The 58,355-nt window shown below is 37.9% G+C and overlaps 6 protein-coding genes across 8 annotated transcripts in view; 4 read left to right on the forward strand and 2 right to left on the reverse strand.

Annotated features, from left to right (window-relative positions):
• The first annotated feature begins 8,056 nt into the window (after nt 1-8,056).
• Nucleotides 8,057-11,631, forward strand: LOC107746369 (NF-kappa-B inhibitor alpha-like). Its single transcript, XM_016560541.1, has 6 exons — nt 8,057-9,004; nt 9,101-9,218; nt 9,697-9,901; nt 10,006-10,094; nt 10,581-10,826; nt 10,907-11,631. Exons 1-6 carry the CDS (start codon nt 8,532-8,534, stop codon nt 10,949-10,951), a joined length of 1,176 nt encoding a protein of 391 aa, XP_016416027.1. The 5' UTR covers nt 8,057-8,531; the 3' UTR covers nt 10,952-11,631.
• Nucleotides 11,632-13,829: 2,198 nt separating this feature from the next.
• On the reverse strand, nt 13,830-18,558 carry ftr84 (finTRIM family, member 84). The gene is made up of 8 exons (XM_016560649.1): nt 17,992-18,558; nt 17,092-17,187; nt 16,503-16,628; nt 16,049-16,156; nt 15,763-15,919; nt 14,794-14,847; nt 14,647-14,700; nt 13,830-14,522 (listed from the first exon to the last, which is right to left on the reverse strand). Exons 1-8 carry the CDS (start codon nt 18,556-18,558, stop codon nt 13,978-13,980), a joined length of 1,707 nt encoding a protein of 568 aa, XP_016416135.1. The 3' UTR covers nt 13,830-13,977.
• A 3,085-nt stretch (nt 18,559-21,643) lies between these two features.
• LOC107746373 (tubulin polymerization-promoting protein family member 3-like) lies at nt 21,644-29,900 on the forward strand. Its single transcript, XM_016560544.1, has 4 exons — nt 21,644-21,794; nt 28,748-28,945; nt 29,059-29,212; nt 29,293-29,900. The coding sequence occupies exons 2-4, from the start codon at nt 28,749-28,751 to the stop codon at nt 29,485-29,487; spliced, it is 546 nt and encodes a 181-aa protein (XP_016416030.1). The 5' UTR covers nt 21,644-21,794; nt 28,748; the 3' UTR covers nt 29,488-29,900.
• Nucleotides 29,901-30,723: 823 nt separating this feature from the next.
• LOC107746371 (complement C1q-like protein 4) lies at nt 30,724-34,046 on the forward strand. Its single transcript, XM_016560542.1, has 4 exons — nt 30,724-30,892; nt 31,831-31,935; nt 32,058-32,198; nt 33,245-34,046. The coding sequence occupies exons 1-4, from the start codon at nt 30,886-30,888 to the stop codon at nt 33,670-33,672; spliced, it is 681 nt and encodes a 226-aa protein (XP_016416028.1). The 5' UTR covers nt 30,724-30,885; the 3' UTR covers nt 33,673-34,046.
• Nucleotides 34,047-38,331: 4,285 nt separating this feature from the next.
• On the forward strand, nt 38,332-43,627 carry tagln2 (transgelin 2). Its single transcript, XM_016560543.1, has 5 exons — nt 38,332-38,498; nt 41,325-41,509; nt 41,593-41,764; nt 41,975-42,077; nt 42,915-43,627. Exons 2-5 carry the CDS (start codon nt 41,330-41,332, stop codon nt 43,060-43,062), a joined length of 603 nt encoding a protein of 200 aa, XP_016416029.1. The 5' UTR covers nt 38,332-38,498; nt 41,325-41,329; the 3' UTR covers nt 43,063-43,627.
• A 5,566-nt stretch (nt 43,628-49,193) lies between these two features.
• il13ra2 (interleukin 13 receptor, alpha 2) overlaps nt 49,194-58,355 on the reverse strand; it is an 11,422-nt gene continuing 2,260 nt past the window's right edge. For 2 of the 3 annotated variants that reach the window (XM_016560546.1, XM_016560547.1), the window contains exons 3-10: nt 55,666-55,817; nt 54,820-54,973; nt 52,443-52,563; nt 51,617-51,801; nt 51,319-51,470; nt 50,672-50,825; nt 49,955-50,072; nt 49,194-49,839 (exon numbers count right to left, since the gene is read on the reverse strand). In XM_016560546.1, the coding sequence (XP_016416032.1) occupies nt 49,740-49,839; nt 49,955-50,072; nt 50,672-50,825; nt 51,319-51,470; nt 51,617-51,801; nt 52,443-52,563; nt 54,820-54,973; nt 55,666-55,817 (1,136 nt within the window). In that variant the 3' untranslated portion in view covers nt 49,194-49,739. The remainder of the gene's footprint in view (nt 49,840-49,954; nt 50,073-50,671; nt 50,826-51,318; nt 51,471-51,616; nt 51,802-52,442; nt 52,564-54,819; nt 54,974-55,665; nt 55,818-58,355) is intronic. The other variant, XM_016560548.1, reaches the window with a different exon arrangement.

Raw genomic sequence — 58,355 nt, forward strand, 5'->3', positions numbered from 1 at the left:
CACACACACACACACACAGACACAGACACAGACACACACACTCAGGTTTGTTTTTGTGAAAAGTGGGGACATCCCATAGGCGTAATGGTTTTTCTACTGTACAGACCGTATATTCTATTGTCCTACACCAACCCTACCCCTAAACCTACCCCTTACAGGAAACTTTGTGCTATTTCAGATTTTCAATACACTCCATTCTGTGTGATTTATATGCGTTTTGAAAAGTGGGGACATGGGGTAATGTCCTGAAAAGTCACCGTCTCCTTGTAATACCTATGTCATACCCTTGTCATTATACAAATGTATGTCCTCATTTGTCACAAAAACACGCGTGCACACAAACACACACACACACACACACACACAGAGAATGCAGTCTTTCTCACATTTAGATACAAAATGGCTTTGAAAGAACAAATGTTAAAGATCAAAAAGAATTTCTTTCTAAGTGATCTAAGGAGAGGAGATTCACCATAGAGAGAGAGAGAGAGATGAAGGAAGAAAAAAGAAGAAAAAAGAAGAAAAGGGAATCAGAAAGAATCACATCAGAGGAGGAAAGCAGACCTAAGTGCTCACAGCTAATCTGCTGCACTCTAACTCCCAGACAAAACCGTACAGTCATGCATACACACACGAGCGCTTAACACACTGTCTCTTCAGCTTCACATGTTCAGTGCTTTAAGTATTCTAGACCTCTCATGAATTTCCCTGTGTCTGCCAGCGCGCTCTTTAGATGGTTTTCCTGAATCTGAGTGTGAAGTATTACACCATACCTTTCCACAAAACAGTGTTTTCCTCAGAATGCAAACACCAGAAAGATTTATTCTCTGGAACAAGAACCACAGTGTGATGAAAGTGTGTTCAGACAGGCATATAACAGCAAACAGCATCAAATATTTACCAGTAGAGGGAAAGTTACAGTCTAATCCCAGCTGTACTTGAGCAGCAGAACCAGACATTACGGTCCTTGCATGACTCATGTGAATGATAAAGAGAGAGCGGAGAGAGATCAAGTTAGAGAGAGATGATAGATAGAGACAGTAAAGATGTTCTGACATTCAGAAATGGATCTTGAGGCGAAGACTACCACATACACCCATCAACAACACACACACATAAAAGGCCACATGTATAAACACCCCATAAAATCAAAATGATCTATATAATCAAAAAGTTAAGAGTATGTGTACCATGAGCCTAACTGCTATTAAAAATGAGCCTTTTGATAAGGCCCACCCAAACTTCATGTCAACACAGGACAGAAAGCTGCATTTTTGGCATTTTGTGTGTGTGTGTGTGTGTGTTTTGTGATTCGATTTGACATACAGTACAGGGATTATTATTTTACTGTTTTTTTTCTTTTATTCCACAAATTCTCCCTAAATTCTTCCGATTCTCATTGATATTTAAAACTTGAATATACAGCTTACTATTCAAGCTCTATTGCTACAAATGTGAGGCAGTGGCCTACCCACTTTATTTTTTCATTATGAAAGTAAGCTATTTCTGTGCAAGACTGTTTTTATACAGCTAAAATAACTGGAAATGGCGAATAAGGGAAGCTTTGCACATTCAAGTTACAAATGACCAAGTCTGCTCTTAGGTTAAAAATAAGGTGGATAGAGTGTTCAGTGCTAGATTGATTTAATAAATGGTGCAGAATAACCTGCACTTGGACAGGCCATCAAGATGCCCTTTTGGCAGGTGTGACTGCAAACAAACATAAACAGAGATCGACTGCCAAGGTCACTGCAAGGTAACAATGGGGAGAGTTGTTAACATGAGTTCTGTGAGCAGTGATGTGATTGGTGAGTTTTTGAAAAGTGGACCAGTGAACACTAGAGGTGTGTTACTCATTATCATTCTTAATTAGGCCACCTCTGCACTCAGAGAACCTTCTTTATAATCAACGGGTCACAGAGAGTTATTGGTTTATTTTCGATTACTCTTCATTTAGCTTCTGAACAGGATTGAAGGGTACATGAAGGTTAGCATAAAAATTAGGATTTTTACCTATGGGGATGGGAAAGTACTGCAGTTGGTTTGCAGAGATGTTTATTAAGCATATATAAATTAGTTTCATAACATTTCTAACAATTTAATCAACTGTTCAAAGTCACATTAAAGTTCCATTGGGAGGGGACAAAATTACATATTGTCTCCTAACAAATGCAAATACAGGGAAAAAATACAAATTAATGGGGTTTTTGAGAGGTTAACACGTAGGGAATAGGGGTCTATGTTAATAAAGTCATTTTGGTTTTGATGACATGCAAGTCAACATATTTAATAAGGTTAGAAAAAAAATTACATTTATGAATTTATGAAAGGTAAAAAATGGAAATTAGTTTAAGGGGGCAAATATCATTCCTTAACAGAAAAATGAATTTCTGTCACTGCTGTCATGACCACTGAATAGAAAACAAAAAATATGAAAAGCTTCAGAGTCAGGTGTGCACGACGGGCCCAGATCAGCCAAAATACAACACACACACACACACAAATTAAAGCTGCAAGCAGTGTTGAAAGGGCACTCGCGAGTTCACCGCCACCCGGTGGCTTTAGGAAAACAGTGAACGGTGAGCAATATGCATTTAAAGCAGTAAATATAGGAGGAATAATATCAAAGTCATTTAAATGTGCCAAACTTCCTGCTGCCAGCTGGTGGCGCTATGACTATAACTGAATATTGTCATGGTGATGTCTTCAAGCCAGGACTTTGATCAAACATATGAAGTTTGGTGCAGATTGAACATGATATGTTTGAGTTAGTGTAAAACATGACATATCCTGTTGCCAACAGGTGGCGCTATGATTATAACTGTATATTGGCCTTTAGATGTCTTCAGGCCAGGACTGTTACCAAACATGTGAAGTCTAGTGCAGATTGGACATTGTATGGCTGAGTTACAAAAACTTCCTTCTCTATGGCGAAACATCGAACTTTGTCAGGCTGCCAAGGACACACCCTTTAACGAAAACTCAAGATCTTCTCAATGTCACAAAGATCTTAATGTCACAAAGAGCTTTAGATTACACTGACCAAATTTGGTGTTGATCTAGAAAGACTCCAGGAAGAGTTCATTTAAATACAACGCCTGAAATGGCAAAAACGGCACAAAACTTGCAGAGAAAATTCGAAATATCAGACTTGATATATGACAGTGTTTCCTATATGCAGACTTTTTTGTAGGTATTGGTATGTTACATGTGTCTACCGAACTTCGTACATGTATGTGAAACATAGCTAGAGGGGCACTTCATTGAAATTTTATAGGTGGAGCTGTTGAGCCATTTTGCCACACCCACTTCTGAAACCCATATCAGATGTAAATTTTTGCCACTTCTGTGGCATGTGCAAAGATTCATGAGTTTTCGAGCTAGTTTTAGGCCCTCAAAAATGTGGTTCATTTTGGAGAAAAAGAAGAAGAAACTGAACAATTCCAATAGGGTCCTCGCACCATCTGTGCTTGGGCCCTAACAAGAAAAAAATACTGTCTTATTGTTATAGACAAAATTACAGATTTTTTTTTAAATATATTTTTTTAACAATATCACACACCCTTAGGCACAGAAAATATCATTATCTTGGTATCAAAACAATATAAGTCAATGGAAAGTCCCTGCCAAAAAAAAAAAACGTGAGTGTGCCAGCTGTACAAAAAAGCGAAGCAAAGGTGAAACGGAGGGAGAGAGCACAAGATGGCAGCGTCTCTGTGAATTAGAGGATAGGAGCAGTCAGGTATAGCAGCTGGAACAGTGTTACATAACACAAATACAGCTCACCTTATCTCAAATAAGTATGAGCTTCATCATCAATATCAGCTTTAAAAAAAAAACACTACGTTTAAATGTGCAACTACTAACTGAAGATACACAGACTGTATAGAGCCTGGTTAATGCTGCTTTTATACAAACTAATATTCTACTGGGCGGCAAGGTATATGATGAGTATTTGATTATACACACACCTAGATGACAAAACGACGATTGCTGTTATTCTGAACAAAGGGTGTTAATTATACTGGACTCCTTGAGTCTGGTTCAGTGTCCTCTGCAGTGCTGAGATGGACTCTGACTGTGTGGGCTGAGCTAGTTTTCCTCTACTAAACATTCACAAGCTAGCACACCGTTTCAAGTCCAGAGGCTTTTTATGCTGTAAACAAACCAAGCAGTTTAAAATATTCTTTATAAACACCATAAAACTGCACTCCAGGCAAGGGGTCCTTTTGTGCAGTCTAGATACAATTCCCCAGTTACAGGGCTGGGATGTATTTTACAAATATTGTTCTTTTGTGTGGGACTGTTGATTGTATATAACGCAGTGCAGCACTCTGCAGTGCAGATTCAGAGTTAATACATTACCGAGAGTGTTACTGAGATTAGGAGCCTCTTATAGTCTGTGTGTAAAGCGATGTGTGTGTGTGTGTGTGTGCGTCTTGAGGAATGACCAGAGGAAAGTGCAGAGGCAGCAGATCTGGTCTGCAGCTCAGCACTCACCATCACCCCCCCATCAAAGCTCAACCCCACCCCTAGAGAGGGATTCTCCTACAGCTCCTCTCCTCCATTTAAATAATCGGCATGCTCATCCTAGGCAAATTTGAACAGTACAGGATAATGCTGAATGGTATGGGGCTGTTTCTCAGTTGGGCTAGGCCACCTAGTTCCAGTGAAGAAAATTGTCTTCATGCTTCAGCATACCAAGAAATTTCGGACAATGCTATGCTTCCAACTTTGTAGGAACAGTTTGGAGAAGGTGCTTTTCTGTTCCAGCATGACTTGCCCTAGTGCACAAAGCAAGGTCCATAAAAACATGGTTGGATGAGTTCGGCGTGAAAGAACCTGACTGGCCCACACAGAAGCCTGACCTCAACCCCATCAAACACCTTTGGGATGGGCTGGAACAGAGATTGCGAGCCAGTGCCCGGTTGCATAAAGCACCTTAAGTGTCATTTTCCCTTAAGATCGCCCTTAAGTTTCCCTTACACTTAAGGGCGTTGCATAAAATATCCCTTAAATGTTACTTAAGGGTTTCTTTAGGTGAAATGTCATAAACCCTTAGAATTTCTCTTAAGTATCCCTTAAAACTCATTAAGTGTTGCATAAAGCCCCTTAACTGTCATTTTCCTAAGGATAACATAAGGGTTGGAAAATGTCACCTTAAGTGTTACACAAAAGTCTTCTACAAGTCATGATCGGCCTCTTTATATGATAAACAGATTTTAATTTACGCATTTATTCACGTATAAACATTGATCAAATTACATACAGCACATAATTAGCTCAAGCCTTCTTATCCAACATCAGTGTCTGACCTCACAAATGCTTGATGAATGGGCAAAAATTCCCACAGAAACACTCCAAAATCTTGTGGAAATCCTTCCCACTAGAGTGGAAGCTGTTATAGCTGCAAAGGGGGGACTAACATAATGCCATGTATTTAGAAGAGAAGAATAATTTGTAGAAATATAATATCAGTTAAATATTTTCTTCGATAATAATTACATCCTATTATTATATAATTAAAAAGACATCTTCTCTTAAAGAGTATATTGCACATAGCCCCATGCTGAGATCAATAGGTGGTCTATGTAAGGCTGCATAAATTAAGTGCAGGGCTAATCTTATTTCCTAATTGCTCTTGACAGAGGCTGTGAAAATCCATCACAGTACAGACCACAGCACAAAAGACGTCACAGTAAACAGAGCAAAGCACAGCTCACGGTACAGTACAAAGAGAGGAAACAGTCCAGGCAATGAGCAATTGACAGAGCAGTGGAGCACAGAGAGGCGCAGGGGCGTCTGAATATGGGCAGGAGATCAAGTTATAAGTCAAAGAGAAAACATGCCTATCGTGCCTCTCTGTCTCACACTCCCTTTCTTCTAGAAGGAGATTGATGTGTATGGGAGTGGGTTTCTTATCAGAGGCATAAGGAGTCTGTCCTGCTGAAAAAACTGCAATGCAGATACACAGAGACTGAGAGAGAGAGACAAAGAGAGGGAGAGGCAAACTTAAACTCTGTCAGTAATCCCCTCAAATTCCAGTAATGCTCCATTCAGCTCAGCACCTTTTAGGATTCTTACATGCCCATGCACATACACATGTCTGGTTTGCTATCATGTTGGGGAGTTTTCATTGTTTTTATACTGGGCTAATGATATCATCTAACCCTAATCCTGGCTTTAAACCTTTCTACTTAAAAAAAAAACAACAAAAAAAACCATTTTCATTAAACACTATTTAGTGTGTTTATTACACTATTTTCATGGCAGAGACCACTGGCTTTTAGGTTTTATATTCCTATTCCTGTGGGGACTTTTTTTCCTAACAGTGCAAACAAAACCTAACCACACACACAGTCACCTTCAAAACACCGTTTCTTTCCACCATATCCAGTGACTCTTTCTTTCATCACTCTCTTTCTCCATTTAGTTTTATAGTCACTCTGAATCATCCTTCCCTCGATCTACAGTGGCACTTATGATTAAGACATGTTAATGCAGGGCAAAAAAAAGTGTCCTTGCCTCTAACCATTTTTAGTGCAGTTTCTGGACCTACACACTTTCTGAGAGTCACAATTTTACATATTAAACATTATCCCTGCTTCTTGCAAAATAAAAAATATAAATGTAAATCCAAAATGTACTATGATTTAGTATGTGACAGAGTTTTTATTTTATTGCAGATTGTTCCTTAATTAATACAAAATAGATTACAAAAAGACATGAACAATGACATCATCCTGCCACTGGTGAGGATTAATTCTTTTGTTTACCGGATATAGCGACACAAATATGAAATTAGCATATACACTGCCACCTGGTGTCGGATATGATTAAAATACCACACACTATCCTTTCTAAATTTCCTGCCCTGTAAGATTGCATTTTATTTCATAACTTTGATGAAAAGGGCCAGTAGAGAGAAATGACAATAGTAAATATAGATAGAGGAGGCCTGAGGAGTGTTGTAATACGGGGTGAATCGTAACACTATTAGTTAGCAACGAGCTGCAATCGTGAAATCACCATGACCACCATATCCTCCTAAAATGACACCATATTTACAGCACAAAAATAAATAAGTAAATAAATCTACAGGAGAAAGAGAGCAACCTATAATTTTACATCTGGACATAGTTTGATTGTTTGCATGAGCAGATTTTCTTGTTCAATTCGGCATAAATATCCACAGCTTTTCATCTAGCCTATGCGACGTACAAAACCAGAAATATCATGTGCAGACCGAGAGGGTTTAACACTTGTATTTCTGTATCTAGTTAACATCCACATACTGACTATTAATGTTATATATTATCATGTATTATTTAATGTAGTTATTATTGTTTAGTTTTATTTGCTGTTTTGATTTACAGTGTTTCCTATATGATGTTTAGAATTTTGTATTAAAATAGGTTTTTATAGGCCTATGTCTATGTATAAGTTGTTATATGTGATCCTGGACCACAAAACCAGTCATAAGTAGCACAGGTATATTTGTAGCAATAGCCAACAATATTTTGTATTGGTCAAAATGATCGATTTTTCTTTTATGCCAAAAATCATTGGTAAAGATCATGTTCCATGAATATATTTTGTAAATGTCCTACCGTAAATATATCAAAACTTAATTTTTATTACTAATATGCATTACTAAGTTCTTCATCAAGGCGATTTTCTCAATATTTAGATTTTTTTTTTGCACCCTCAGATTCGAGATTTTTTGGACCACTGGAGTTTTGTGGTCCAGGTTCACATATGTCTTGTTTTCTATGTTTTCTATAGCCTAGTGTTACAACTCATCCTAGTGCAGTGGCTTGTAACAACAACACTCTTTACACTTGACACTAATTTCTAGTTTATAGATAGTTTATACATTTTTAACTACTGTAATTGTAGCAGACAAAAATAACACTTCCAAAAACAAAACTCCTATTGTTATCTGGGTATTATTAATTTAACTCACCGAAGCTGCATAAGATGTAATATAAAACAAACAATTAACATACGATTCAAATGATTACGCCTTGTTTTTTGATGCCAGCTCAAATTAATAGCCACTTGAAATTCCCCCAACAAACGCAACGCGTTGGAATTCCCGATGAAACTAATGTAACAGACAATTAATTATGAGTGCAACGCATGCGCGCTCTGAGCCCTACGCATGCGCAGTCCCGCACGGTGTCTAGTTACGAGAGTGGCTTTGGGAATTCCCCAGGAAAACACCTACGCAGCCACACGGCCTTTTCTGCACAAACTGGCCAACAGCAAGCCGCTCACAAGGTGAGCAATTTGTAGTTTTATAATGCTCCGGACATGGAGGGAATCTGAGGCTTGTGCGACAGCGCTTGCCGCTGTTGTTTGGGAATTTGTCCAGAAGGAGCTCATCTTGTTCCCCTAAAAACATCAACAACCGTCAGACGGAATCCATCTGGATAGACGCGAAAACGGCGCAACAGATAGTTGTTTGTCAGGAAAGGCCGTTTCTCTTGTTACAGCTGACATCATTTAAACGGCGCATTCATATATAAATGGAGGGGACGCAAGAAATTCACGGTGAATCCCGGAGACAGAATGCACGGCCTGGACCGAGCTACGCTATGGAGAAAAGGGGCGCCGTGGACTCTGTCCCGGAGGACTGGTGTGACAGCGGGCTAGACTCCTTAAGCGGGGTCGGACTCGGTTTTGAGGTTGCCTACAGCACGTACACCGAGGCCGAACAGATGTGGACACCTGGTCGGTCTGACGTCCCTCCGTCGGACGAGTCCGACAACAGGAGTACCGTGGATTGTGTGTCGATTGGCGGCGGAGAGAGGCTCGACTCTGCCATAGGGGACTCGATTAATGAGGATGCGATGGTGGGGTGCCTCTCCGACGGGATCGGCACCATGATCCTGGGCGAGCCTGCAGGTTCAGACAGACTGGCGGTTTCAAACACTGAGGGTCGGCAGCGAAGGGAAGAGCTCTTCAACACGCGCAACTTTCTGTCAGAGGACGGTGACACGTAAGTCTTTGTAGTTTTCTATTACCTGTAAGTTACATTTGAACAGTTTGGAAGGCTATTAGATTTAGGCTGTAAACATTTCCTCTTGTCTCTCAGGGTACTTCATTTGGCGCTAATTCATGAGCAGTGGGGTGTTGTTCAGTGCCTGCTTGAAGAAATTGTGGTGGACAACACCTGGATTTCTTACCTGGACATCCAAAATGACCTGGGTCAGGTAAATGTACAACAGTGTTGCCAGATCCCTCTAGAAAAATAAACAACCTGCTCTAACAAGCCAGCACCTGTGGATCAAGAAGAATTGCTTTACTTCCAGTGATTTATTTTTTGCATAAAACATTACATATTAAACGAACCAATACATTTCATCGTGCTGTTGAAGTCACCATAAAAGCAAACTTTACAATACTTATTTTTATGGAATATTACAGTGTTTATCATAAAGGATTTATGCATTCCTGTAATTGTTTTTTTAATAATATTTTTTTTAATAATTAAAATTCTTTCATGTACAACTCAAATTTTCTCATGCCTATACAGCTATAGGGAAACAGAAACCAAGACCTAGCAAGCCCTAATACACAGTTCTACTTTGGAAATGCAAACTGTAGCTGACTAAACAAACAAGCCCTGAGTGGCAACACTAGTGGCAACCTATCTCTAACTTTTTCCACCCTCCCTCCTTCTTTGCTCAGACCGCTCTACATTTAGCAGTCATCGTAGACCGGAGTGAGTGTGTTCGGGCACTGTTGTGGACTGGAGCCAGTGCGGAGATCCAAGAGAGGGGTGGAAACACACCTTTACACCTGGCTGTCAGAGAGCTTCGCACAGAGTGTGTGAGAGAGCTGACCACCTGCTCACGGACCCCACCGGTGCACCTGAACACCACCAATTATGCAGGTACAAACTCAAGCAAATGTATTTCACTATAAATAATGCCATTATTTTTTATATATCTATGTTTTGCATCCTGTCCCGTTCTCTGTCCGTCTGTCTCTTTTAAGGTGTGAGTGCACTGCACCTGGCTGTACATAGGGGCAATTGTGAGATCATCAAAATGCTGTTGGAGGCAGGAGCAGATGTAAATCAACGGGTGAGAAGTTAGCTTTTGATTTAAATAAGGGTTATAGCAGCTAACTAAAACTGAAACTAAAATGAAAACCAGTAAAAACGTTTTTGTTACTTTGAAAAAAACATTAATTGAATTAAAGTATTAAAAACATACTTTATTTAATCTAGTTGCCAAGGCAACATTTCTCATTTTAATTGAGCTTAAATTGATGTACTCAAATAACTTAAAGTAAAAAAAAAAAAAAGATACACATAAAAAACGACAAAAGAATAAATTACTAAAATTTTAACTAAAATTAAAAACAAAATCTAAGAATAAAAACAGATTCAAAATGTTAATAAAAAAAATATAATAATACCTCAATGACACTAAAAAAAACCTCTCCAATTTAAATATACAACCATATTTTTATGAAAGAACATAGGGTTCCTCTGGAGTTGTATTATAATTAATTTGAGTGTTCAAAATTTCTTACTGATTTTTTTTTAATCACTAACTCTTTTGTAGGATTTGGGGTCAGGTCGGTCTCCATTGCACTGGGCGGTGGAAAGTCAGAGGTCAGAGGTAGTGGAGTTATTATTGAGCACTGGCGCATTGGTGAATCAGCGCTCATATGCAGGCCACACCCCATTCTATTGTGCCCTTTACCGACCCAACAAAGAGGTGCAGGCCCTACTTGGTACCCATGGGGCCACATACACACAGGACGATGAAGAAGAGGAGGAGTACCGTGTGAGTCCAGAGAGTGAGGAGGTTAGAGCCAAATCCACACACACATTGACTAAAAGAATGCTTAATGGCCTGCTTCTGTACTTATCATTTCTCTGTCACAGGAGGAGTTTGATGATGTCCTCATAAATGGACAGCGAGTGCTGTAGCTGCAAAACATGGACACTACTCTGCCATTAGACCCTTTGAACTCAAGCTGAACGACTGTGGTGTCTGATTGTATTTGGTGGAGGCTATTGTGTGTGTCTGTGTGTATTTTGTTTTAAGGTACAGTATGATGTCAGTATGCTGGTTTTGGTTCAGGCTGATGGGAGTGTGTAGCTAGATTCTGTTACTCGTGGAGGATCTAAGTTATTTAAGCCTGACATCACGCAAAGCCTTTTAAAGCTATAACAATGGAGGCAGCTTTTCATTTAGTAAAACCTCTCATTGGCTCATCTCATTTATGTTATAATATAGTGATAGTTCACCTAAAGATGAATATGCTATCTTACCCTAATGGTGGTTCAAGGCTGTATGACTTTTTCTTCTGAGGAATAAAAAGAACATGTCTTAAAAAGTGTGAAAAAAAGTGTTTTATGTGCACACATTCAAATTAGTGGAGTCCAATGTTGTTTAGGCAATATATCATACCTTTAGGTAAAATTTCTTCCACAGAAGAAACAAAGTCATTTAGTTTTCGAATGACAAGGGTGAGTAAATGATCTTAATTTTGGGTGAATTATCTCTTTAAGAACCAAATTCCCTAGAAGATAACAAACAATGTACATTGTGATTTCCACTAGTGAATAGATTAATTATTTCCACAATAGTGGCTTTCTTTCTTTTTTTTTAATTAAATTATTAGCCAGATTTAGCTGAAGAAAAGCTGAATGGTTTTTAATAAACTTGTTGACTTACTATTACTGCTACACACCAACTATTGGCTGTTTATTGAGTGGTGTGTCACCGGTTTCATGGTGACCTCAATGTTTTTTTTTTGCGTTTACAGTAGATGTTTTTCTTTTCCTATAATGGGTCTTGGGGTGAATATGATAGACAGGTGGATATACAGTCGGTCAGACAGAGATAAAAAGTGTTTAGAACGCGGACTCAAAAAATGGATGAAATTACAGACAGCACAGAATACTACAATACGAATGGCAACTCAAACCATTGAATTGGATGCAAAGAAATAGAATTAGAGGTACATTTTTGATTTAGGGACACTCATACTTCAGACTCAATAGATTAATTATTTCCACAATAGTGGCTTTCTTTCTTTTTTTAAAATTAAATTATTAGCCAGATTTAGCTGAAGAAAAGTTGAATGGTTTTTAATAAACTTGTTGACTTACTATTACTGCTACACACCAACTATTGGCTGTTTATTGAGTGGTGTGTCACCGGTTTCATGGTGACCTCAATGTTTTTTTTTTGCGTTTACAGTAGATGTTTTTCTTTTCCTATAATGGGTCTTGGGGTGAATATGATAGACAGGTGGATATACAGTCGGTCAGACAGAGATAAAAAGTGTTTAGAACGTGGACTCAAAAAATGGATGAAATTACAGACAGCACAGAATACTACAATACGAATGGCAACTCAAACCATTGAATTGGATGCAAAGAAATAGAATTAGAGGTACATTTTTGATTTAGGGACACTCATACTTCAGACTCAACAAACCGCTTACGGTCACACCAGCATATTATTTGAACTGTGAAGCATCTAACAAACATTCCAAATTATACTAAAACATAAAATACTTTCAAAACATACATTTTTTTTTTTTAAATATAATATAAAATGATATGTAAATTATAATAGAAAACAGATCTGATTTAACTGGTTCTGTCTGACATTTTTGTTTTGAATTGTTATGAAAGTGGAGATTGATCTCTATTCACTCATGTGGGGGCATTATGGTTGTGGACATTTACAATCACTTATTTATAGGCCCATTTCAAATGTTCAGTTTGTTGGGGTGAACAAGAATATTTTTTTTTCTGTGATGATGATGATTGGTTCCCTCTGTTGTAATATTGAGACTACTTTGGAAGTCAGGGCTCCTGATCTACTTGTACTTGTCCTCTGTGAGTTGACTGTACTGTTGAGCAGAGTAAGATTGTCCTGTTTTAAATGACAAGGTTCATGGTTCATCCGTTGAGAATTTATCTTTGGTTTGACCTTATGCTTAAGGAAATGAAGCCACAGTAACAGCTTGGGGTAGATGTAAGACAAGAAAGAGAGAGGAAGGAGCAACATTTAGGGATTAATAAAACAAGTGTAGCCATGTCTTAAAAGTTAAGAGGTACAGTTATTTGAAGGGGAAGCTGGATTTGCATTTGAATGTTTCTAATCCATGTAAAAAGAAACAAGAGTGACAGATCGTTCCTCTTATCTGTACATATTTCTGTTTACTTGGTGATGGGTGAAATGACTGAAAAGCTCTTAGAAACCATTCAAATGAACAATAAACAATAATGACAAGAAGGCTTATTTTATTTACATGCTCATAATCACACAAATACACACTTTTCTCATGATGTAGCTGCATCTTCTGTCTTATCTAAACCCAAAGATTGCAGAATGTGTATTAGGTTTTGACATGACATCATAAAAAAAAGATAATTTAAAGAGATTGTCTTGACTGGATTAGCCTGCTTTGTTATATTTAAACATATTTACTGCCACTTTTTTTTTTTTTGGAATCTCACAAAAATGGTTAAAAAAATGTCCCATTTTAACACCCATTTCCATTCTATTTAAATGATGATTCTCATTTCTAGCACTATATTTAATGGTTGATATGAAATTAAATCAAGGCTGTGAGGATTGTAAGCACAGTGTCTTCATTATTTTAATTACTAATTGATTTTAAAAGGCAGTATCAGTAATTGTCATGTAAGAATGAGAGGATGTATTTTGAATTACATTAATAAGATTTGGGGGGTAAAATGAGCCTAATTCTGCTGAAAATACTAATAGTCACAATGCAAAGAATCCTAACAGTAGACTTTTTCTTTATGTAAAATAATATATATTTTTTTCTTTCTTGCATGGCAAAATGTGACCTTGAAATGTCTTTGAGTCTTCAATTCAATATGATTCTTTAAATTTTGCCTGTTTGACTGTTCACCCTTCCAAGATTCTGTCTGAAAGAGCTCAGGGTCAAAGCTCAGCTCAGAACCTATTAGTGGTATGTTCGGTGGTTCTTCTCCAGCATGCACAGAGTTACAGACGATCCAACGCCAAACCCAGCATACAGTGCTTCTGAGAACTTGGCTTTAAATCTGTGGATGAGCTCCATTGTCTCAGACACAGAGTAAAAAGATGCAGATCCTCCGGCGTAATCTAGGTACACACCGATCCGTGAGGCACGAGCTGCACCCAGCAGATCTTTATCCATCTTATTGTGCCAGGCAGAGTATCCTGAGTCTGAGCATAGGAGGCTCCAAGATTTATCATTGTATCCCAGAAGGCTGTTTGAGTTCTTACCTTTGCGGCTAATGCTCTTGTATGCAACTCCAATGGAAAATTCACCATTCCACTCCACCTCCCAGTAATGCCGCATCCCGCTGAGTGGCTCCTTGCACAGGATCTGGCAAAACCCATCAAACCGCTCCAGGTGATCTGGGTAGAACTGGGTTGTTCTTTTCCGGATCACCCGGTGATTCCCGTCTGAAAGGACCAGCTCTTTATAGGCAGTGTTGAGATCAAAAGTAAGTTTAGAAGAATCTGTTAAATGAAATTGTTGAGAAAAGAGGTTCATTCAGCATTTAGAAGAAACAAAAAGGGGATATGTTATCATCTGTAAAGTGAATTAGATGAATTAATGGTGTGGAATTGTCTATACACTCACATTTGAGGAAGTCCAGTCTTGTTTTAGGCTCTGGCAAATCAGTTCTTATCGGAGCTGAAAATATGGTATACAGAGTTGTTCTGTAACATACTTTATTCTACATAAAGTGAAATAAAGTGTAGATGAAACCTCAGGAAGTCCTCTCACCATTCAAATGTCCTCCAGATCTCGGAATCAGGATATAGACAGAGATGTCACTCACTAAGATGAAACAGTTATGAATATCATGCAAATGCATAAATGAATAGTAGATAAAATATAGCTTTATATGCTCTACTGATCAAAAGATTGGGGTCAGTAGGATTTGTTTTAAATAATACATTTAGTTTTATTCAGAATGGTTGCATTAAATTGTTTAACAACACACCAATTATTCAACTGTCGAAACGTCTTTTTAAAAAGAAAAATTAAAATAGACAAAAACTCCATAAAACAGTTGTGAAAGTTGTGAAAATAACATGATCTAGGACCTTTATACAGCGCATGTCATTGTAAAAACTGTAAGTTTATCCCTTACATAGCATCTAACCTGATTAAGGTCTATTCACCAAAGAAAAAAGGTACCCGTTTCCACAAAAATATTAAGCAACACAACTATTTTCGACATTGACTAATAAACTAAGAAATGTTTCGTGAGCTAGTATATTAAAATGTTTTCTGAAGGATCGTGTGATACTTAAGACTGGAGTAATGGCTGCTGAAAATTCAGCTGTCATTACAGGAATAAATGACATTTTAAAATATATTCAAATCGAAAACAAGCTTATAAAAATTGTAATGAATTTTCACAATATTACTGTTTTTATTGTTTTTGCGATCAAATAAACACAGCTCTTGTAAGCAAAAGATACGTCTTTCAAAAACATTTGAAAGATCTTACCGACCCAAACTTCTGAACGGTAGTGTATATGACCCTCTCTGCATCTGCATTTACATCCATAATTTGGGGTGCAGAGCTGATTATATCTTTTTTATGTCTGTGTGTCTGATGCAGAGCAATCTCTTCCATCTACATTATTTTGACCATTTTAGACATAGATATAATAAAGCCAAAACAGAGGTAAATGTCTGTTTCACAGTCTCGCAGTGGTTAAATGTTATAGTCTTCATGATTACCTCGTTTGGAGATGTTTCCCAGCTCTTTTTTGCAGATGTTGTCCAGGTGTTCTTTCATGTCAGAGACGGTCTTGGTGATTTCACTAAAGGAAAACTCTGGGTTTATCAGCACTTTGGGCACCATGGGCTCTGGTGCAACAGATAGTGTAGGAAAATTCTGCACAAGAAATGAAGGCACTTAACAAAATCGGTTCTGACAAGGGACTTGACTGATCCAGTCAGGCAAGTACACTTTCTGAATGACCGAAATCCAGTTAAATATGAGTGGCTGTTTGATTTTATTTACCTGTAGGAAGTGAATGTTGTCCTCTGTATCAAGTATTTGACGTAGTTCAGCATCTCTCTTCTGAAGCTCCATGATCTCTTGTTCAAGTCTCTCTACGTAACCCTGTGCCTGTCAGTACATCAAAGCAATCACAGTCAGAGGGCAGGGACCAGCAACTGTAGTCAGGACTTTTCTTCATCTCAACACTTGCATAAAGCTTCATCAAAGCGTGGCTCGGTTTTTTACAGTATGTATGAGCTGTAGAATTATACAGTTTCATATAGACTAACAAACATTAAGTTAAACATTAGCAAAAAGTTTTCTCACCACAGTTCCCCAGTAAGGGGCAGGGGATTTTAATCAGCACTTCCTCTCCTTGGGAATCAAACCCATGATGTTGGTGTCACTAGTGCCACGCTCTACAATTAAAGCTACAGGAAGCAATCTAACCCCTCCGAATCTAATGTGCATGTACCTGAGCCATGGAGGCCTGTAGGTTGGCCTGTATGAGTTGGCTTATCTCAGCATGCCAGCGCTCTACCGCCTGTAACATCTCGCTGAAGATTTTATCACTGTCAGTCTGAGCCCGCTGTGCATTTCCCTGCAGAGAAGGTGCAACAGTCAACAACAGCATGCATCCACACTGCAAGGGGGCAGCACAGAGCACTGCATCAAAGTCAGATGCCTTTGAGAGAATGGGATAACTGGGACATTTTTAAGTTGTACTAAGTACATGTTAGTAAACAACATATTATATATACTGTTTCTGACTTTGACAAATAGTATCTTAGATGTTTGATTACTTGAATTTGTATGACAGCAATCCTACTGCTTTCTTTCTTTCTTTCTTTCTTTCTTTCTTTCTTTCCCCATTCCATTTCATGGGCAATAAATGACCGATAATAACATATCTAATATCTCAAAGTATCTCTTTGAACTGTTAGGGTTTATGTTCTGATTATGTCTGAAAATGAAGATGTATAGTTATAATGACACTTAAATTACATAAAAGTGAGAAATGTTTTGTCCCAAAGCTTCTTTAGGACTCTCCTGATCGGACCAACCTTGAGAACATCCACATTGTGTCTGAGTTCTTGAAGTTCTTTCATCCGATCCTGGATAATGTGCTGAACCTCTGTCTGAGTCACCACCAAGACTTTCTATAATCACATACAAACAGTACATGCAAAAAAAGAAAAGAAAAGAAAAAAAACTATCAGTTAGTTAGGTATGTATCATTGTTTTCTTTTGGCAATGTGTGATATTCATGTACCCATATACACACCACCATTCAGGTTTCGGATGACTTTTTAAAAAAGAAAATAATGCTCTTATTAATTACATTTTAAAATATATTCAAATAGAAAACCATTATTTAAAAATTTATTATTTCACTATATTACTGTTTTTACTGTATTTGTGATCAAAAAATGCAGATTTGGTGCAGATGATTCTTACAATATAATCTTTTGTTAAAGTGTTCAAACCTCTGTCCACAGAGTATATGGCACAATGCATAGGGCTAGTTATCAGCTGACTCTTTACTCTGGAATAGTCAAAGCACTGAAGATTTATCTGTAAAAAGTGGTAACTACAATACTAAACCACTGTTTTAGCCAATGAAAACTGCCATTTAAATATGAATTAACCATAAAAATATGAATTAATGAATAAACCAGTTGTGACAACTTTCTCTGACTTGATGTTTATAAAAAATATCATTATTTTGAGAACACAGTTCAACCTTCAATCTTCCTTAGGTGACTACAAAATTATGACTTTGAAATCACAAACATTATTCAAATTTTTATTATTCTAGTTTCTGAAGTAGATGTTTGAAACCACAATACAAAACCACTGGTAGAAAAAACACATTTCAGTACTTGGACTTACAGTTTCTCAGATATGACCCCTGTGACAGCTTGCCCCGATCTATTCACAACAATTCTAATCTTATGTCTCACCTGTTTCTCTGTGCGTTCATCATCTGCGCTGACTATGTTGTGGCTGCGATGTTCTCTTACTGTACACAGCACACAGATGCACATCTGGTCTGAGCGGCAGAAAAGCTCTAAGCCTTTTTCATGCTGTGGGCAGATCTTCCGATCCAGGTGTCCCGTCTCATCCACCAGTTTGTGTCGTTTAAATGTGGCCGATTCGTAATGAGGCTTGATGTGAGTCTCACAGTAATAAGCCAGACACATCAGACATGACTTCACCGCTCTGTTCCGCCGACCAGTACAGAAATCACACAGCGCATCACGCTTGAAGTATGGAAACGGGTTGAGCTCACGAGGGGGCGGCCGAGGCTCCGGGTTCCCTACGTGGGGCACGTTGCGTCTGAGTATGGGCCGAGGAGTGAAGGTCGTCTGGCACTGCGGACAACTGTACACACCGAGGTGGTCAGAATGGTCCCAGTAGATCTTAATGCACTCCAGGCAGAAGGTGTCTCCACACGGGATGGTGACAGGGTCTCGCTGGATGTCTGTGCAAAGGGGGCAGGTGTAGTCGAGGTAGTCAGATTCTGCCATTTTCTAAAACAAAGATGTGAGAAAGAAAGGTGAATTGAAAGAGCAGCTGAAGCAGGAACACACCCGTATTTATAGATCAGAAAGAAGGCTGGAGGAAGGGACCACAATAGTTTACATAGATGAGGGATTGTAAGGCACATGTAACTTGCATTTCTATTCCAGAAAAAAATCATTCAGAACACAATTTCAGCATTATAGCAAATGTTAAAGCAAGTTTAACGGGACTGTTCACCCAAAAAAGAAAATTCTGTTCTCATGTCGTTCCAAACTGGTATGAATGATGTTGAAAACAACATTGGACCCCACTGACTTTCATGGACAATACATTTGTCCAAAGTATCTTCTTTTATGCTTCATAGAGGAAACAAAGTTATACAAGTTTTGACTAATTTTCATATTTGGGTGAACTATTCCTGTAAGGTAACAATTCTAACAAATGAAAGTGAACAGCCAAGGCACTCTCTCTATTTCTGCATATGAACTGCAGTGAAATTTGAAACTGTTGTGTCTGTAAATATGGAAACTTGTTAGAATAAATTTGTCTAGTCAGTGCTTGCCTTCTGTAAGTAAACTACAGTGACGTGACAGCTCAGTGTGTACTGTAAACACTCAGCATAGTATTATGCAGGTAAAGCATAAACAATTAAATGCTGGATATGAAGAATTTCAAGGTCAAACTGACTGGTGACATGAAGGGAAACTCACTACAGCATTCTTTGGATCGTATACGTATATGTATATTTCTTCCATTACCTGGCCATTTTTCTGGCACCCAATGAATCTGTTTACACAGATGGTACTAAAACGATTATTGTTATTTTATTTTGGGTAGTTTTCCACAGTTTTTGTCTCATTTTAGGTGGTTTTTTTTTACATTTATTATTCTTGTTTAGTTTGAGAAATGTTATCATCATAGTTTTAGTATTCACCTTATTTTTCAATATAGAAGCTATTTCCTGTGAATGTGCGATTCATTAGCTGCTATACTGTAGATAGGTAAAGAGAAAAATTAGAAAGTGTGGTAAATAGCAAAATTATTTGTGATTATGATTACGATTATGAATAAAATATACTATAAATACTGGTTGGTTTGCAACATCACACAGCATAATGCCCTTGCTCTTACATTACATTACATTATGTTAAAAATACAGTGAATATTGAATACTGAATATGAATATTCCCAATGGTGTCTTTGCAGGCCCAGGGAGGGAACGGTAAAGGATGCTGAGCCGCCATCTGGATGAGCTGCCAGATCTGCACTTCAGAGAAAAGACACACATTCTTTGCACACATTGCAACACCCTATTAATACCATTTGAACATTGTTTATAAGCCACAGCCGTGATCATGTGCTTCCTTATGATCACAGTCCATTCATCTTCTTGAATATGCAGCAGCTACATACCTAATACTTTTGTGTTCACATGGACCATAAACTTGGAAAAATGTTTCCAGCATCTTGTTAAATCCATGTCACAAAGAATTCAGGCTGTTCTGGGGTCAACAGAGGTCCAACCCGTTTTAGGAAGGTGACCTAATAAAGTTGAAATTGCATGTATATATATAATTTGTTAGTAAATGGATACATTTAGTTTAAATACTGAATGAAAAGTAACATTTATGAGTACTCTTATATTCATGTCTTCAATGTTACATTTCCAAACTTCTTCCACCGGTCTCAAAACATTTACATACACAAATGTCTCCAGAGTCCAGACATTTTGGTACTTTTTCCAATTGTCATTCTCTATAAGGCTCAAGCGTTGCAGACATTTATAACGCTTTTTGCAGCTTGTAATCTATATCTTCAGCAAGTAATAACCTATGAATGGATCTGTTTAATGCTTGTGACCTTCAGGATTCATCTGTCTTCAGGTTGTTTGTAGCCATTGAATGTAATATGCGACCAATTTTTCTAGCATACTGTAGAGGGAGCTCTTGTAGTTCATATAAAGCAAAGTTATGCTATGCTTATTCAAATTATTTTTCCAGTACTGGTTTTAAATTGTTGCACTGCTGAATAAATATTTTTTATTACAAATAAAGGGTTTGACTGAGGAAATACTGGAGATGCACAATCTCAGCTCATTATTTTATCTCCAAAATGTATTGCAAAATGTAGCCCATCAAGTTGACTGCAATTTTTGTAAATTGTTAGCAAAAAAAAATCTAAAGTTGTTTTTTATCCAACAATGTGTTTATTTAATTTAGTATTACCAGGACTTAGCTTAGTTTGGACATATGCAGATATAATTATATGTTCATATGTGAAGTTATTGTAGATATTATGTTGGCCTATTCTGGTTATAGCAATCATTGTTAATGCCATTACCGCACATCACATTTACAACTGGAATATGACCAAATTCCAATTATTATGGTCCATGTACAGTCTTAAAAAAGGTTTCAAAAGGGGTAGCTTCAAACTGATGCAAGAGAAATACCATTTTGAGTTCCCCAAATAATCTTTCTATGAACAAAGTCTTAAAATAACATTAAAAAAAAATAAATAAATAAACCTTGTTACACAACATTTTGTGTAATGGAAAGGTTCCGTGAATGTTAAAGGTTCTCCATGGAACAATCAATGCCAATAAATAACCTTTATATTTAAGATTGTAAACAGTCATTGTTCCTTTAGTTGTGTTGTCAGCAATGGTGATCTGCTGTGAATGGGTCTTCATCTATATGTGGTTGTGGTTTGAGTAAGTGGTGAGTTGCACAGACACATTAGACAGAGGTGCCCTGAAGCCATTACAGAAAATAAAATTTAGAGCATCACAGTCCAACTACGTTTGTGTGTGCGCGTGTGGCTTCACTATGTAACATCTGAACGCTGCTCCGCGGAGATTGATGGGAGAGGGTGTGGCAGCAGAGAGAGACAAAAACAAAGACAGAAGGAGGAGAGCAGGAGGAGGAGGGAGAGAGGGTTGAAAGTGAAGGACTGCTATATCTAGTCAGCAAAGTAGAAAAGAGGACAAATAAAAGGGCCAAAGAGGCAGAGAAAATCAAAAAGCAGAAAGACAAGAGGGCCTGTGGCAGAAAGAGAGAGAGAGAGAGTGATGTCATCATTTGTGCTGGGCTGTGCTCTCTCCTCCCCTCTGTCTTGCGTCATTGTACACACACACACACCTACCAGGCAGAGACGAAGACAGAGGAACACACAGACACATTCAGCATCCTTTCAGTAGCAGCTTAGCATCAGTATCCAGGATTGTCCAACTCACTGTCAGGTAGGCTGGATCTCCCTCTCAATAACACACACCCATCCGGAAGCATCTGTTATACGTACAAGACCAAACAGGGCTTTATGCATGAGATATAGTTAGCATGTTTTCATAGTACTGTTTTCAGATGATACAGTGCACTATTTGCATTATTTGACAGATGCATTATTTGACTACAATAAGTGCCTATGGAATAAAGGAACATGAGCTCTATTACTTGTTTACCAGAGTCCTTTCATTTATAATAAAGCAAGAGTTTCATGCATTTTTTGAGTAATTTTGATTTAATTTACTTGTATTCCATTATTCTGCCTATAAAGATATGCATATTTATTTATATTTTATATTAGGGTTGCACGATATTGGAAAAAAATTACATTACGATATTTTATTTTCTGCGATATATATTGCGATATGAAAAAAAAAAAATCACCAGATGACTTGAATAGCTCTATTTGGAAAAAAATTATCAATGATTGGGATGATTTTGTAGGCGAGTAAATCAGCATAGAAAATAAACAAATTACAAGCATAGATAAATATAATAGAACAAAGATACAAATGAAATAAACCGTGCTTTATATTATTTCAGGTAAGTCTAACAGTATTCAGGTAGAAATTGAATAATCAAATGTAAAATAATACTGCATAGTCTTCACTGTATAAATTAAATATAATAAATCTGTGTTAAAGCTACAAAAGTGATTTTTCTCTATGTGATTTGTTTGATTAACATTCATGACACAGAAAGCAACAGGAACATTAAACTGCTGTGAACCAATATACTGTTACACATCCATTTTCTTTCTCAACTGTTTACCTTCACCTAAGCCATAAGCAACTGTGTTTACAAGGATACTTGCAGACATAGGCTACGTTACCACTGTCAGTTTTTGGGATTGACAACCGCATTTTCTTTCCAGGTGTGAGTCTCGAAATGTCCCGTTCACACAGCAGCTTACAGTTTATAATACTGTCTGTATGAACGTGCAACGGGAGTCAAGCCCGTATTCCTAACCTAACCTAAAAGTAATTTCTGTAACGTAAAAGTAAATCACTTTCTGACACGACAGAGTCCAATCGAGCTGCGAGTTCTTTCGTCAAATCTTCATTAACCAACAGCAGCTTTTAAACTTGGGTAGAGTGCGGAGCATTTGAATCACGAGGCGAGCACAACACAAAAAATGACGGGAGCGCTCCGGTGGAAAACTGACGGGATTTAAAACGTTCAGATGACACGCAGCTCATTTCTCCGTCACTGTAAGTTACCGAAAACGCACATGAAAACACGTAACACTCGTTAGACACGCGTTTGTGCGGCAGAGGCAGAGCAGCTCTCTCTCGCACTGTATGACAGACAACTAGTTGTCCAGTCCTGTTCCCTTCACACAGCGCGTGTGTTCCGAGAATGCGGTTGTGAATCCTAAAAATTTACGGGTGTGAGTTCTGTTACAGAATGCTGTTGTTATGCCCGTAAATAACCGAACTGTGTGTGACTCAAAAGCGCATTAACCATATTCTGCTGCAGTGTGAACATGGCCATAATTTCGCGCTTATGTGTAATTTCAGGCACAATTAGACGCAGAAGTGAATGGAATTCAGTGTTCATGTGCATCTGCGTGGCTCTCACCGTGTCTACACTGGATGCGAGCGGCGGCGCACGGCGTGACAAAATACTATAGAACCCATTATAATCAGTGATGCTGTCTACACTGGATGCGGCGCGACACGACAAATCCCTGACAGTAAACTGATGCCTCATTCTATTTATGACGAACTGACACAAAGTTCAAATGACAACGGTCGCTTTGTCGTGTCCAGTGTAGACATGGTGTCTGTGTGTGAGCAAAGAAAACAATCAGTATAAATGTAATGATCAGTATACTAAACATGCACATCCTGCGATGTGTCTATTGCGAATGCGCACATAGCAATATTGATGCTGAAACGATATATCATGCAGCCCTATTTTATATATATATATTTATGGATAAAAGACCCAATATTAGGGGGGGGGGGGCCAAAGTCAGCTGAAGCTAAATTAGTAAAGTGGACTTCATTAAGGCTTTTAGTGAGAGTAATATACATTATGTGTGTGTGTGGTAAATGAGCATGACATTTGTGAGTATGGAAGATAATGGAGCAATGTGGGACAGTAACTCTGGGTGTAACCAGAACATTGCAGAAGCTTTCGCTGTACATAACCAGCAGACATAAACATATGACAATATTAACACAACAGTACAGCATTGAGTAAAACAGTAACTTTATATTAAAAAAACAATACACATTACAGTACACACATTTTCATTAAAATGCAAAGCAGGTACATTAAGAGGCGTCTTTCCACTAAAACAGGGGTGTCAAACTAAATTCCTGGAGGGCCGGAGCCCTGCAGAGTTTAGATTCAACCCTAATTAAACACACCTGATCTAACTAATCAAGTCCTTCAGGCCTATTTGAAAACTACATGGTATGTGTGCTGGAGCAGGGTTGGAACAAACCTCTGTAGGGCTCCGGCCCTCCAGGAATTGAGTTTGACACCCCTGCACTAGAAGATCTGGAATGCTTCTGTGTAACTGTCAGGATCTCTAGCTGGAGTGCCCGTGAGCTTCGTTAGAGGGCACTCCACTCCAGACTTTTGCCACTTTACCCAGGACTCCATTTCCCATAATCCTTTGCACGGACTCATCAATTGCATCACCTGTCTTTCATCAGATCTCATCATCAGTTCACAGCTAGCTCACATTAGAAGGACTTTAAAAGTAGCACACACACTCTCTGTCTTCGCTGGTGATTGAATGTTTCCTAGTTTTCAAGTTTTCTAGTTTCCATGTTTCCTTGCCTTCGTGTTTTGATCCTTGGACTGTTACCTTGTTTTTGATTGATTGATGCCTGCCCTGACTATTGCCTGACTTGTGGATTACTCTTTTGCCTTTGCCCTGGATGTGTTTGTTTGCTGGTGTTTGACCCTGCCTGTTCTGACTACGCTCAATGGAATAAAGCCTGCACGTGGATCCCCACTTTGTTGTCACCTCCTGTTAAAGCCATCTTAATTTTGCCTTAATTGTCTTTTTGAATTGTAAATGGATTATACTTTCCTGAAGCGTGTTGACTGGATGGATACTGGCTGGCACACCTCCCTTCGTTACAGAATCACCAGCCAACCCCGGATCCAGTGGCTTTTTCAGTGTTGCAGACCTATCATGGACCCAGTTGACCAGCTACTTCACCTTCGGCAAAAGGACCTGTCTATCGAGGAGTACATTCATCTATTCTGTGAGTTTTCACACCGTGTGCTGATTTATGATGAGATTTTGTTTAAGGACTTGTTCTGTTTTGGACTCAGTTAGCCAACAAAGTCATTGTTACCCGAAGTGGGTTATAATGATAGTTTGAGAGATTTTATGGACTATGCTCTGTTGTTATGTGGCTCTCCTTTCACTGTGAGAGAAGCAGAACCTATCCACAAAATGGTTACCATCCCAGAAACGTTTTGAAAAATGGCTGCCAGCTCAGAGACTGTTCATAAAATGGCTGCCAGCTCAGAGACTGTTCACAAAATGGCAGCCAGCCCAGAGAATTTCCACAACATGGCCACCGTTCCAGAGTCTCGTCCCGTCAAGGCCGCTGTTCCAGAGTCTCGTCCCGTCATGGCTGCCGTTCCAGAGTCTCATCATGTCACAGTTGATCTTCCAGAGTCTTGTCTTGTCTCAGTTGATTTTCCAGAACCTTGTCTCGTCTCAGCTGATCTTCCAGAATCTCATCACTTCTTAGCTGATCTTCCAGAGTCTCGTCACATCATGTCAAGTCTGCCAAGCCAGGGTTTGCTCACGTCAAGTCTGCCAAGCCAGAGCCTGCTCACATCAAGTCTGCCAAGCCAGAGCCTGTTCACACCAGGGCCGCCATGCCAGAGCCTCCGGCCTTTAGGGATGTCAGGCCACAGTCTTCAGCCATCACGGATGCCACTCCAGTGTTCCAGAGCATCGTGAATGTTGCATTTGAAGACAAAGTCAGTCCCAAGGCGTACGAGGCTGGCATCCAGCATGGAGGACCCTCAGTTGGTGTCGGTGCAAGCTGCTGGCATTCCAAGGGTCTCTACGTTCCCGAGCAATGCAGACTCCGCACCCACGAGCCACGCAGACTCTACGCTTACTAGACAAGCAGATTCTATGCTCCAAAGCACCCCTCTCTCTGTACAATCAAGTGACATGATTTCAGCGTTCTCAAGTGACACGGTTTCAATGCTAGCAATCCTACTGACCGCTACTCACTCCTGTTCCCCAGGCACAGCACCGTCAGTCTCGGAAATAGACAATGTACTCTCTGTCCTGCCAGTTATGGCTACGGCCATTCTCTGTGTTTGGGCTGCACACACCACCGTAGTTTCCCCAGAGGTGGCAGCCTTCACTGCAGAACTCCCGAGGTGGTGGCGCCCACTCTACTCCCCGAATCTGATCCCAAGTCTAACCCAGAGAAGGCTCCTGATCCCAAGTCTAGCCCAGAGAGGGCCCCTGTTCCCGAGTCTAGCCCAGAGATGATTTCAGTCCATGACCACTGCCCCATGTTTATTTCCACTCATGACCTTAGTCTTGTGTCTGCTTCAGCCTCGGAACAAAGCTCAGTGTTTGCTCCAGCCCCTGACCTTAGTCTAATGAGGTCTTCAGCTCTTGTGCCCAGTACAAAAATGGCTTTAGTTCATGAATCTGCTCCCGAGTCCACTCTAGTCCCAGAGTCTGCTCCAGAATTCGCTGGACTCTCTGAATCCATTTCGAGCCTCCTTCAGCCCCCAAGTTTGCTCCAGAGCTCACTCCTGTCCATGGGTCCGCTCCCGAGTTGGCTCCAGTCTATGAGTCTGATCCAGAGTCTGCTCCTGTTCCCCCTGAGGTGGCAACTTCTGTTGCAGAACCTCCTCTAACAGTAGTAGCACTCGTTCCCGAGCTCATGGTGTTCCCTGTCACCTCTGTTTCTACCACGGACACTATTATCGAACTCTCCCTGTTACCTGATGCCTCTGTTACAGCAGCGAGTGCCATCTCTGAACTATCTGTGTCTGTTGAAGCTCCTGTTGCTACTGCTGCAGAACCTCCAGAGGTGGCGGCATCTGCTGCAGAACCTCCAGAGGTGGCGGCATCTGCTGCAGAACCTCTAGAGGTGGCAGCATCCCCTGCAGAACCTCCAGAGTTAGCGGGGGTGTTCACTTCAGCTACTCTTTAGACAGGGGTGCCCACTTATGAACTCTTTGTCTGTACTGACGAGGTCATGGAGACTGTCAGTGAATCCCCTGTTATACCAGTCTCGGCCCTAGAAGCCAATCATGAATTCTCAGCCCTGCCTATTACGGTCACTAAGACTGCCGCTGAATGCACTCAGTGCACTGTCCCGGTCAAAGGGGCCTCTACCGAACTCTCTGATTGCCCTGTCATAACCAAGAAGGTCATCTGTGAACTCTCTGCCTGTCCTGTCACAGCTATGGAGGCCGTCTGTGAACTCTCTGCTTGTCCTGTCACAGCTATGGAGGCCGTCTGTGAATTCTCTGCCTATCCTGTTCCGACCAAGGAGGTAGTTTCTAAACTCTGTCCAGCCACATTCAAAAGGGCTACCCCTGAACTCTCTGCTCGCCCTGTTACGGCCAAAGATGACGTTTCTGAACTGTCTTCCAGTCCTGTTACGGCCGTTGAGGCCATTGTTAACCTCTCTGTGCTCTAAGCTCCAGTTCTGCCTGATCCGCCTTGTTGGTATCCTGCACCATTAGTTCCGCCCTGGTGGTCTTCGGCTCCGCCGTGGTGGTTCTTAGCTCTGCTCTGGTGGTCTTCTGCTCCGCCCTGGTGGTCGTCAGCTCCGCAGTGGTGGTTCTCAGCTCTGCTCTGGTGGTCTTCAGCTCTGTCTGCTCCATCGTGGTGGTCCTCAGCTCTGCTTTGGTGGTCTTCTGCTCCATTCTGGTTGTCTTCAACTCTGCCGTGGTGGATCTTAGCTCTGCTCTGGTGGTATTCTGCTCCATCTTCAGCTCTGCCTGCTCCACCGTGGCTACCTGCTCCATCGGCGTCACCCTGGCTCATTGCACCGCCCTGGCACTCTGCCGGCTCTGCCCTGGGCTTACTGCTCCGCCCTGGCTTCCTGCTCCACTGGCTTCCATGTTTCCTTGCCTTCGTGTTTTGATCCTTAAACTGTTACCTTGTTTTTGATTGATTGCTGCCTGCCCTGACTAATGCCTGACTTGTGGATTACTTTTTTGCCTTTGTCCTGGATGTGTTTGTTTGCTGGTGCTTGACCCTGCCTGTTCTGACTACGCTCAATGGAATAAAGCCTGCACGTGGATCCCCAATTTGTTGTCACACCTCCCTTCATTACAGTAACAAAAACAGAATCTGCTATGGCTGCACATGAACAGGTGAACATACGTGATATCATGTCAAAGATTTACAGCTGGAACTATTAAAATCATTTTAAAATTTAAAAATAAACCTGAAATGAAATATAAATATTACACAAAAAACTACTAAAACTAGAAGTGAAATAAAAATAAAGCAAAACAAAAATATAAAAAAAATTAAAATGACAAAAGCACAAAAATTACTCAAACTAAAATTAAAAAGACATGAAAATCTAACAATAAATGCTAATTTAAAATAATAATTCTAACTCTATAATAGTATATGAATAATACTAAAATAACTGGATCAATCATGAGGCTAGGAGTGGAAAGATCAGTGTTATAATAATGCAATAAACTAAAATTAAAAGACATGAAAATCTAACAATAAATGCCAATTTAAAATAATAATTCTAACTCTATAATAGTATATGAATAATACTAAAATAACTGGATCAATCATGAGGCTAGGAGTGGAGAGATCAGTGTTATAATAATGCAATAAAACATAAAATTTCATGAGCAAAACCTTAAAACATCTGTCTTTCTTTCTCTGTCATTCTTTCTCTCATACTTGATCTGACAGCATGGCTGAAGGTTCGGGTGAAGTATCACTGGCAGATGTTGAAACAGCATTTCATAAATTTGCAGTTCATGGAGACACCAAAGCGATGGGGAAGGAGATGAACGGAAAAAACTTTATCAAGCTGTGTAAGGACTGCAAGGTCATCGATGACAAAACTGTCACCAGCACGGATGTGGACATCATCTTTAGCAAAGTCAAGTATGATTATCCTCACAATGACTGACAGCAAACAGTTTTTCATTGAATGCTGTGCTTCACATGCATGACTGGACCTAAGGCTGTGCTGTTTTGTATCTGCTTATGTGTTTTAGGGCTAAATCAGCACGTGTCATCACATTTGAGCAGTTCACTCAAGCCATGGCTGAGTTGGCCACAAAACGTTTTAAAGGGAAGAGCCAGGAAGAGGCAGTACAGCTTCTCTATGGTCTCATTGCTGGCAAAGAACCCGCCAATGTTGGTGTCACTGTGAGTACCAGCCAGTCTATTTTTGTAGATTAAGCAATAAACATGCACAATAACCACTGATAATCTTTTTCTCTCCACAGAAAGTGGCAAAAGCCTCTGCTGTAGACAGGTTAACAGACACCAGCAAGTACACTGGTTCTCATAAGGAGCGCTTTAATGAGTCGGGAAAGGGAAAAGGCCGTTCAGGGAGGGAAGACATCCCTGATGCCAGCGGCTACGTTTCAGCATACAAAGGCCAAGGCTCCTACGACAGCAAAGTAAAAGAGGATGAGTGAAAGGAAAAGATGAATGCTGAAGAATGCTTTATGCATGACATAATGAGCATATGTTTGAAGTCTTCCTGGTTTTATTTCAGCAGCTGTGTCGTGGCTTGCCTACAAAAACAAACCCCTGGCTAAAACCTTGCACGAAAACCAGTGTCTTTATTACTTTTACACTTGCGAGCACTTCACAGTTAATGTTCTACTACCATTATAAATCACTCTTTGGTGATGCTTGTTTTTTTTTTTACACTGGTTCTTACCACCATGTAGCGACCTGCCTGTCTGTCCATACCTGCTAGCTACCTGAAAAACATCCATTTGAATCCCAGGGAACACACATGCTGATAAGATACATATCTTGAATGCAAGCCATTTTAGACAAATAAATTAATGAGAATTTAAGACAAAAACAAAAACAAATAATAACCCAAAAATGAAAACTGTCATTCTTTACTCACGCTCATGTCATTTCAAACCATTCCAAAATGATTTTCTATATTTTTTTTTTTGTGTGTAACATAAAACAAGACTTTTGAGAAAATGTCCTAGTGTTTTCCCCCCAATGATCACCAAACAGTTTGATTACCAAAATTCTTCAAAATATCTTCTTGACTCTGTAATGTACAGAACAAGTAATTTGTACTGATTTGAAACAACATGAAGGTGAGTAAACGACTTTTGTTTGAGGATTTTGTTTTTTGTGTGAACTATCCCTTTAAGTGCTTCTTACTCTCTGCTGGGGTTAATATTTTGCTGGCTAAATGAGCTTTATTGTGCGCTGTTTGAGCTTCTTGGCTTTGTTGCACTGAGATCTCTATCAGACTGTAAACACTGAACTTGAGTTGAAATAAAGTAAAATAAAGAAACGCCATGTGAGAATACTTTACTTAAATTACAGCACACATTATTGTGACTTTTTGCATCTTCTCTGGCTGTTGTATTGTACTGTAGACAGAGGTGTGGTGTGTTTCTTTGAATAGCTGTTCTGGGACTTCAATCAATAAGAAACAGAGATCCTTTCCTGGGAAAGTGCATGTCTGATTGCTCAGAAAAGATAGCAGCTTTAAATTCTTGCGTTCAGTTACATCACATTTCATGGCATTGATGCATGTCATTGTGTGGCGGTATAGGGTAAAGCTCAGTGGAGTTTTGTATTTCAGTGCATCTGAGGGAAATCACAGTCACAGGAGCTGATTTCCCTTTGTCATTTCCCATTTTCCTTATTGTAGTTTTTTTTTTTTCATTAATATTGCTGATGTACACCTCCTCTTCACAAACAAATCTGATTCTCCCTCCTTGAAAATAGGAGGAGGAGTGCTGCCAGGATATAAAGCTGAATATAACACAGACTCCAATTTTCACACACTTACACTGAGACTCAAAAGGCAGAAACAGACACAGCCGTGAAACATGAAAGGTGAGAAAATAATCTGATTCTGTAAAGAAATATTTATTATGATAGCAAAAGTCTAACAGACAAACTTGACAGATCATTGCACCTGTTAAAAGACATTGCTTGCTTTGTAATTATTAAAGCTTTGAATAATATTTATTTAGGTTATATTTTATTTTATATAAAATATTATTTATTTTTATTTGTTTATATACATTTTATTTATGGCAATTAATTTATTGCAAGTCTAGTCTATTTGAAACTTACACATGCTTCAGAATGAACTGATTATTAATAATTATTAAAATAAAATTAAAAGCTTCAAGAGGGTTTTTCCAATTTTTTGTACAGATTTTAAACAACAATAAAATTTAATAAATAATCAATTGTAATTTTTTTTCATATTTAGAATATTTACCATCTAATATTATTGTGTGTGTGTGTATATATAGTCAACATTTGAAGTGGATCCAAAAAAAGTTAATCAAAGTTGTCCTAAGACAAGAACGCATTTTGGTTTTAGGTTTTAAGACAACTTTGATGAAAGGTTTTGATCCACTTCAAATGTTGACTAGTGTATATTAAATTGTGTTAGATATTAGCTCGCCCTGATGAAATCTGCAAACTTTTCAGATTTTGTAGGAAAAAATCTGTGGAATCCTACAGAATCGATTTAAACCTAGCAAAATTTGTTTAATAGAGCTGAGATTACTGCACACTTATTGGTAGCCTAAAGAACAATTAAATTAGCGGAAATAAAACAAAGGGGGAATCTGCAGACAGATTCCCTGTTGGCCTAGTTATAATGGACAGATTTCTATACATTTGGTCACATTGTTCTGTTTTTATGAGGCATAAAGCGTAGCCTAAACCAAACTCAGACTAAGTGCTGTACAGACTATATAATGGTATCATGAAAGTTATGACAGAATATGATTACGCATTGTAAACAATTTAATCAGGAAAAGGTGTTGTGCTGTTCTGTGTGTTGCCGCTGGTGCTGGGCCAGGAAAGGACCTTCAGCTGGGACGGACCAGGACAAACCCTTGCTCCAGATCCCATCAACCGTAAGTCTTAGCAAATCTCCCAGAAAATCTTAATAATATGGAAATTTACAGCAATATGAAATACACCAAAATGTAAAGCTAGATAACATGTGTGACTAATATCTTTATTGCTCTCTCACTAGCATGTCTGACTGACCAGAACTCATGTGGTTGTTGTGTGATGCAGAAGAAAAAATGGGAGTTAGAGCAATATTTAAACTCTAGTATGAATTCACTGGAGGATTTGCTGGCCAGAGCACAAAACACACTGAGAAACATCAGAGGTAGGCTAAACACATTAGGGATGTAATGATGCACCCCTAGCCGGTTGAAAATTGATACAAATATATATCGAATAAATATCGTCATACATAAGCTATAAATTAGAAATACGTCATAGAAGAAATATATGACGATTCAAATCGGTTGAGATGTTAAACAAATCGCAATACAGTTGAGGGTAGGAGTTTATATGAATGTATGTCTGAGGGGAACTGACTGAATGTTTAGATGCTATTTTCTTTTCATCTTGCCTCCATATAATGTATATTAAAGTAGTGTTCATAAGCACAGCGCTGTTTTGTTTACAGCGGCAAACAAGCTATATTGTTGCTGTTCCACAAGCGCCACCTGCTGTCAGAGAGTGAATTTGTGTTCTCATTCAGCTCAACTGCTGTTTTTTTTGTCGTGCAGATGTTTCACAAAATTAAGTCTGACCATTCTGTTTTTGCTTCAAATTTCAAAATTATGCAGTCAAACTTTGATTAAAAACTGCTCATGCTGCATGTATGCAGCATCTTTGTTTGGATCGTGATTAAAATACAGTGGTTGCCTCTAATTTCAAATGGAAAGAGCACAAGTCAAGTTATTTATTTTTTGTTATCTATTTGATTTGAGGTTTATTTTAAATTTAATAATTTAGTATAATTTAGTTTTGTTATTTGACTTATTTCAGTTTCACAAAGATATGTGCAGCATTTTGTCCAAGTTATAATAAGAGGACACCTTTTCATTTATAATTTTTCTTAAATCTCATTTAGTTAGAAACAGTGAGAAAATCACTGTGTGAATCGTTGAGTGAATCGTTACCTCGCTAAAACACACACAGTATGTATGAGAAGCTTTTGTTTCCTAGCACTTACAAACTAAACAGGCAAAATAAAACAAACATTTGAGTAGTCTTAAATGAAATGCTGTTTTAAAAACTATATAGAAAAAACATTATGTTGGCTAAAAAAAAACAGCATCTAATCTGTTGGCCTTATTTATTTTATGTTTTTTTTTGTGCCATATTTTCACATATGCATTTCACACATTCTTTACTCTTTAGACAGTCGAGTGGCATTTTCTGTGGGTCTAACCGACAAGAGACGTTGCATTGGTCCATTGAGGGCAGCGACAAATGTGGTCTATCAGAGCATCTTCATCAACATTGGAGAGGCCTATAACTCATCCACTGGTGTGTTCACGGTTCCACGGTCAGGCGTGTATAACCTGGCATTTACTGTGTTCAGCGATGCAGGCTCACCAGGCGCATCGCTGTCTGTCTGTGCCAGCATCAGGAGGAATGGTGTGGCTCTAGCTGCACTTAGGGAGATTTATGAACAAGACCAGGAGGATCAGGCCACTGCCGTCCTGCTTGTGCAGCTCAGCACAGGGGACCGCATTACCATCAGTCTCCAGGCTGGCTGCTGGATCTGTGATGATCAGAATCACTATAACACATTTAGTGGTTTTCTGCTGTATGCTACAGAGTGAAGCACACACACACACACACACACACACACACACACACATGCTTTAAAAGCTATATTAGTGAGGAGCTCTTATAGATGCAGTGGTTTTCATACAAAGATTATGAATTCTAAACCTAAATATCACACAAACCTGTCGACTTTCCTAGATCAGAAGCAAAACTTGATTTGGTAAATGTATATGAATTTTAATTAGTGAAGACCTATTTAAATGAAGTTGGTTTTTAACAGGTTTTACTATACTTTGTTTTTAAATATTTGACACTGTCTGAACCATATAAACAAACCTAGACACACACACATACGGATTGTAAGATAATAGAATGTTGTAAAAGGCACAGATGTTGATCTAACTTTAATAAAATGTTGACATGAAAAACAAAATTGTGTGGCATTTTAACTTCTCTTTTAGAATTTCATCTCTATTATTTTATTATATATAAAATATTTTTTATGCCCATCCTCTCTTTAATTTTGTAAACTAAATTTTAAAATGTCATATGATATGATATGATATGATATGATATTATAAACACAAGTTTATTGTATGTTTATAATTTTAGTATCATGGTTTATATTTGTAGTATCATACAATACATAATTGAAACAAAAACTGTCTAACATCAACAGCCTTGTGGAAACACATCTAGCAAAAGTAAAGGTCAACACACACACACACACACACACACACACACACACAAAATATCCTGACCTTTTCATTTAAAAAAATTTCACAATTAATAATGGACAATTCCAAAAAAATCTATTTTTTGTCACTGATGAAGTCTGGGTTTCTTGCCACTGTGGCCCTTTGGCTTGCTTAGTTGGGGACACATGATAATACTGGCAATATTATTGACTTGACTGCACAGACACTATTGAATATGAATCTGAACTGAACTGAGCTGGATGATGACATCACTGCTTTCTCCAGAGCTGCTTTATAGAAGAATACAACTCATTCAACTGGTGGACTTTACACAGTTATTGAACCTAACTGAACTGATTTCAGCTGAATAATGACTGTTTACTTTTGTCTTTTAGAGCTGCTTTACAGCAGAACTGATTTTTTTTTTTTTTGCATTGTTGAATCACAATTCTCTTGTTTATGATAATCTCTGTAAAGCTGCCTTGAAACTGTATTGTATAAAGCACTATACAGATAAAGGTGACTTGACTTATAGGCAACTATTCATATTCATCAATGTTTTTGTTTTTATTATTATAAATAATTTCATTAAAATTATAAATATTCTAAAACTATTATATTATTATAATATCAAATGTTATTAGTGTTTATATACTTAATTTGTCTAGACTGACATATATCATTGTATACATCAGACATTTCACTACATATCACATAATATAATATAATATAATAATATCAAAAATCATATAATTCTATATAGTATAAAAGTTTAAATAAATAAATTTGTTTATATTTTATATAACTAAACTAACATACAATATGCCAGTTCCTCTCATTTCCCATTTCATACTCCCATGTGATAATGCTATGACTTGAGAAATTTTAGTGATTTATGTTTATATAATTACACAGATGATGCTGCTGAATTATACCTCTGGGATGAACCATAATAAATCCAAACCCACAACACAAACACATACTACATCCGATCTCACTAAAGAACAAATCAGTACTGACCCAATAAAAATAAGGCTTTTGATACACCCATAACTGATAATATCAGCCAGTTCTTCACACAAGCAAAAACACGTGCAACCAGAGCCAGCTGACCTACTGATACTCTTGTCCCTTTTTCTGTTTTATCAGTTATCACCCTCTTATAACACACAGACATTGAGGACTTCAGCTCAGGGAGACATCTGTGTGTGCTTTGCACTTCCTCGCACTTCCAGTTTTTTTAATAATTAAAAATGTTTTTGGTTTAAATAATAAGAAAATAATAATTCAATATCTAATAATATGGAATTAATAACGTTACACATCTGTTGTTGCCTCCATGCATCAGAGGGTTAAACACATTAATGCATTTTTTTATTTACATTTTTAAAATATGTTATTATTTAGAGTAAATAAATTAAGACATATACTAATAACATTTTTAAGAACAAATGTTAAATGTAGTAATTTGGTATAGGATGCATATACCAAATATGCATATCCTCTCTCACACATACATGAATGCATAAAACTGCACACAATCAATCTGTGTGTGACTCATTCAGGTATCTTCATGGCGTCTTCTCCTTCCGTCTCACAGTGTACTCAAACAAAGGATCTGAAGGACAGCGTTTGTACCAGCGGGTGGCACTAGTGAGACAGGGCCGTTCTGAGGTCGCTATGTGGGAGGACAACAGGGAGGAAGGATGCAGAAGACAGCGCCACACAGAGTGTCCCGTTCAGTCTCAGAGCTGGAGAGCAGGTTTACGCACAGCTCATGTCTGGCAGAGAAATCTGTGGGGACATATGGGGCTGAACCATCTTTAGCGGATACTTACTTTATCCTACTGAGAGCTAAAACAGCTCCACGGAGCTGCATACACATTCAAACATATACACAAACACTCAGACAGTGATGTTATCATTATGTTCAATAGTATAAACTACGATTAGTGGAGACAAAGTCATTGCTATGGCCTCTGTTTAAGACATGCAGACCTCTCTTCACTCATAGACATACTTTTACATGCATACACACACTCTCAAACAGTTGTATCAGTTTTTCACACAGCTGCAGGCTTATGTTAAGAAATTAACCACTTTTTTGTGGTCAATCTAATGCATCCATGCTAAAAAAAATTATTGACCCCAAACTTTTGAACAGTAGTGTAGTAAAACCATCATTTCTGTGTGAATGTGTAAGTGAGAGAGTGGGGAACTCCACCCAGAACCACTGTTATCTTGTCTCACACCAGACCAGTGAATGACACACACCCCTGTAAGGCCTCGGCCACTGATCAATCTCAACAAGCGCAACAAGACAACAACTGCAGCTTAGACCTCACTTCATAGTCAGTGTTACATTATTTCCAACATCAGACACTTAATATGTCTATATTTTAATAATCTGACAACATATTATCATAGGCCACATACACACTGTAAAGTTTCAAGTGTGACAACCACATGCATTTAAAAACAATAAAAAACAGTAGTCTAAATACATTTAGTATAAAGGCACAAACGCTATAGCTTAATTACAAAAATACTGTAATTATATTGCATTACTCCTTTAATACATTTAATACAGTACATGTCTACATTAATAATATTATATAATTCCATATGAATATTCAATATTTCTGCCACAATACCATAGTGTGATTAGTGTTACTACAGTAAATCCATTGTAAATGATGGCGATTTGTAGATTGAAAAGCCTTCTGACTGTATCGATGTATCAGTGTTATTAATTTGTCAGCACTGTTTCATCTAGCTTTAAACTAGTTTAAATCACAGAGTCATTTGCGTTCTTTGCTAAATTCAAGGGCTTCACACTGGATCTGATAATAAAACGTTATAATTTTATCACCCAGCCCTATGTGTATGTAGCAAAACTCACTCTCGAAATTGCAATGACTGACATTGTTGTAACTGTTGCAATGTTTAGCCGAACTTTACGGGAGTTAATTCGGTTGTAGAATGCGGTTCTTACTCCTGTAAATGACTGAACTGTGTGTGTACAGGACAAGAATAGCATTTAATCTGAATTTAGCTTCATGTGGTTTGTACTTTGAAACATATAAACAGTATTTTTTGAAAAATGACAAATGGTGACAGAAAATGTGTCTATTGGAGTGAAGAAGAGACTGTTTCATTCCTACGCTTATAGTCCAAAAACTGATTGCAAAACCAGTTATTAACTCTGGGTAAACTATGAGGAGTGTGAAACATGAAGCAAGACAACACAAGATTCTGTTAACCCGGAAGTTAGAATGACCCAGCGTTAACTACATCAAGTGTGAAAAGCCCTTTCAAATAAATATGATATATTATACTCAGAACACAGTACACTAAACTTGAGACAATATTTTTGCATAGGAAACACGTAAATCTAATGTATAACACACTGTACAGAGGATAGACAAGTTAACAGAAGGCTATCTATACATACAGTAAAAGCAAGAGGAAGTGACTCAGTTCTGTGTTACTATGGAAGCAGAAGTCAGATCATGACATCAGTACAGCTCACATTGTTCAGTGATGTCATGGCATGTCAGGAATGGTATGCATGTCTGTCTGATATTCTTTCTTTCTCTGACTTTTGCCACATTTACTGTCCCAGATTCCCTGGCCCTTGTTTCATTTTTCATTTGGTTGTCGTGTCTTCTCTGTGACTTCCTGTTTCATCAAAGCTTCTAATCAGCAGCCCCATAGAAAATGCCAAGATATTCTCTCATTCATGCCCATGTCATTCCTCTCGCCCTCTTCCCGCTGCTCTGGGCGGAAGGCATGTGAACAAATTCCTCACTCTGTCCAGACCGCTTCTTTTCCCTCTCCCAAATAAGGACGTACATTGCAATACAGGAAACTGAGAGAGGATGGGAGGGGCAGAAAACGATGAAGAAAAAGAGATTCTGAAAAAAAGTCATGACTGTTTATGGATGTGGTTACCTCCTCTTTTGCCTTTCTTGCTCTGTCCTTCACTCCCTCTTTCTCAAGCTTGGTCTCACTCTTGGTGAAGTAATTTCCATGAGGGTGGCACTCCCTGAGCTTGGACCCTGAACTCTGTCATAAAGGGGAAGAGACTCTCTTTCACACAGACATACAAGAGTTGTGTGCATCACAGAATACGCATTTTCACATCAAGACTACTGAGCAGGGTTTCTACACATAAACTGGTAAGTATTGTGCATATAAAATTATGTATTGCCAAGTTAAAATGATTTCGTACATAAATATGTCATACGCACCAAGACCAAGAGAGGACAGTAAGAAAGAATGACAGATTGAGAAAAAGTTTTGAGCATTTAAAGATGTGATTTAGTGGTACAAACTGACTACAGCAGCGAATGACATCTGAACGAAGAAGAAATCTCAGAATTGTAGTTCATTCTTTAGAACACTGTTGAATGCCTCTGCCTGTTTTTACGTGTCCTGTCTATAAAGTGTTTTTATTGGCAATAGCTAATGATGTTGCAAGTTCATTCTTCTCCATTCTGAAACGGCATACTCCAAAACCGAATAATAATCTAGCTGCATGACGCACATATTTTTCCCCTTCAAATGAGGGTTGTTCTTTATACTCCTTCTCTCTCTCTCTCTCTCTCTCTCTCTCTCGTGAGATTTAAGTGAGAGTATCAGATCTCTGTAAAAATGCTTTTGGTTCTTAACTGAAACCAGCTCCTCTAAAAGCCCCTGGTTTCCTGTGTTTGAGGACTGAGTGTTAGTGGTTAAAGCTCAGTTGACAATATGATTTTTGGGTTTGACAAACCATAACAAATTTGAATATCACATAAAGTCATTCTTAATTATTTGTCTCTCCATTTACCGTATCTAAAGTGTTTGCTTACATACCACATCTCATTCTTATAAGATATTATTAAGAGCTGAAGAGAGAGTCTTAGTGTAGCATGATATTGAGCCTGAAGTCAAATAGCAGATAAAATGAACATTGTTACGTAATTTGAGATATGAGGACATTTACGAGAGAGTTTTGTAACTCAGTATGATTGCATCAGAGACTCCAGGTGTGCTCATATGTTCGTGTGTGTATTTATATATGGACCAAAATGTGGAGATTTACTGGGAAATGTAGAGTTACATTCATCAGGACAAACACACACACACACACCCCTCACCTCCTCTTCAAACATGGGCAGGGCAGGATGTAACTTGTCTTTTTGCATATATCACCCATAGTGATGATGTGTGAGTTAAGTGATTTAAAGGGACATGGATGTGTACATGTGTATGAAAGGTTTCATAGCTGTGGAATCTGAACGCACTAAACTGGACACAAGAGGAAACAGCAAGAAAATAGGAAGAAAGTATGTATGTTTTAAGTGTTTGGAGTCACAAACAGGCCACCGTTTTCTTTAGATGACTTTTGGACTTTAACTAATTTATCTTTGAGTTTTACCTTGTCTCTCACATTCTATCTCTATAAGTTTGCCTATACTGTTGTGTTTGCATTTTAGTTCTCGATGTGGTGCCTGAAACAGCAATGAATTCAAATGAGGGCCTGATAAATCCAATATGGCCTAACAGCAGTTTGAAAGGAGATAAGAACATGTTAACACAAAAGCAGGTTGCAGCATTGCTGGCACTCAGTGGTCATCAGTTTCTGATTTCGATCTGAGATGTCTGTGTCTTTGCCGGTTCCGAGGTTATGTTGTGTTGTCAGAGATTGAGGCTGCTCGGTTACAGACTACACTATGCAGTTTATTACCAGAATGCATCCATTATTTGCATTGAAACTTTGCATTACTGTCAAGAAAGGGATTTGCATGGCAGTCATCACAGTTAGATACTCCTTAGCTAAATCCTCTGACTACACAGATTCAGGTTTTTTAACAGTAAAACCAAACCTGCCTGAACAGATCATGCAAAATAGCATGGCAGCTTAAATACACAAAAAGCACATCTGGCACATTGGTCCAGTGATAAATAACAGAACTGGAAAAACTGAAACTAAACTCAAATACTTAAAAAACATCTGAAATTAAATAAAATAAAAATGGAGCTCAAATTAATTTTAGTTCATGATTTTTTAACCCTCCTGCATTAAACATGAAAATGTCACTAGATAATACTAGCAATAACACTAGATGTCCTTGAGAAATTAAATGCCAATATTTAAATGATATCAGCGAACACAATAACTTTGGCAGCACAACAATTCTAAAACTAAAATTGAATTAAATAAACTATAAAACATTAAAAAAGCACTATAAAACTGAACTAAACTAACTCGATGAGGAAACTAATGAAAACTAAAATAAATTAAAGGGCACCTATTATGCCAATTTTTACAAGATGTAATATAAGTCTCAGGTGCCCCCCCCCCCAGCTCAAATTTCAGCTCAAATTATCCCACAGATCATTTATTATATCATTATATCATTATAAACATGCTGTTTTCCTGCATGTATCTTTAAATGCAAATTAGCTGCTGCTCCCCGCCCCTTTTCCAGAATAGGACTGTGCCTTTACAGCTCAAACCTCAGATAATCTGCTAAAAATCTTTTGATTATCATGTCTGTTGTGCTGAAATAATGCGTTTTAAAGCCATATCAGTTTAAACTTCTGCGCACAGAAAGCAGCTGTCATTTAGCATGTGAGTACTAAACTAAGTTCTCTTTCATGCCTTATTTCGCTTAAACGGTCAAACACACACAAGTTTATGTTAAAAACAAGGATAAGTTACAAAAACACAGTCGGTTATGTAGGTGAAGGGAAACAGCTGGAAAGAAATCACATGTTTATATTAGATCTGTGTATTAAGTGACAGCAGCATAATATACAGTACATACTGCTGTCTATGCTGTTAATATGACCCGAACAATTACAACTGGATTAAAAAAGGAGCGGGTGGATTTTTATTATTATAGGGTGGTTGTGTACACACTGCCAACACACATTTATGTTTAAACAACATGTAAAAGTGAATTTTGCAGCATAATAGGTGGCCTTTAAAATGACTTTCATTGTGTGTGTTTTCTCAGGCAAAATGGCAAATAAAGGTCCATCCTACGGTCTGAGTCGTGAGGTGCAGAGTAAGATTGACAAGAAGTACGATCCAGAGCTGGAGGATCGGCTGGTGCAGTGGATCATCGCTCAGTGTGGGGATTCTGTAGGACAACCTCAACCTGGAAAACAAGGCTTCCAGCAATGGCTTAAGGACGGATGTGTAAGACTCCACTTCCATCTTTGTAACATCATCACAATCCTTTCACCTTTTTATTCATCTCTTTTTCTATTCTTTCTTTGTAGGTTTTATGTGAGCTGATTAACAGTCTTGCTAAGGATTCAAAGCTTGTGAAAAAGATCCAAAATTCTGCAATGGCTTTTAAACAGATGGAGCAGATCTCTCAGTTCCTTGGTGCTGCTGAACGCTATGGGGTCACCAAGTCTGATATCTTTCAAACAGTTGACCTGTGGGAGGGTGAGTGAGTGCCTGTTTCCACCTCATGTGATCTTAGCGTATTTACATAGTTCCTGGAAAATTATTAACTCTCTTGCCTTGATTTGATCTTATGCCATTGAAAACAGAACTGGCATATAACAGTGTTATTTTAGAAGCTTTATATACTATTACAGAATTTATTAATATTTTGAATCAGTTTTTATTTTTTATATGTTTGTGTGTGTGTAGGTAAGGACCTTGCCGCTGTGCAAATGACACTGATGTCTTTAGGGAGTCTTGCTGTTACTAAGGATGATGGCTGTTACCGCGGAGACCCTAGTTGGTTCCACAAGTGAGTGTTGTTGTAGTTTCTTCTTCCTGTTCGCAAAATGAACCCGGCTGCCATAGCGACCAAAAAACAAAAACAAGCCACTGTAATGGCCGATTTGCAGTTGTGGCTTATTGTCATAGCAACATGATTACAAACACTTTTTGGCCAGACATTTTTAATGTGTCCAGCATGGAATCAGCAAACACAGATAAGTGTGTGTCTCATAGAAATATGTTATTATTATTACAAAATAAGAGAGAGACTGTTATAAACAAATATACAGTTCCTTTGGTGGCGAGTGAAAGTTGCTTGAAAAAAGTACACTGCTGTTCAAAAGTTTGGGGTCTGCAAGATTTTTTTTAAAGAAGTCTCTTCTCACCAAGGCTGTGTTAATTTGATCAAAAATACAGTAAAAACAGTAATATTTTTAAATATTATTACAATTTAAAACAACTGTTATCATTTATTATAAAATGTAATTTATTCTTGTAATGACAGCTGAATCATTACTCCAGTCATCAGTGTCACATGATTCTTCAGAAATCAATCTAATATGCTGATTTGCTGCTCAAGAAACATTTCTTACTGTCATTATTGTTGGAAATAGTTACTTAATTTTTTTTGTGGAAATTGTGATACATTTTATTTCTCAGGATTCTTTGATGAATAAAAAGTTCAAAAGAACAGCATTTATTTGAAATGGAAATCCTTTGTAACATTATTAATGTCTGTACTTTTGAACAATTGAATGCATTTTGTTGAATAAATGTTATGATTTCTTTAAAAAAAATTACTACCCCCACACATTTAATCAGTAGAACATGTTTACTGAATGATTTATTCTCATCTCGACATCAGGAAATCCCAGGAGAACAAGAGGGAGTTCTCTGACGAGCAGCTGAAAGAAGGTCAGAGTGTAATCGGCCTACAGATGGGCACTAACAAAGGGGCATCGCAGGCGGGCATGACTGGTTACGGTCGACCTCGGCAGATCTTCAACAACTAATAAAGGCCTGATGATCCGTGATCTGTCCTTCTTGGCCCATCAGCAGGGCAGACCAGACGTAGAGTCTCACTTAAACCCTCAGCAATCCCCAGCTGGACAATAACAATGAACAGAACACACACTTGCTTAAACCAAAGTTTACAAATTCATTGTATAATTTCAAAATAAAGCTGCTCTAGGCCTATTCTTCAGAAACCAACTATTCCCTACGCATGAGCTGATATCCTATACATTCCATTACAATTTCATTAGTCTGCCGTAAATTCTATTAGGGTGCAGACGGACATACATTCCATTATTCTATTATATACATTCCAGAGAAACACATTCTGCTGTACTCCATAGGAACAAAATGCCTATAAGGAGAATTCGGCCTTGCACAGTCAGGTGTTGTCTTGTCTTGTGTTTCTGTGGATCTGATTTGTATGCTTCAGTTCCTGATCTAAAATCAATATGAATCTAGGGCTTTACATCAATATGTTTTTTCATTGTACATGAGTGACTAATAATTGATTTTGCTAATAAAATTCAGTTACATTTTGAAATCTCAGTTGTGCTCCAGCCTTTGCTTAGCTTCTCTGCCACCGAGAGTTATGTAACAATGCTGGCAGTTACAGATGCCAGATAACAGCTTTTCTCTCACCCTTCTGACCCCAACATATTTCTCACACCATCTCTTTATCCAGTGTGTGCTTTCTGCTTTTGATGACAAAGATTAGGTTTTACTTGTGAAAGAAAGAAAACAGATCTGAGAAGAAGAAAAAGAGGGAGTGAGAGAGGGGCAGATCTTGTATGTGAGCAATGTCGTGGAATGCCACAGGCCCACAGCAATTGCAAAACGCTTTAAAACATGGGGAAAATTGGAGGTGGCGCTTGAGGGTGGGGTTTAGCTTTTTTCCTACCATTATTTTTCTCTCACTCAATCCAGAGACCAGCAGTACCATAGCAACAATATATGTGCAAAATAAATTAAGGCATGGACATGGACTAACACTACCAGTAAAAAGTTTAGACACAGACTCTAAATCTATTTTCTCCACATTTTAGAAAAAAAATCTATTAACGAAACTATAAAAATTACAAACAAAAAAACAGGAATTTTAACAAATATAATTTTCCTTAAATTGAAGTTTTAGTTTTTTAAAGAAATTCTTATGTTGGCACAATTTATATTTGTCTCCATACCTTCAGACCAAGGTTTATAAAAAAAAAATAAAAATAAAAAAAAAAATTTATTCATTATGAACAAATGTTCAGTTAAGTGTGTCCAGAACATTTGACTAGTATATTTGCACACTCAAATACAGACATGTACACATACACATACTGTATACTGTACATATCCACACTGATCACCGTTTCGCTCACTGGCATGCCTCCTAAAACAAGGACAGAGCACACTCATAAAGCAAAACAGTCTCTAAATTAAGGTTGGAATAAAAGGGAAATTTACCCTGTTTTCTAAATGCATGTTATTGATCTTATTGTGAGCAATTCATCCATGCATATGGTCATTTTTCAATGTCATAGCATAATCTTCTGGTGAAACAACAGACTTCTCTCTGGTGTTGTATGCCAGACTTCCCCAGTCATTTAGTTCGCTTAAACCCTGCCCCTTTCTTACAACCAGCCAAGCTCCTATCAGATATGCTTCCATCTACTCAACAACCAATGGACTGCACAAGTAATGATCCATTTCACCTGGGTGTACATCACAATACAGAAGAAAAGATCTTTCACTGCTTCCATTACAATGTAACTTTAAACTAACATCCATATAAACAAAAGTTTGAAATGAGTAGTCCTGAATAAGTACATCATGTCATATTATGAGTATTCAGACACGATGGATTTATTTTTTTGTTTTTTTATTATTAGGTTGGTGCAGGAAAAGTGTTTGCAAGCAAAAAACGACACTGTTCTCAGAGGAGCATTGGAATGTCATTGTAACCATTGTAAAAAAATAATACACAAGAAAAACATCTGCAAACTCTATAACTCCTACGTCTATTACTGACACCCCTTCGTCCTCCCCTTCCTTCCTTTTCTACATCCTGCCTTCACACTTCCTGGTCTGTCCATTACATGATTTAACATATGTCTCTAGTGGCTGAGCAAATAACCAGAATAACATAACAGAAATTCCAATAACACTCATGTTAAAACAACAACAACAACAACAACAACTGCTACAACAAGCCACAGCCTAGAAAGGAACGTGAATAACAGGAAAATACAATGCTTATTATTTTTGTGGTTTTGAAGCTTAATCAACCACAACAAAAGCATTTTTCGTGCAACTAAATGACTTGTGAGTTATGACCACTGTGAAAATGTCAGATTCGTTAAGATTTATGTGGTTAGGGTGTGAAGAGATGAACATGGACACATTATCTGTCCTGTGCTGCCCCCTGCTGTTATACTCAACTGACAGCAACATTCCCAATACCCAAACAAGCACCAGAAATTTGACCAATAAGAATAACTGGTCCAAGGAGCTCTCTGCATGGTTTGTATAATTAGTCACCAACGGAGGGTGCTGTAGCCCTTGGCTGAACATCAATGAATAATAAACAATTCGTTGTACTATCATTTAATCATCAACTAAATACACGCTTACTGGGCTTGTGACATTTGTATACGACTGTAGATTATTTACCTTAATATTGTAATCGTGATTATTATAATTAGTATTATTTACATTCAAATACTTAATGTGTGCATCTGCATATACTTTATGTAGAGCAGAACACATATGCAGAACGAGTAGTCAGTAAATCAATAAGCGTATTCAAATTTTAAATAAATTATGCACAGTGCTAACATAGAATATATGCTTTACAGCCAATAGTACGCAATCCCCCTTTTAAAGAATGGTTTTGCTATTTCAGTAATTCTAATGAAAGCTGATGTTAATGTTGCATCATGACATTGTAGAGAATTGCTAACATTGTTGCAACAGTTTGGAAAGACCTTTTTCTAATCCAGCATGACACACTGCCTCCATGCACACAACGAGCTCCCAATAGATACACTTTACATGTAGAACTTGACTGGACTGCACATAGAGAACAGGAATTTAGTGGCAGTTGTTATATATCACGCCCACGCATCATAAGCGTTCTTTGTTTCACACACAGAAAAGCGCTGGTTTCCTGTGAAACGTCGCAACAATCTTCAATTCAAGTGGTGGCGTGATGGAGGTTCATGAAGTTTTGAAGCTTTACAGTCAGATGGGTCTATGGTTCATTTCTCGAGGCTTTAAATGCACGCTAGGGACACCTGCTGGTCGATACAAATAAGGGCAGGAAAAAAAATGGTCAGGTCAGGTGTGTGATAGCCTGTTTTTATCGAGCGGCAACCTCCCGCTCTCTCTTGTGAAGCCAACAAGGAAGTGACTTAAACTGTAATTCATCAACTGACCGCTAGAGACTGGCTGCAAAAGGGAGTCAATCCCATAGACTCCCCATGTTAAAATGCCCAACTTTACCTCAGAAAAAAGCATGTTTACAGCCTGGTTCGAAAAATGATTTTGGTCTATATAGCTAATTTTGCCCTTCATGACAACTGTGAGGGGGGTGAATTTTTTTTATAACTCATCCGTTTAAATTATATTAAGCCTTAAAATTCTGCATAATTAAGGGCGTGGCCACTTGAGTGACAGGTGGATTGACGTTGCTGTCTCTATCAGCCGCTGAACTTGGCATCTCTGCCGTGTTTCTGCTTTTGTTTTATTCAGTCTATGGGTTATTTTCGTGATTATTTCTTAAAATTATCAAATAAAATGTCTTGTTGTGCGGTTAATTGTACTAACAGGCCGTCCAAGTCTGGGATCCATTTTTTCTGGTGAGTGATATTGTAATGTAATTTTATTTATTTATTAATTTATTTATTCTTTATAATTTTATTCAAAACTCTACTACACTCCAGAATCCGACAGACTGTGATTAGCTGTAACGTTAGGCCTGTAATTAACGTTACTCGTTAAGCGTTTTCCTTATAACGGTTTTCTATGGGAGGAAAACGCTAAACGCGCGTTACGTTCTTATCCTGGACTCATCTGCTTCTATACACCTATGTTTATACACCTAAACAGTTTTGCTTGTTGAATTCACAATTGTGTTTGATAGTGATAGATAGTTATAGATAGTCTTTAATTTATTAAACAACTCTCAGAGTTTGATTGTGTGACTCTTGGGAGATGCCGTAGACAATGCATCACTGAGGTTCTTCACAAGCTGTGTGTCTTGCAGTGTTTGGGATATGGCATTCTGGAAGTACCTCCACTACAGGATATTGCAGGTGCATGTATCATCTTCAGCAATCTAGTCTGTATTCATTTTTTATTGTTGAGCTCATGAATCAAATCATACTTGGTGAGTGTATTGTGGTATTCACATTGGATGGCTCACCTTCGACTCATTTTGAGTCACAGTTTCACTGATGTTTTTGTCTTCCACTTTCTGATGAATGGCCACCTGTGTGTCACTCTCATGCTTGCTGGTGGTCAAGGTTGATGTGCAGCTTTCCTTGGAAATTACTTGGTTCATTTTCCTTATTCCAGTGAATACTATAGCTCTAGGAGATTATCAAGGTTGATATCGTGAGATTGTTGAATAGAGGATTACAATATTGATGATCTTTATCTGTTCAAGTCAACTTGGTGTTTCAAGACTGAGGAGGGTGTGCTTTACTACTTCACTGATAATGTTCACTGCTGTCAGTCAATTTAAATTCCATACTTAAAGCAAATATGACTGTTAACTACGGTACAAACATAAACCTTTAGTTATCTTAAGTTACGGGTAGGCTTCTGCAGGAACCTGCCTTACAAGATGAATTCAATGACCATATACTTGCTTGGGTTATAGTAACACAAATGGACTATTGTACAAGATTTATTTATGTATTTATTTATACAAATGTACAATTTCACAGTTTAAACATTTGATACAAAATTAGGATGAATTTGGAACAATTAGAGCATATCAATATCAATAAGTGGCCCAACTTGAATTCAACATGGAAATACTCTAACAAAGAGTTATTTATTATATACTGCTGTACACTGTAAAAAAATGTTTTTTGAAGTTGTAAATAAAACATGTATGTTTTATAAGAAAATACTACTTCAGTCTTTTCATGTTTAAATCAGTGTTACAAAATTTTCATTCATTTTAATATTTTCATTTTTTTTCAATATTTTTTTGAATACCACATTCTCAGAACACAAATGGTGCAAATGAAATATTCAAGAATGAAAATACCTAATTCTATCAATGAATTAGACATGCCCAAATTAAGATCTGCTACACACTGGCCATCAAACAAAAGGCTTTTTGACAAAACACAAAAAGTGCAAAACAAAATAAGATCTTTTCATGAAACGTTCATCTTTCTTGTCCATATATGAAAGTAAACAGGGTCAAAAACAATATCACTGAATGAAAAAAACAAAACAAAACACTGAGACATTTTTCAGACATTTTCTGTTGTGTTTCACCGAAGAAATAAAGACATGTATATGGGTTTGTATTGACATTAGGGTGAGTAAATGCTGACAGAATTTTCACTTTTGGGAAAACTATCCCTTTAATAACTTCTTATTTTTAGGCAAGTTGAGTCAAGTGAGCAGGGTGTGGATACCACACTAGGATCCATCAATATTACATCAGTAAGTTAAAGAAAGTAAGTTGGTTTACTATTAGAGAACTGTGGCTTGATGGCATGTAAATGTAGAGCATTGTCAAAACAATAATGCTTGTAGCATGAGTGATAATTCTATGAATAAAGCGACACCCTGTTTCTTGGAGGTAATGCAGTGCGTCATTTGTACTATACTGTGTGACATCATGATGACCCACCCAAACATCACCATTCCAGTCACCATACATACTCACCAGGCCTAGTCAGCACAGGAAGTGATGATGATCAACAGGAAGGGCTTTGATGTTCTGATTAGGAATTGAACAAGAATGGAAATATGTTCTTTAACTGCATATCTGTGCACACTGTAGTGGTGGGTTGTGGATGTTTTACAGACTTCTTGTTGAAAGTATCTGTTGTAAAAACTTACACAAACAGGATATAAATTCAAGAAAATTTGATTTTAATAATTTTTTCCAAAAAAAAAAAGCACTTTTTTTCCAAAGTGTATGAATACTCTTTACTCCTGATTCCTTCATTATGTAATCAGCAGTAAAATAAACTCAAATACTAAAAGAGTCATGACATACATCAAAGTGAAACAGCAAAAAAGCTGATAGGAAAATAAAACTGAAGATCACTGGCATTTGAAAAATCATTGACTAAACTGGCAAGATCATTGGAATTTGAAAAATCATTGGCTAAAATATCAAGATGATTGGCAAAATCGGCAAGATCATTGGCATTTGAAAAATCTTTGAGTAACTTTAAGTAACACATGATATGTGCGTAAACACATCACATAGTAGTATAGTGTCTTTTAAACCAAAGTGGTTCATACATTCGGGTCAGTGCTGTGGTTCATTTAGGTCTCCACATACCTATTCCACAAGACTACTGGTTCTATCAGCTATCACTTTAAGGGTGTTGACGTCTCACGTCTCATGTTTGTTTCTCTGTCTGAGTATTGTACTTTTACTGCAGTCTAGAACTGCTAAACGGTAATTCAGCATAGCAGGTCAAAGGGAGCATCACTTGAAAATGGGGCTGAGGATAGTGAGCATGGTCTCGTTGACCTTCTCCTTGTATAAAGTATAGAGGGCATCCTTTTTGTTGATCTTTTTTATGCAACTGTAGGAATAGAAATGAGTTTTAGAGTCAATGTAAAATCAATGAAGAATTATCCTATCAAAGAATCTGTAAGTGTTTGTTTATTTATTAATAAATCTTTTGGCCATATACTTACATCTTCTTTAATATCCATAATGAAAGACAGAGGATGATGACTCCAGCAATGCCAATGACCACCAGGCCCACCAGACCGAGATATGTCCATTTTGGGATGTATTGAGTTTCCTTATCTTCTGATGGTGACAGGAGGAAAAAGACATGAATGATCAAACTAACATTAGACGTTTAAAATGGAAAGGACTATTTACAATCTAAGGACCATTTCTGAGAACTGGCCCCCCGACTGAGCCTGGTTTCTCCCAAGGTTTTTTCTCCATTCTGTCACCGTTGGAGTTTTGGTTCCTTGCCGCTGTCACCTTTGGCTTGCTTACTTGGGGACACTTAATTACCAGCGATATCGTCGACTTGATTGCACAGACACTATTTAAACTGAACTGAGCTGGATGATGACATCACTGAATTCAATGATGAACTGCCTTTAACTGAAAATTAGTGTTTACTGTTGTCATTTTGCATTATTGACCCAATACTTTCCTAATTAATGCTGTACAGTTGCTTTGACACAATCTGTATTGTTAAAAGCACTATATAAATAAAGGTGACTTGACTTGATGTTCTAACATCTTTGGATGTGTTAACCATAAATATTTTCAAAAGCTGAAAAGAGCACATTAAATAAAACAACTATCTTTAAATCTTCATAAACACGTATCACTTATAAAAGTTTCACAAGATCAGAATGACAGAACACTCTTTAATCAATAGGTCTAACCTGTACACTTTGTTTGGCTCCAGTCACTCCAAAATCCTCCATCAGCGCAGTACATGTTCACCTTTGACCTGATTCGAAAGCAGGTTTTCTGACTTTCCGCCTCTCTCGGGACGCCATAAGATGTGTCCTCTAAATTCTGAAGAACCATCTTTTCCTGAAAGGGAAAAAAAAGACCTCATGCATGCTTTTGACAGACTGGATTCTTGGCTCTTTTTTTGGTGTTTGTATTGGCACATTAGCTAAATCAAATCTTGGTTTGACAATGCATGCCAAGATTCAGAATGAAATGCAAATGAATGGCAGGTGTTCATGTCAACAAGTGTTGTTTACAAATTTCTAGATGTTACAAAGCTATAAAAAGACTTTTAGACAAGAGAGTCTTGTCATCAGTGTTTCTCAGTCCCTCTCCTGAAGGCATTTCGGATGTTTCCCTTATCTAATATGTCAGATTCTTATCAGCCCATTAGTACTCTATAATCTGAACTGCATGTTTCAAATGTGAGACACCTAAAATATGCAGCAACAACCACAAAAACATGAAAAGTAGAGCTGAGGATAATGTTTATTTTTACTGTGATTTTTATTTATCAGATGATTTTAATCATCTAACTGCACTGGATAGAAGAAAAACAGAACTATTAAAATACCTGCTTTTCTTTGCCATTTTCCATCGTAATGCTGCTCTCCACCTCATATTCCAAGCAGTGTTCTGGCACCTGGCCACTAGGTGGTGACCAATCTAACTTCAGCTCTCCATCAATCTCTGAGACATGCACAGAGGAGACCACTGTTGGTTTTACTGCAAGAGAAAGAAAGTGAGAAGAAAATGAGGAATATGTTTTTTTTACTACCGAGTCAGACCATATGTCCCTAGTTAGCTGATTTTGCAGTTTCTAGACTCATTGTGAAGTTTGTTCTGTCAGGTATAAAGCAGTCTGTAGTTACCATGGTTTTGGACCTCAATAGAGAAGTAGGCCATTTTCAGACTTCCTGCTGGAGAGGATCCATTTACACATAAATTAAACTTAGAGAACTCCAAGAGTGATTCTCGAGGAAACCGGCATCCCCTTCGACCCTCAGATAATATGATGTATTCTGGACATTCCTTTGTTTCATCCATTTCCCTGTGCCTGGAAGAACAGATATACATTTACTCATCAAGTTGAGTCTTTAAGTGTGCTTATTTTATTATTCAAAACGTGGGATATCAACATAAAACTGATTTGTTTGTTTCTATGTGCATCATTAGATATCATTAGAAAGAAAATTATGCATGCTATTGATCTTAGAGATTCAGAGTATGAACAGATGTTGGGTTTTAAATCGTATTTTAACATCAAATTGAAGATTCTGTTGACCTGCTACATAAATTTACAGAAAGAACTAGAGACTTGCTCGTTCCAGCTAAGCAGTCCTGACTCTTGACCTGTAGTGCAGTGGAATGCAGTGATCAGATCCTAGTGTTTCAACCATGACCACCAACCAAACTGGCTTATGTTAAACTTTGCCAAAAACAAATGTGTGTACTGTATACTCTAGTAAGCATAGCGTTTCTTTTTCCATGGAACAGATAAAACAGTGGAAGCTTTGTCATTTGAACACTGAACTCTATAAGGTTGCTCAGTACATTCAAGTAAAATGACTTGTGCTTCAACCTGTCCTCTGCTCCCCCTGAGGCACAGACAGTGAAAAAGCCCTTGATGCATCTGTAAAAAGCGTTTGGAATGCTTTAATGGTGTTTGTAATCAGCATTTCACATGGAAGTGCTCACCAGTAATAGAGGTAGTGCTGTGAATTTGGAGGTTGGACGGGTCCTGACTCCCAGGTGCATTCCATGTACTCCTTCCCATAGTAGACACAGTGAAAATCTCTTATTCGTGATCCCGCCACACCTGAGACAGGTGATAACATGTTTATTTTAACAGGTGATAACAATTATTACATTAAATGACAATACTTATCAAGCTCAATCAATTAAATTTGCAGTTATTATCAAATTTAAGGTAATGTAATCCAGCAGACAGTGAGGTCTATAATGAGATTCAGCTGATCATTTCATAGAAAGACTCAATCTAACTCATGCAACAGCTGGTCCACTCCTCAAAAGCACTTTCCTTGAAAACAGGACATTAATATTATGAAAATGTTTGTGTAATAGATACCAGATGGGTGTGTTTAAACTAGCATGTTCCTATTTTTTATGTTCTTTTTAGTATTTCGCTTATGCAATACACTTTAAATTGAAAAGGCGTGTAATTATTTATGTTTAAATAATAAATGTATACGTCTAAATGTCCAGATATGGCCCTTTGCAGGAAGTTTGATTGACAAGCAACCTGACCAAAATCACTACAAGGCAAGCCTGCAACCCATAGCCAAAAAAGCATAATGGCTTACGCTTTGGCATTACGTGGGAAAGGAGACCAGAGGCCATTTTGTTTGAATGGATGTCAATGGAGGAGAGGCTTCACTACGCTGAATAAACAGCTTTTTAGAGGAAATGGCTTATAATTGAATGAATTGACAGCCTATCTGCCTTCAGCTTACGGCACTTCCCATTCATTCCTATGGTATCCATAAATGGTGATTGAGTGTCGTAAAATTCTGACTGAAATTCAATGACGGCAAGGCTGTAATGTGATTGGTTATTAAGTTACACGTGACACTTTCTCCAATAGTGAGTAATATAGACCCTCTTATCTCCCTATAGTAAGACAATCTCTGAACAGACTGCAGAGCAAAAATAGTGTGTATTGACATATTTACACGGTTGAAACAAGATACATTTTGATGGTCATACATATTTATTTCATGCTATAACTAGTAAAGAGGAAGAGATGATCGGTTCACAAGCCGCTTGAACTGAGGCACTACATCGATCTGTCATGACTCACGACACATTAAAGAGCCACAAAACGGTACCACCTGACCACCTCAGATTCATTATGCGCTATATTTAGGCATTGATAGTGCGATAGTTCCGAATACAAGGGTATGAACAGCTCCAAGTAGAATGACACGTGTGGTCATCTCGAAATTACAGTAATTACGACATGAATGCAGCATTAAGGTGCATTCAGGCCATATGGTATTACAACTTGTGAATTGGGAATTTTCTGAGAGCTACAACTTGTACCACCTGACGACATCAGATTCATTAGGCGCTATAGGCATCAAGTTTCGAGTCTAAGGGTGTGAACAGCTCCAAGTAAAAAGCCACATGTTGTCATCTTGAAATTACAGTAATTACGACCTGGCGTGAATGCAGCATTAAGCAAATGCAGTATGTTTGCATGGCCTTGCTGATATTTGTTGAGTCTTCCTGTGCAGTCTGTCCGACGTTTTTCCCCCCTAATTTGCTATTTTCATTATCTGGAGCTTACGATCAGATACTCGCAAAAAGGCACACATTTTTAGTTACCAAATGCTCTATTTCCCACCAGCCATGAATATTTTTGTCAGCAAAAGTATCAATAACAGGAATCACAGAGATTAGTATGTGATCTCCAAACACAATGAAATGACCTGCTATTTGTAAAAAAAAAAAAAAAGCTCTATTTATTACTACGTACGGTGAATGTTAGAGTCTTCATAGGTGGTTGTTTTTAACATGTTTTTCAAAAGTAACCATTTTTAGAGGTAAAATGATTGTGATTAACTTACTGAGTGCATGTTTAAATGAAGCAAATAATGTAAGGAATAAATTAGGGCTTCAGTTAGATTCCTTGCAATCACAATACACTATATATGGTTGATCTTTGCTCTTGCTCGCTTCAGTGGGGTGGAATAGGTTTTGAATCTTTACCTGTAGTTTCAGGTGTGTAGACCCACTCGTTCTCCTCCCCTTGGACCTCTGTCCCATTGGTACAGGCACACTTCAGCACAGTGAGTATAGCTCTATTTATTACTACGTACGGTGAATGTTAGAGTCTTCATAGGTGGTTGTTTTTAACATGTTTTTCAAAAGTAACCATTTTTAGAGGTAAAATGATTGTGATTAACTTACTGAGTGCATGTTTAAATGAAGCAAATAATGTAAGGAATAAATTAGGGCTTCAGTTAGATTCCTTGCAATCACAATACACTATATATGGTTGATCTTTGCTCTTGCTCGCTTCAGTGGGGTGGAATAGGTTTTGAATCTTTACCTGTAGTTTCAGGTGTGTAGACCCACTCGTTCTCCTCCCCTTGGACCTCTGTCCCATTGGTACAGGCACACTTCAGCACAGTGAGTATTCTCACCTTGACTGGTTTCTCAAGATCAAACTGAGCAGCATAAGTCAGCTTGACAGTTCGAACACTCTGTACAACACAAAAAGAGGGACATTTTGAGTCATAAATCACTACGTTTGCAAGAATAACGGCATGATATCAGTATACATAAAGCATGAAAAGCTGCTATGTTTTGAAGATGCTTTAGAACAAATATGTCTCTCTGAATACTAAGTACATCACCCGCAGGGAGTTGTTCTCTCTGAGGGGTTGCATTAAATGAAACCCAGATTTTGGCTCTGACTGAGGAGTTTCAGACTGAATCTTGAGGAGTTCCATGGAACACTTAACTGTCTTTGGTTTACTAAGAGGTTGTGTAGGACGTTTACTGAACCATGATTTATGAACAGAGACAAATGCATATTTACTGATTTGGCTCTGAACCATCTTTTTTATTTAGATTACAGCACTAAATGTAACAAGTACAAATGTTCAGAAAGAAACATGTATTTGGCTGATAATGAGTCACAAAAATGATGAAATACTAGACCAGGTTTATCCAGCAAGATTGAACAAAGCTTTAGTAATGTGGTGTCAGAACAATTTCAGAGAAATGACCACAAAATAAACTTAGAATTCTTCATAGCATAGTTATTTCAAAAAATTTCTGAGTGTGGCATGCATTAAGTAAAAACGACACTAACGTATAAATGCTTATGTGCTGAAAGGAAAACAAATGAGACGGTGTGTGGTGTGTTCTGTGAGTTCTCGAGGATTTTTACCCTCCATCGTTCCTCATAGGTGTCATAGTATCTGAGTTGGTATCGTACTGTGCAGCCTGTAAGGTTCTGAAGGCTGGCTGGCTGAGTCCAGTGGACACTGAGGTAACCCAGGAAGCCAGGGTCTGTTATCTCAATATTGGCAGGTGGATCCACTGTGGGAAAAGAACACTGTGTATGAACAATGTTGACTGCACTAACAACTCCTGGCTTGAAGACAGACCAAGCACCTGAAACAAGCATCCAATTGGAATTTTTAAACTCCATCTAATCCCATGAGTTAAACTGTTGTGAAATCCAGTGAACTCAGCCAAATTATTTGTGATCTGCGACACAAAGTCATGCTAAAGCCTCCCTATCTGGTCATTAAGTTAAGCAATCAAGGAAACTGTGTCACAAATATTAAAGACAATATATACAATATTAAAGAAATATTAAATAGGTCAACTATTTGCTTAGTATATGAGTTTACGGTTCTTTCTTTCTTTTATTAATTTATTTAGTGATCAGCTATTACCAAGCTTAGTTGAGGACACTTCTCTCCTCTTCTCCACTAGGCAAGTTAGTGACAGAGATTTTGAATTTATGACCCATATTCTTATGAAGTTTTCAATTATTACTTGGGTTTATGCATAAACATGTCCAGTAGGAAGAACATCACATTAGTTTTTGCATTTTGCATTGTGAAGGGCTCACATACTGTCAATTTTAGGCTTCATAAACTTACTTGCTTTTACTTAAATGAAAGACACACCGTGACTCTAAACTCATACGTATCCCTCTGATACCGACCAAATAAAGAACATTGATTCAACATCGAAATTTGACTGACGACTGATACTGACCGTTACAACCAAAAATTGACGTTGAATCAACGTCTGCTTGCTATCTGGGCTACCGTGTAATCTAAAGTTTAGCTAAGGCAATATATCATCATAGGCATACAGGCTAACCTAATGGAGAAACGACAGCTGAATACAGTAAAATTAATAACTTCATCAGAACCGCCACATTGATATGCAAATCAGGCGTTAAGTAATTAAAATACGCTAATTTGCATACATTTGACACAAGGAATTGCAGATAAATAGGATAAACAAAATAACTAAATATATACTTGAAACTAGTAGCATAGAAAACATGCACATTGTGGCATCTTTGTTGTTGCCTGTTCTTGTGATAAAATTAAAGAAGACCATGCATGGTCTCTCTATGTGAACTGATTATTTTGTAGACATCTGTTGAAAAATGAAACAATAATGTGAGGGAATTAAAATAAATTGGTAAGTAAGTCAGAGTTGTGTTAATATATTTAACGTTTTGTTTAGAAAAATATTTTTCCTTTTTTCCACTTGAGCCCCTGCCCCTCAAAATGTCTGTGCACGTTCCTGATAATCATTTTATTATTTCACACTCAGTATTTTAACTTAAGCACTGGAAGCCATCGCCTGACATGACAGGTTTTCTGGTACGCAAAACAGGTACTTTAAAGGAATTCCTTAGCTTATTGCCGTTACTGTGGCAGCCAACAACAGCACAGCTTAACACTCCTTACATATTTATATTTAGTTATATTGAAAAAGTTTCAATTCAGTCGATCTTTTTTACCCCGTTTTAACATGGATTTCTTTGTGGCATCTTTGTTGTTGCCTGTTCTTGTGATAAAATTAAAGAAGACCATGCATGGTCTCTCTATGTGAACTGATTATTTTGTAGACATCTGTTGAAAAATGAAACAATAATGTGAGGGAATTAAAATAAATTGGTAAGTAAGTCAGAGTTGTGTTAATATATTTAACGTTTTGTTTAGAAAAATATTTTTCCTTTTTTCCACTTGAGCCCCTGCCCCTCAAAATGTCTGTGCACGTTCCTGATAATCATTTTATTATTTCACACTCAGTATTTTAACTTAAGCACTGGAAGCCATCGCCGGACATGACAGGTTTTCTGGTACGCAAAACAGGTACTTTAAAGGAATTCCTTAGCTTATTGCCGTTACTGTGGCAGCCAACAACAGCACAGCTTAACACTCCTTACATATTTATATTTAGTTATATTGAAAAAGTTTCAATTCAGTCGATCTTTTTTACCCCGTTTTAACATGGATTTCTATGGAGACTGGCCGTAGATGTCGGGCAAGATTGCGGATAGCAGCTGCACCACATAATATCCGTGTTCTGATTGGTAAGATCGCCTGTCAATCAAGCTCCCTGCGAACAGTCAATTAGCTGTGTTTATGCTGTGGGTAATTTCTGCAGGAGTTCTTTACCCAGTCTAAATAAACAAAAGACACATGAGACATAATGAATCTCCAGCCGTCAGATAAAAGCCATTAATTGACAGACAGTCTTCCAAAGGTCAAATAAACAATCTCTGATTATTACCTCAAGAAAACTAAGTCTTAAAATGTTATATGGTGTAAACCATATTACCACCTCTGTAATTCTCAAGGGGGCCTTTGAGAAAAAAAGACATTTATTTGTTTATGCACCAGTATTTAATCATCTTATTGCTCAACCAGTAACATGGACCATAATTAATCTGACCACACACACAACTGATATTTTATCATGTTGCCTCTGAATGTGTTGATGATAAGTCTTTAACTGTTTTCAAATAATTATAAGGGAGAGCAGGGGGAACCAGGAGCACCAGGCCCGAAAGGTTCAAAGGTTAGTCTTTATTCTTTTGTA

The sequence above is a fragment of the Sinocyclocheilus rhinocerous genome, unplaced genomic scaffold, assembly GCF_001515625.1.
Source record: "Sinocyclocheilus rhinocerous isolate Xijiao unplaced genomic scaffold, SAMN03320098_v1.1 scaffold77, whole genome shotgun sequence".
In the NCBI taxonomy this organism is placed as follows: Eukaryota; Metazoa; Chordata; class Actinopteri; order Cypriniformes; family Cyprinidae; genus Sinocyclocheilus; species Sinocyclocheilus rhinocerous.

Coding starts and splice junctions, on each gene's coding strand:
- tagln2 (XM_016560543.1), top strand. CDS start 41,330: ATGGCAAATAAAGGTCCATCCTACGGTCTGAGTCGTGAGGTGCAGAGT. Junction 41,510..41,592: donor AATGGCTTAAGGACGGATGT/GTAAGACTCCAC, acceptor CTTTCTTTGTAG/GTTTTATGTGAGCTGATTAA. Junction 41,765..41,974: donor AACAGTTGACCTGTGGGAGG/GTGAGTGAGTGC, acceptor GTGTGTGTGTAG/GTAAGGACCTTGCCGCTGTG.
- LOC107746371 (XM_016560542.1), top strand. Junction 31,936..32,057: donor TGCTCCAGATCCCATCAACC/GTAAGTCTTAGC, acceptor CTCTCTCACTAG/CATGTCTGACTGACCAGAAC. Junction 32,199..33,244: donor CACACTGAGAAACATCAGAG/GTAGGCTAAACA, acceptor TTTACTCTTTAG/ACAGTCGAGTGGCATTTTCT.
- LOC107746373 (XM_016560544.1), top strand. CDS start 28,749: ATGGCTGAAGGTTCGGGTGAAGTATCACTGGCAGATGTTGAAACAGCA. Junction 28,946..29,058: donor ATCATCTTTAGCAAAGTCAA/GTATGATTATCC, acceptor TATGTGTTTTAG/GGCTAAATCAGCACGTGTCA. Junction 29,213..29,292: donor CCGCCAATGTTGGTGTCACT/GTGAGTACCAGC, acceptor TTCTCTCCACAG/AAAGTGGCAAAAGCCTCTGC.
- LOC107746369 (XM_016560541.1), top strand. CDS start 8,532: ATGGAGGGGACGCAAGAAATTCACGGTGAATCCCGGAGACAGAATGCA. Junction 9,219..9,696: donor TCCAAAATGACCTGGGTCAG/GTAAATGTACAA, acceptor TTCTTTGCTCAG/ACCGCTCTACATTTAGCAGT. Junction 9,902..10,005: donor GAACACCACCAATTATGCAG/GTACAAACTCAA, acceptor GTCTCTTTTAAG/GTGTGAGTGCACTGCACCTG.
- ftr84 (XM_016560649.1), bottom strand. CDS start 18,558: ATGGCAGAATCTGACTACCTCGACTACACCTGCCCCCTTTGCACAGAC. Junction 15,920..16,048: donor ACAACATTCACTTCCTACAG/GTAAATAAAATC, acceptor TTTCTTGTGCAG/AATTTTCCTACACTATCTGT. Junction 14,701..14,793: donor ATCTGGAGGACATTTGAATG/GTGAGAGGACTT, acceptor CCATATTTTCAG/CTCCGATAAGAACTGATTTG.